This window comes from Magnolia sinica, chromosome 4, assembly GCF_029962835.1.
Source record: "Magnolia sinica isolate HGM2019 chromosome 4, MsV1, whole genome shotgun sequence".
In the NCBI taxonomy this organism is placed as follows: Eukaryota; Viridiplantae; Streptophyta; class Magnoliopsida; order Magnoliales; family Magnoliaceae; genus Magnolia; species Magnolia sinica.
The window spans coordinates 84,983,121-85,055,209 of record NC_080576.1 but is presented as its reverse complement, the minus strand read 5'-3'; the positions used below and the strand labels follow the sequence as shown (position 1 = coordinate 85,055,209).

The window sequence follows — 72,089 nt, the reverse complement described above, 5'->3', positions numbered from 1 at the left end:
TAAGTATATTGTTCACTTCAAGTAGACGAGGAATAGGTCCTTAGTCACCATGCCCAAAGCCGAATTTGTTAAACTAGCCCAGGATGACTTATATATTGAGTTAAGAAAGAAATTCAAGGTCATGGAGTTCAAACACCTATTTAATGTATTCGCTTTAGTAACTCGTTATGAATAGCTTCTCCAAGAGGAAAGCCAATGGAAGAATTCCTCATTGGAGACATTATTAGGACCCCAACTTCGAGTTAGATATGGTGGAGGTTGTGGCCAGGGAGCCATTTGTCTACCAATACTTGATTAAAAAGGAAATGGTTGTTCCTTCTGGCCAAAATATGAGGAAAAATATCTTCGAAAGTTGGCAAATAATGCTTTTTTTGTTATAACTGTACTGGTGAGATCTTCAACCACCTTTTAGAAGGAAAATTCATAAAGGTTCCCTCAAACTAAAGAATCCTAACGACCGAAGAACTTAAGAAAATAGAGTATTGTAAATGGCATAATACATAGTCTCATTCCATGATAAACTGTGTGGTTTTCAGGAATGTGATTCAAGCCTACATCGATAGAGAGCCACTAAAAGTCCTTGAAAAAGAGGAAGAAATCATGGTGGTTGATACATACCCCATTTCCCCATGTGGCCAAAGTAAATGTCATTGCATCCAACCTACGAAAACTTGATGCCCCAAGGTTGAAAGTCGATTTGACGATGACTATAAATTAGTAGCTTGCGAGCCGAACCACGACCACCAATCCACTAGTAGTGATCCGAACCACAGTTACAAGGAAGGATTGACGCCACCCATGGCACATGTGGGGCAAGTCAAGGAAGCCATATGATCTTTAATGAGGAAACTGTGTGAGTATTTGCTTTGCGACCTATGCAAGGTTGATACGAGTCACCGATAACATCACTCAAACCGAACGACCGAATGCCAAAGGCCACGCAGAACAGATCAGTCGCCATGCCAACAATTTCGTCAATTGCTGTACATAGCGTCGCAGGTATGACGGCCTGATAGTAGGGCTGAAAGTCGGGCGGGTTGATTCGGATTGGTGCTCAACCCTAACCCAACCCAAGGTTCCTTCCTATACTTCAACCCTAACCCAACCCAACCTAACCTCGGGTTGGAAATTCTCAAACCAAGCTCAACCCAAGCGGGCTTGGTTGGGTTGATCGGTTTGGTCAGGTGGATACATGCTAATATTTTCATTATTACATTAGTCTATTATATTTCAATACACAACTTATTTTTTGTACTTATGATTTTATTAATTATATAGGTAGTTATTTATCATAAAGAACTTCATTTTTTTTTTCTAAACAAACAAGCTAAAATATAGGAAAACTACTCCTTTAAAAGTCATGTTGTGTAGCATGCAATCTATTTGGGAGAGGGAAATCCAACATATCTTGGTAGCTTGAGTCATCACAAATGGTGTGGACCAATGAGATCCGATGACACTGGAATTTCATGTGCCTTCAACACAGACAATCCACACTCAATTATAATTTATAAGCAATTTATATATATTGATCAGGTTCGAGTTGGGTCAGGCAACCCGAGACCTCAACCCAAGCCCAACCTAAGTTTTATTGGGTTATATAGCCTATTGGAGTATAAAAATATGATTAAGAAAAGAGGCTTCAAGAAGAAGAAATGGAGAAAGAAGTGGAGTGTAGAGGTGAAAGGGGGGATGAGTTGCGCAGGTCACGAGTTCCGCGGGACCTGAGATGTGTGGGATCTAAGTTGCGCGGGTCTGTGTAACTCATCCTGGTTGCGCTGAGTCACGCAACTTTCTTTGAAAAATGATGAGTTGGAGATGTGAAGTGAGGTCCACGGCACAAGATTCAAGGGCTCACACATGCGGAAGCCTATAAATACCCCCACCCCCTCATTTGAGAGATCAGATGTTCGGAAGACCAGTGCCTCGGACGGGTATTGGAGACGAAGAGAAGGAGAGGAAGTGCAGGAGGGCCAGCCCGCGCCACTCCATGTGAGTTGCGCCGGCCCGCACCATTCCATACAAGTTGCACCGGCCCGCGCAACTCCTTGGCCCGCGCCACTCAATGCAAGTTGTGCGGGTACTCTTTAAGGTAGCACTATGTTATATTTTCTTAGGTCCTCAGGCCGTTTAAGATGTTCCAAAGGTATCCAGGCACTCTTTTATCATGTCAATGAGAGACAAAGTGCACAGAAAGCCCGCACAACTCATCTCCCTTGGAGATATAATTGACATGAGCCGGAATGCTGAATCATATTTTGAGCCTATTCAATACTTGTACTTTTGTATTTTCTAGAAATAATACTTGCACTTTTGTATTTTCTAGAAATTCTATCTCTGAATCAGAGGATTAGAAGGATGTAAAGAACTCAGAATGAATAAATTCAATAATTATTCTCTTAGTTCTTTCTTTTTTTGTCATTATTGAGTGAGATAATTTCCCAAATCAAACGCTTTTTGTTTCTGGTCGAAACAAAATGGCGACTCTGCTGAGGGATTTTATCTTACTTAATATTGACTTAAGAATGATTTAGAGAATTTTATCATTGTTTGGTGTCTTATAACGCACTAAAATGATGACTCTCGGTGGGAACATCATTCCTTTCATCTTCGGGATAGAATATGTTTGTAAATAAATACTAATTAATGTCGTAAATGTTCTCTGACAGAGAAAATTACAAATGACGTACACATCCAAGCTATAAATTTCAAGAGAAATGACAATCTTGGCAAGAGAAACGATCTTCTACTTCATACCGACCGGATTTGTAGTCAAGTATGCCCCTGACCAACCTCCGGCCCAGCAAGAGCAGTTTGCATTAAACGGGAAAGACAAATTCCATGCTACTATCGGAGTCGTAACAGCCTCCCCGATAGTGAAAGAAAACGAGAACGATTGGATCATGGTGATACGCTAGAGATCAAAAGTCGTAACCAAGATGAATCCATCAATGCCTATAACTAGAGGGCCTGTGACACGAAATGTGGCAAAGAAAAATCCCGAACTTGCTCCCCCAACAATATGTCCTAGTAGATCTTCACCTTCATCCTCACAACAAGAATTTTCAGCCATACTTGCTACAAGTGTTCGATGGACTAAAAAGCAAAAATATAAGTCACATATGGAGGGCTCACCAATTTATGTGTCACCTCAAAGTCTATCGCCTCGCATCGTATCAGAATCAGTCGAATCTTACGAGAGTAAGGAAGGATCAAACAAAACCCCCTTTCTAATAAGTCCTGTTACGCTGACCTATTCTTATTCTACTTCGATGACTGCCTCGTCGGGAAATGAAGAAGCTGCAGTATGCATGGTCGGAACAAGTAACGACCCCCCACCTACCACAGAAGATAATTTAGTTGAAATGGTCCAAGCACAGAAGGCATTAATGGATGAGTACAGGAATCTTCAGAAGCTCCGGCTACTCTTGCACACAACGTAGCCCAAATAATATCACCCCCAATGATAGCTACTATGAATGAGCGGGAACGACAACCTGAAGGTTCTCAACTGCCTAAAGCGGGATCACACGGATCCATCCCTGTGACACAAGTTATAACTCAGGAGGAAGTGCGACAGGTGGTCGTGGAAGCTGTCTGAATGGAAAGGGAACGTGACAACACAAGAAGGTTCCGGTACTGAACGCTGTATCCGAGAGAGGTAGAAGATGTACCTTTCCCCAGTAATTTCAAATACCCTAAGTTTACAAAATTTAATGCAGATGGATCCCTTGATGAACATTTGATGCACTTCATCATGTCTATGAGGAATTTCTCCGCTGTCTCCCAATATTGCTTACGGATATTCGGGTTTTCCTTAACAGGCAAAGCATTCCGATGGTATTCCAGCTTGGCCCCAGAGACAATACAGACTTGGGAACAGATGCAGGATGCATTTATGTCAAATTTCTTTTCGTTGGACCAAGATGTTAGCATTGCGGAGTTAGCATTTGTAAGACAGAGAAAATGAGTCTGTGGAGAAATTCATTAGTAGGTGGAAGACCTTGGGAGCATCATGCCAGCAATTGCCTGAAGAGAGAGAATAGGTGAAGATGTGTCTAAGCTTAATGGAGACAGGGATTGCATTCAGACTAACTAGCGCTAATATAAGGACTTTTCGAGGCTTGGTGACCAAGGCACATGCACTTGAGCTGATGACTAAAAAGATGCCAGCCTTCCAAGTCAAAATTAAAAAAAGGGTCAAACAGGGCATTAGTGAATGCTATTGACCAAGAGAAAAAGAAAAACACCTTCTATGATAAGAGAGAAACGAAGGGAAGAGAAGACTCAGATTGGCGAAGGGACCATAAGAACGATAAGTGATTGCGGTCATATGACTCACATAGAGAGTATGCATTCGATAGAGAGGATGTGTTGTTAATGATAAAGCAGTTACTGGCTGTTGGAACCATCAAGCTACCTTCACCAAGATATCCAGGAGGCTAAAATGACTAAAGAAATGAATTATGATCATTACCATCACCGCTTAAGGCATCAGATAGAAGATTGCTTCATGTTGAAAAATATATTGCAAAGAATGATAAGACAAGAAGAAATAGTAGAGGTGGGCACGTTGGACCCGATCCGGTGGATCCGATGATACCCGATCAGATTCGACCCATTCCAAACAAAATTGATGGCCTAGATCGGGCCTGATCGAGTTTGGCCATCCAGATCCGTTTGATTTTTGAGTTGGGTTCGGATAGTAGTGTATCCGGACCGATCAGAACCAATAACTAGAACTGAAAGGGTCCGATTCGACCCGACCTAGAGCGGAGCGGGTAGTATAAATATATATATATATTTACCTTAAACCTAACCCACCTTTCCTGTTTAGTGTTTTCTTACCCTACCCTCTCCTCTCCCGTCCTGCCTGAACAAACATCTTCTTCCTCTCCTCTTCTAGTCTTCTTCTTCGACGCACGAACCGAACCGAGGCCACCACTCCAGGCACCAGCTGCTGCCTGCCTGACGCTCCTCTGGCCGTCCGTCCCTGTCTGCATCAAATTGGGTAAGTATGATGATGGTGGTCTGGCCAGCAGTGGTCGAGATCGCTGCCCTCCCGTATTTGTGTTTGGATTTCCATTAATACTTGTATTTCTGTTTGGATTTCATGTCTGCCTATCGATATTTAAAGGAAGAAGTTGGATTTTGCAGGTTCGTTGAGTCCAACCAGTTATCTGGAGATCTTCCTCTGGAGTTGGGAATCTCACCAACCTAGAGAGATTGTAAGGCCATTCTCCCTTCTTTGAGAAGTTCTATGGCTATTTTTGTGTGATTAGGTGAGATTGAATTGTGTGATTAGATGTGGCAACCAAACTTGGATGATTCAGAATAGTGATCTGATAGGACCCACCATGGATTAAGGATTTCTCAAAAATCTAAAGGGTACCAACTCCCAATGGTTCTATCTTTGACCTTTCCTAGCTGAATGTGGACTATCTTTATATTTGTTTCCTTATCGTAAAAAATTAAAAAAAAAGGCTTACAATTAAGAGGCATGGATCTTCTAAGCTAGCAGATTTTTGACACATTGCTCGTCCAAGGTGAGGTCGAACGCCTTAATGGAGTGCAATAAAGGCTTTCACCTATCTTTTGTGGAAGGCACAAGTGCACAATTGATCGGAACCTGCCTAAATCTGATTCGACTCAGTTTTCCTAACTGAGTCGGACTCAGATCGGTTAAGGTCAGCATGAGTTAGGATTGGATTGAGTCAGATGACCTTGACTTGGTCCCAAATCGGACCGAGTTTAGGTCAGACCATTTAAAACTTGGACCGAGTCAAGTTGGACACAATCCGAGTTGACTCGGTCCGATGCCCAGCTCTAAGAAATAGTCCTGAAAAAAGACGACGAACAATGTCGAAAGACAGTCCTAAATTTGATGTCCGTAAGTGGATTGCCAGTGACATTCGTCAGAAGAGTTGATATAGAAGATCTGTCTTTTGTTGACCACCAGAACAATGAACTGGTAAAGCAGTTCATTGATTAAAAGAAAATTCTGGGGGCATCTGCATTTGAAGACGATGAAAGGTTTCGCGTGATGAGCCGATGCCCAGTAATAGACAAAACAGGGGTATTGCAACCTAAATGCCCTGATAAAGAAGCAAATGAGACGAAAGATATGAAATTGCAACAAAAAATGCTATTCATTAGAGGCATAAATGGGCGTTGGCGCACATTCAGTTTGTCGACAATAAACCAATCTTAGCAGGAAAAGGAGGGAAACGGATACTCAATTTAAAGTGAGTAAACAGAATTCCATACTCGATCTCATAGATACATATAGAATTCTGTGGAAAGCCATATTTGATGAAAGTCGTATGTACAGCTTGGAGGGAGATCTTTCATATCTTTCGAGATCCACCCTACAATATGGGGTCAAAAAGCCAAAATAAGTGATTCATTTTTAGCCCTTATAAAAAGAAAACTGATTCTTGAACCTGTTTCACGCTCATGTCACATCGAGGTACTGGAGAAGAAAAAACTGCAAAATTCGATCCAATTTCTCGTAATCGATTAGTTAACATGTTGGTTAACCGTATTCTAAAACACGAAAAAAAAATCATTGGCTTATCAAATTCTCTATCAAGCCGTGAAAAAGATTCAATAAAAGACAAAAACAAATCCACTATCTATTTTACGTCAAGCAATACATGGAGTAACTCCTGATATAGCAGTAAAAGCAAGACGTGCAGGTGGATCGACTCATCAAGTTCCCATTGAAATAGGATCTACACAAGGAAAAGCACTTGCCATTCGTTGGTTATTAGGGGCATTCCGAAAATGTCCGGGTCGAAATATGGCTTTCAAATTCAGTTCCGAATTAGTGGATGCTGCCAAAGGGAGTGGCGATGCCATACGCAAAAAGGAAGAGACTCATAGAATGGCAGAGGCAAATAGAGCTTTTGCACATTTTCGTTAATGCATGAACAGGATCTATATAGACACATAGATCCATGGATCCATACATTTCGATCGGAAAAGAATCAATAGAAAAAGAAAGAATTGGAATGGATCGAAACAAACGAAAAGGAAAAGAAAGATGAAACATAAATCATGGATCAACTAAGCCCGGGGGCTTGCTTAAGAATAAGAAAGAGGAATCTCATGGAAATACCATGGAATAAGGTTTGATCCTATTCATGGGGATTTCGTAAATATCCCATTCCAAAAATCGAAAGTTCGAAACAATTGGGACTTTTTCAGAGATTGGATTAAGTACTAATTCATGATCTGGCATGTACAGAATGAAAACTTCATTCTTGATTCTACGAGAATTTTTACGAAAGCGTTTCATTTGCTTCTCTTTCATGGAAGTTTCATTTTCCCAGAATGTATCCTAATTTTTGGCCTAATTCTTCTTTTGATGATTGATTCAACCTCTGATCAAAAAGATATACCTTGGTTATATTTCATCTCTTCAACAAGTTTAGTAATGAGCATAACGACCCTATTGTTCCGATGGAGAGAAGAACCTATGATTAGCTTTTTAGGAAATTTCCAAACGAACAATTTCAACGAAATCTTTCAATTTCTTATGTGACTATGTTCAACTCTATGTATTCCTCTATCCGTAGAGTACATTGAATGTACAGAAATGGCTATAACAGAGTTTCTGTTATTCGTATTAACAGCTACTCTAGGAGGAATGTTTTTATGTGGTGCTAACGATTCAATAACTATCTTTGTAGCTCCAGAATGTTTCAGTTTATGCTCCTACCTATTAGATGGATATACCAAGAGAGATGTACGGTCTAATGAGGCTACTACGAAATATTTACTCATGGGTGGGGCAAGCGAAGAAAACTACAGGGCGCGCTAGCGCCATTACTAGTAAAGGGGCAAAGCAACCTGACGCGTTGCGGCGCCCTACCGGGCGCCTTCACTTGCTGCCTCCGTTTGCTTGATTAAGAATCTTCCAAGCTGTTTAGGAAGTGTTCCGTTTACTAAGGCTTCACTGAATCTATCCCGGGAAAGTGATCCAAACCTTAACTCGCATGAATTTAGGATTAGGACAGGGCCGCCTGTCCGATCGTTTTACTTGTTGGTTTGCTGCTTTTATAAAGTGGGAAGGGCTACTTCCTAAAGGGTAACTGCACTACAACCCCGACTCCGGGGGCAGTTGGCTACCTCGGTCCCTCTCTCTCCTTTTTAGGCCGGGTATGTCTATGCGTGCAATTTCACTATTGGCCGACGGTAGGTTACCTACTCGCTGCTCTCTCCTCACCTGCAATATCTTCTCTCTCGGGGTTTGCGGTAGTTGAGTCAGGTTGAACCGCTCCCTCTCTCGCCATCTCCCCTCCGGATGGCCTTTAGTAAATCTTTCTATGAGTTAGTAGGAGTTCGAATCCCTCCTCCTCCTTTCTTACATCTGGTGCGTTGGGGCGTTGTATCCTATTATCTTGTGTTGCCGTAAGCTGCCTAATCAATACACCCCCTCTTCTGGCTTAGTGGCCGGGAGGATACCCTTTTGAGGACTATATTTAATCTCTGCCTTAACAACAATTTCTTTTCTTAATAGAGATATATTTATAACTTATTAGTCTACTTTTACGACTATCCCGTTCGGCGCGTCGGGGAGGGCAGCTCGGGCTCTGGGAGACTACCATGAGCTGTACCCCTCCCTGGACCTAATAAAATACCAAATGAAGGAATAAACGAAAAAAGTCAGGGAGTTCAAGGCCATACCTAGTAATGGAGGGTGGGAGGCAAACCTTCGTTATGAATCATGGTCCTGATAAAAAACTACAGCGCGCCGCTCTTAGACTAATGAATGCGCTAACGCGCAACAGCTTTCGCGCGTCAGTGTTCATTCCGTTGCTTGTTTTATCGCTTGTTTGAAAAGCCTGCGGTCTCTAGACAAACAGCCCGATGACACCTCATTTTGTTTTGTTAGAATACGACAAACCATATGTGACCCAAAAGGCCATTAAAGGGCAGGTTATTGCAGATCATCTTGCCTCGCATCTGCTGCCCTCGTATGCACTCGTAAGAACTAACTTCCCAGATGAAGATGTCCTTTTCGCTACGGAAGATGAGCATAAGGAATTTAACATATACTTGGATGGTGCTTTTAATAATCAAGGGAGTGGGGCCGGTATTATTTTTGTATCGCCAGGCTGGGTCCTAGTTCCCCGTGCGTATAAGATCCATTTTCAATGCACAAACAATATGGCTGAATAGAAAGAAAAGAAGAAGAGTATGCGTGCTAGCGTTTTTCAACCCCAGAAGTCGTCGAGCGGCGCAGCGAGCGGAGCTTGAAAAGCGAAGCGAGCCTATCAGAGAAAAAAGTGCTAGTTGTGGCGCGCTAGTCGCTCGCGCTTCCGTTTTTCAGCTGGCTGCTAGTTGTAGCGCGCTAGCGCACGTACTCTTCTGCTAGCATAGCAAGTCAGGCATGACACCTATGAATAGTTCTATAGTCATCTATAGACCTGGAAAATCAACTGGAGGTTCAACTCTTTGCTTGTTTACCAGGGCGCTTATTGCCTTCTTCCGTGGATGACAACCACAGTTAGTCTATGTACTCTTCCTTCTCGGCTTTTATACCCTTGGTCTGACTCTATCTATTTGTAATCGAATATAAAGGGTTCCAAACCTTCTTATTCTTATCTCTTACTATTCTATCTCTTCCCTCTCCCACTCCTACGATAAGGGAAAGCAAATTATCCTCTTCTCTTATGAATTGAAGAAATCACTAAAAAGCCCAACACCTACTTTCTTTCGGCAAAACAAGCATAGGAATCGGAGAGATAGATAGATAGTCTATTGACTTAGTCCTTCCTTCTCCTTGCCTTCAGGTAGACTGGAAAGTCCGATGTGACTACTAATAATAGAATATGAAGCTCGACAAGCGAATCAAACGTAAGGGTGCGCCCGATGGCAAAACAACCTAATGCGTTGCGGCGCCCGGCAGGGAGCATACTAAGAGATTTGACTAAACCCCATTTGCTATAGTGGCGTAGCGTAAGAACAGACATATAGGTGATACCATGAGAAGCGAATCAAACGTAAGGTAGCCATGGCGCCCTTACTAGTAAAGGGGCGCCGCTCGATGACTTCTGTGGAAATGAAGGTGCCGAATTCGTACTGGGCAGAAGCTGCATTCGCAGCTGCTGCATATCTTCTCAATCGCACCCCTACTCCTGTGATAGAGAATGTCTCTCCACTGAAGAGGTTGACTAATCGGGTTCCATCATATGATCATTTACGAGTCTTTGGATGCTGATGTTTTGTTCTTCTTCCGTCCGTCAGCCGTGACAAGCTTTCACCAAAGGCGGTTATGTGTATTTTCCTTTGATACCCATCTGAGCAAAAAGGGTATCGTTGTTATGATCCCTCTTCTCACAAGATGTATGTGTCGAGGCACGTTACTTTCTTTGAGGACCAGGCCTATTTGAAAGGGGGAGTCTGGTCCCTCTTTGACGCCAGCCATCATGGAAACTCCGCTCCCTTCCCTATTTTGGGGTATACACAATAAATAGGATTAATTGAGACCGTCGTACCCCTGTCTCTCTTCTTCCTCCAGTGATGAGTTAAGTGGGGAGCCTGGACCCACGGAGGAGCTTTTTCATCTGGTCCCACTGAGGAGCCATCTCCTTCTAGCCGACCTGCCACTCCGGTTTACACTAGGCGCTAAAAAAGTGCAAGGCATCTGAGATGGATCAGGCTGGCCAACCTACTACCTCTACATCATCTTCCTTGTCTCCAGATCCTATCTCTCCTGAGGCCCTATGGAGTAAGTGGGGGGGGGGTCTTCTCGCATTAAAAATCCTATGGAAGGAGAAAAGTGTCCTCTGAAATCCCAAAGATCGTGCCTTTCTTGCCAGTGTTCATGCGGAACCTAAAACCTTTTCGGAAGTCGTGGGCCAGCCCTGCTGGCAACAAGCAATGACTGAGGAACTTTAAGCCTTAGAGAAAAATGGCACTTGGGATCTAGTTCCGCTTCCCGCAAGCCATTGGAAGCAAGTGGGTGTTCAAAGTGAAATAAGGGGCCGATGGCTTAGTTTTAAGATACAAAGCTCGTCTTGTTGCCAAAGGTTTTGCTCAAGAATTTTGCATTGAATATGAAGAGACCTTGAGTCTTGTTGCTAAGTACACCACAGTTTGACTTCTACTTGCCATTGCAGCTATCAATGACCATTATATCAACATGAAGAATGCATTCCTTCAGGGAGACTTGCATTGCAGGAATAGGTTTATATGCAGTTACCTCGTTCCCTCTTCAAGCAAATCCAACAACGTATGCAAGCTACAGAAGGCCGGACTCAAGCAAGCGCCACGAGCTTGCTTTGAAAAATGGAGTAGTGCTGTTGAGAAAACGGGATTAAGGCAAGGCGGAAAGTATAGCCTTCGAAGCTGAGGCCCTTACCGGAACCAACCCTTCCAGTGATAGTGATAGTGTAGCTACCGTAGACTGAAGGCAGTGTAGTGGTGTGGGTGGAAACCGAAGCCAAGCTGTATACGAAGCGAGGAGGGGGACGAGACGTACTATGAAAGCCGTACATACGGATCAGGGTACAAGAGAGTTAATACAAGCCTGCTCGAGGCCTCAACGCGGGGCCTAGAGGGCGGCCCCTTCCCCGAAGGGCTGCCCTCCTACAGCTCCTTCTATCGAGGTATCTCCTTCTGTATAGTGACTACACGGGTAACCAGCCCTTTGGAAAGACCGAAGGGACTCTCACAAGAGAACTGTGACTACTTGAACTTCTGATCCATTACGTTTTAGTGAATGGATCATTTCCCCCCTCGCTTCGCTCTACCCCTGAGAGCCTGGGGTAACGTTCTAGTAGGCTTTAGTAGGCTCTAGCTTAAGGGAGCGTTAGCGACCGTTCCTAAAGTTAAGGGAGCGTTAGCGACCGTTGCTTAAGTTATCTACCGTTCTTTACTGTTAGACCTATGGCATGATAATAAGCTAATGGCATGGCATGCTAGTGACGCTCCTGGCATGAAGTAAGCAACTGCAATTTGCTTCATTAATAGGCTCGCGATTCGACTTTGATCGTTATGGACTGGTACCGACGATCGAGTCCTAGGCAAGCGGACCTAATTTTAACAGCCGGCACAGTAACAATGAAAAGGGCTCCTTCTTTAGTGAGATTATATGAGCAAATGCCTGAACCAAAATATGTCATTGCTATGGGAGCTTGTACTATTACAGGAGGGATGTTCAGTACCGATTCTTATAGTACCGTTCGGGGAGTCGATAAGCTAATTCCTGTGGATGTCTATTTGCCGGGCTGCCCCACCTAAACCAGAGGCAATTATAGATGCCATAACGAAACTTCGTAAGAAAGTCTCTCGAGAAATCTCTGAAGATAGAATTGGGTCTCAACAGGAAAATCGATGTTTTACTACCAATCACAAGTTTCATGTTGGACGCAGTACTCATACTGGAAATTACGATAAAGGATGACTCCCCCAGAGATATCTTCTGAAACATTTTTCAAATACAAAAGTTCAGTATCTTCCCACGAATTAGTGAATTAGGCAAGGTGTGTTTGTGCAGAATAACAAACAACTGGTCAATCTTCATAAATTTCATCGTAAATGTGAAATACTCATAAAAATGTGGGAGAGATCAAGAAGATGCAGGGTCGTTCATCTGCTTGGCTAGTCAAGCATGAGCTAGTTCATAGATCTTTGGGCTTTGATTACCAAGGAATAGAGACTTTACAAATAAAGCCCGAGGATTGGCATTCCATTGCTGTCATTCTATATGTATATGGTTACAACTATCTGCGTTCCCAATGTGCCTATGATGTAGCACCGGGCGGGCTGTTAGCTAGTATATATCATCTTACGAGAATAGAATATGGTATTCTAGATCAACCTGAAGAAGTATGTATAAAAGTATTTGCTCCTAGGAAGAATCCTAGAATTCCATCTGTTTTCTGGGTTTGGAAAAGTGCGGATTTTCAAGAAAGAGAATCTTATGATATGTTGGGAATCTCTTATGATAATCATCCACGTCTGAAACGTATCTTAATGCCGGAAAGTTGGATAGGGTGGCCTTTACGTAAAGATTATATTGCTCCCAATTTTTATGAAATACAAGATGCTCATTGAATAATAAGAAACTCATTTCAGTGTTACAATTCCAGATATTCAAGGAATATTTGTTCGTTCTGTTCTAGATCCAGAGAGTCATTGAAGTCTCATTCATATTATGGATGGGCTAATAAAGGGGCTTCATTGATATTCTCCAATTTTGAAGATATTGATTTCGGGCGAGCCGAGCTAATAGGACGAACTAAGCGAATTCTGCATCATGAACTTTGTACTGCGCACATCCCTTAGATGGGCCCCAGCTTGGTACGGGACACTTCCATCAGCGGGTGGGTTAGCATCTATAGTTCCCTTTGTCGAGGGAGGTTAAGCCGGTCCCGAGGCGGCTTCCTCTCCATTCCTTTTGTACTCGGCTAGAGCAGCAGGAGGGGTCGATGGCCAACTCGAGACTTCTTCATTCAATCCGACATCGGTGGAAAAGAAAAGGAGGTCATCAGATGGATGGGATGGATCTCTTTTAGGGTGGTGGGTCGACAGCTTTCGGAGTAGGAAATCGCATCATAAGCGGGTAGGTCATATAGGTTTCGAGGAGGGGAACGATATCCGATTCCGAATACTGCTCCTTCTTTACCAGGTTCAGATCTTTACTCGACTTATAATGTGGAGGGGGCATCAATCCTATAAACGGGGAGTTTAGGAGACGGAATAAAGGCTGATCTGGCAATCGATCTTGATGTCGCCTCGTCCCCTCAACTGCTTCATTAGCGGGTGATCGATCCGTCGAATCCTCCTTCCCCAACCTTTCTGCTGGACTATTCATTGGATTGGTCTACCCGGCGCCCTATCGGGGCGGTGGAAGGCTGGCTAAGAATCATGTCCTATTCAACTCGATCGGAGCAGACTGAACGGGAGATAGAGGAGTACTGCTGGCTAGGATCGGATAGCTCTCTTGATCCGATCAATGGAAAGGATGGTCCGTAACCCCTCTCACTCGATCGGAAGGAGGGGGAACATGCCACTCGACGTCCAGCATATACTTCTATCGGATAGCTATCTCACTCCCATTCCCGCTCCTTCTTTCCTTCGTCGGCCCGACATTTCAGTAGGCGATCAAATCCCTGTTCGCTTTCTTGGTTCGCTCTCTCGGGCCAGTAGGGGCGGTGGAAGGATCAACCCCTCTCGGGCAAGGGGGATGGACGGATTAAAAGGCTGGTGCGTACGTTCACATGGCTTTTTGTCTCACGACCCGACGGGTTCAAGAGGGAACCGGAAACGATGACTGAACCTTTAATGCTTTTTATTCCTTCCCAACGACTGATTAATGCCCAACCTTTCTGGCTTCCCCATTTCTTGCCACCATAGACGAGACTCCCGATTCCGCGTATCCTCGGCTAGTTGAGGGGAGGGAATCACGGAGAAGCGTTCAAGCCGCAGTAGGAGATGAAATAAACTCTTTGGTGTCGGGCCCAACACCGTAGTAATAAGAAATGCTCCGCTGGCCAGGCATATCCATTCGTAGCAAGCAATTCGCGGGGAGGGGCAGCATGCATGCATGCATCTAAGTATCGATCTAGAAACGGTCGGTCAATTCGCTGCGATCGCTCACACCCCCTGCTCTGGGGAGCAGAAATATACTCCTTTCCCTTATAGAGGAAGACCTCAATTCTCGGAAATAAGGGAACCATGCACGACCTTTCGCTACTCATTCCGGGATCGGGCTATTCGCGAACACCGGAACCAGACGCCGCCACTCGAGACTACTACTGCTGCTGAGACTCGGACAACTGGCTTTGCTACTAGTCGATCTGGATCCACTTATGTAAAAGTCTACAGCTGGTGCTTCTACCTTCGTCTCATTCACCGGGTTACGCTCTGAATCTATAGTTTGAGCTTTTCTAAATCCGATTTGGCAGTGGGTACAGAACGTTTCACATGGGCCTTCCCTATGCTAGCTTTCTCGCTCCCGCACGCTGAGAGCAAATGGTTTAAAGAGGCGGTCCGCATCCTCATCGATTCATTTTGGAACTAACTCCCTTCTCTCTCTCTCGCCGTCTTGACTGAGGGTCCCTTCCATCCTACAGAAATGGAAGAGCTGGTCTCAAACCCGACGATCCTCAAAAAAGGAGAGAGTCAGAGAGTAGGATAGGTTTGAAAATGCACCAGGGGGAGGTTGAGTCCGCCTCCTCATTACAGGAGAAAGCCCAGTCGTGTAGCGGGCCGATTGGGATCAAAAGTTTCCGCAGGTCTTTTTTAGCTTAACACAACAATGCGTTTTCACGCAAACATAAAGGCATTGCGCTTATACTATTAAAAGAAGGGGCCTCTTTTCTGAGGGGCCACCGATTTCATCACCTACTACAGAGTGCCTCAGCCCGCAGGCAGTGGAACAGGGACCGACTTCAGCTCCCGCCCCATTGGAGGGTTGAACACTCCCTCACGTCAAGGCCATCCCTCCGAAATGCCGTGACGTCCTTTCCTTTCCTATACTTTTTGGGTACGTTTCTCAACCGCGCTTTCAGTGCGAAAGTAGGGCATTTCCCCTAGATTCTACTGTGGTCTGCTTTGGTTGGTTTCTGCCGATTATCTTATCAAGCCTACTGTCTTTTCTATTTCTCTCTGATTCTCTTTCTTTATATTGAATCCGAGGGCCTCAAATCGTGGAGTTGTCAAAGCCTTTCCCCTTGTGCCGCCTGGCCTGGGTGCGATGTGCAATGCCTTTCACTGACTAACATCCTCTTTCTCCAGCCTTCCTGAATTTTTTGAATCTTTTGCGTCAAGGTGATGGATACAGGAAGAATTTAGCGTTTCCAGCCTCTTATTCTGATTAGTGCGGCTGAGAAGATAAATGCCCCGCGCAGAAGAATAAAGGTGCAGTTGGCGAAGTGACCTGACGTCTAATGAACCGTCAATTTTTCTATAGAGTATATAGAGTTATGTGAGTTGTGCGGCGTTTGGTTATGCTGTGGTCTAGACCTATATAATATAATAGAAGGGTGCGATGAGGAGAAGGTTTCAGTTTCATTCTGACCACTATCTTTTTGAAACAGATAGTTCACAGTGCTCATTCTATCAAAACCGGCAAAGCCAACTCATGTTTCCACTCCATTTTCATTACGAAGATGTATCACGTCAGGATCCGTTGCTCAAACCGAATCACGCCAACGTTATGGAAGTTCCTGGATCGTGTGAAATAAGAGTAGTACCAAAGGCACCCTCTGATTTCAGAATCAAAAATGGAAAATTGGCTATGGAGATTCCGCGCGGTCAGAGATTCATACAGACACAAAGGGGTTCGACAGGAAAGTCGTTTCGATCCAATCAATTCTTGGGGTCCGATAAAGAAAAAAAAGGATATGTCAGTGACCTAGCACGACAAAGCACTCTCCGAGGGCATGGAATGTCTAATTTTTCGGTAAGAATCTCGACAGTAATGTCTCTGTTAGATTCTCCGGTCGAAATACGGGAAAACCCCATTCAATTCTCGATGGAAACGGAGTTTTGCGAATTATCCCCGGAACTGGAAGATCATTTCGAGATCTTCGAGCATATTCGAGGGTTCAATGTGACTATTGTCACTTCGGCCAACACACAAGATGAGACTTTACCACCGTGGAGCGGCTTTTTGCAAAAAGATGAGGGGAATTCTCAGTAAGATGTCGGAGAAGCGAAATATACGAGATCACAAACGTAGATTGCTCGCGGCTAAATATGAATTGAGACGAAAGCTTTATAAAGCCTTTTGTAAAGATCCCGATCTTCCCAGTGATATGCGGGACAAACATCGTTATAAGTTGTCCAAGTTGCCAAGAAATAGTTCCTTTGCACGAGTCAGAAACCGATGTATTTCCACTGGTCGCCCTCGTTCCGTATATGAGTTCTTTCGCATTTCTCGTCTCGTTTTTCGTGGATTAGCATCTCGAGGTCCTTTGATGGGCATAAAGAAATCGTCTTGGTAGCAACCACCAAACCAATAGAACAGACGGTTAGCTCTGCTGCTGGTCCACAAGCAAGGTGACGTAGGTCCATTACCGGCCGGCTCCGGACCGAAAAGACCTAACGGAGTAATCCCTTATCTCGGATCAGATATACTAATGGGACGGGAATCGAAGTGGGGGACCTCTCTACCGCACCTGCCTCCCCAGACATAGACTACGTACAGGGTAGTACTCTTGGAAAGATAGAATATCACCGTGTGAACATAACATTAAGTTATGAATGTCACTCCTGAGGGATTGATCACTATTCTAAATAGAGTATGGCGGAGAACTGTTGTTCATTGGAGCGCCGGAGTGCTGAGGTTGTTCCCACCATTGAAGTCAGAGTGTGGGACTGAGCCTTCCGAATGATAAAGACCAATAAGTTCTTCGTTTTATTGGTAGAACCAATGCCAATATCATATTGACTCTCTCTTGTCCAATAAGAGTTTTCGAGAGTGACTTTATGAAATTCTCTCCTTTCCAAAGCTACGCAAGGTCCCCCCCAAAGCCCCCCAAACCCCCCTCGCCCTGCTTCCTGTTCATTTATGGGTCAGGACCCGAGGGCCTTTTTTTTTCCAGAGGTTCTTTCGAGAATCAACCAACCAACAAATCTGTAGCCCAGGTGACTCACTGCCTCCCTCTTGCCAAAATGAAATGGGATGAATCAAATCAATAAGCTTTTTGATTGATTCAGGGCGCAGCGAAGCAAAATTCAATCAAGGCAACAAGGGGTTTTTTTTTGGGGGTGGGGGGGGGAACAGGAGTTGTCACGATAGGAAAAGAGAAATGACTATAAGGAACCAACGATTCTCTCTTCTTAAACAACCTATATCCTCCACACTTAACCAGCATTTGATAGATCATCCAATCCCGAGCAATCTTAGTTATTGGTGGGGGTTCGGTCCGTTAGCTGGTATTAGTTTAGTCATTCAGATAGTGACTGGCGTTTTTTTAGCTATGCATCACACACCTCATGTGGATCTAGCTTTCAACAGCGTAGAACACGTTATGAGAGATGTTGAAGGGGGCTGGTTGCTCCGTTATATGCATGCTAATGGGGCAAGTATGTTTCTCATTGTGGTTCACCTTCATATTTTTCGTGGTCTATATCATTCGAGTTATAGCAGTCCTAGGGAATTTGTTCGGTGTCTCGGAGTTGTAATCTTCCTATTAATGATTGTGACAGCTTCTACAGGATACGTACCACCTTGGGGTCAGATGAGCTTTTGGGGAGCTACAGTAATTACAAGCTTAGCTAGCGCCATACCTGTAGTAGGAGATACCATAGTGACTTGGCTTTGGGGTGGTTTCTCCGTGGACAATGCCACCTTAAATCGTTTTTTTAGTCTCCATCATTTACTCCCCCTTATTTTAGTAGGCGCCAGTCTTCTTCATCTGGCCGCATTGCATCAATATGGATCAAATAATCCATTGGGTGTACATTCAGAGATGGATAAAATTGCTCCTTACCCCTATTTTTATGTAAAGGATCTAGTAGGTCGGGTAGCTTCTGCTATCTTTTCTTCCATTTGGATTTTTTATGCTCCTAATGTTTCGGGGCATCCCGACAATTATATACCTGCTAATCCGATGCCCACCCCGCCTCATATTGTGCCGGAATGGTATTTCCTACCGATCCATGCCATTCTTCGCAGTATACCTGACAAATCGGGAGGTGTAGCCGCAATAGCACCAGTTTCTATATCTCTGTCGGCTTTACCTTTTTTTAAAAGTATGTATGTGCGTAGTTCAAGTTTTCGCCCGATTCACCAAGGAATATTTTGGTTGCTTTTGGCGGATCGCTTACTACTAGGTTGGATCGGATGTCAACCTGTGGAGGCACCATTTGTTACTATTGGACAAATTCCTCCTGTAGTTTTCTTCTTGTTCTTTGCCATAACGCCCATTCCGGGACGAGTTGGAAGAGGAATTCCCAATTCTTACACGGATGAGACTGATCACACCTGATCAGTGAAAATTTCTGACACCAATCATTTACGAGTGAGTATTACACCAAGAATTGACAAGCGGATGAGTTTTCTAGTGGGCTATGTTGATATAGCTTAGATAGGGAAAAGAGACTCTACTATAGGGTAGGGCTGAACTTTCAAATCCGGGTGTTCCCGAAACTCCCCTCCGCTTCCTTCCCCTCTTTCGGCCACGAAAGAAAAAGAAAGATAGGGCATGAACAGCCTTAACAGCAGTATCAGACACCTGATCCCGACTCTGGGTACTTAACCAATACGCCGCGCCGGCTCTTCGACCGACGGAGGCATTCCTACCAGAATGCCGACTACAGGGGGGGGGAAGCAAAGTCTCCAACATTGAAGGCTTCGCTCGCTCGCCCCTCCCTATTAATGACTCGGCCGAGATTGTCGTCCAAGCAACTGGACCAAACACATTGATTGGCGGATCAACCCATCAATCGGATCTCCATAGTAGTTTCGTTCGTGAACCGGCTCTCATTCTATCTTCAATTCCTCTGCCGAAGTCTTTCTGATCTCTGATTGACCTTTCCCATTCCTTCTAACTAACCAAAACCAAACGGCGGTGGCCGAGGTAGAAAGAGATTGGACTCGCAAAGGTTTTGACCTTAATTCCGCTCCTTCCTTCATTTCTACTCATTCCTGGATTTTTGAAAGTGGTTTTAGCTCCTCCTGGACCACTAACTTACGGAATTCTGGCTGTTGGCAATGCGACGTTTGGTATTGCGGTAGGAAAGGGTAATGTGGGCGTATTTGATCTCCCGCTCCCAGAGATCAAAAGAGCTCATGCTATTCGGAAGGAAATGGGATTTCTCTGTCCTGTCCGAAATTAGGTTCTGCACGCCGGAAGAACTCTTTCCTCCATCTCTGATTCCACACAGCGGCCCACGCCGGCTTTGTGTGACCGCAGCGAGAAGCAATTGGTGCTGGTTTATTCTTAGGTTGAACAACTAGTCTTTATTGTATTGCATCCGCGGAGCATCATATAGGAGAGAGAAAAATGGGATCCGCTCAAATCATCAGATCGTTCTCCCGCCGAATAAAGAGTAATAAGATGGATTGGACCACGGAGAAAGGTTCTGCTTTTTCAAGCTCTTCACTTTCTGTAACGAGCGACTGGTTCGAAGAAGCGAGAAAGAGCTTAACAAGCAGGAAGCCTGCAACAAACACGTCTTGACCAGTTCTCTTTCTACTAAGCCTTGGTATGGCACATAGAAAAATTGGGTGGGGCTCTTTGACAAGAAGAGGTTCTCAGGACCGGGTGAGAGAGTTGCTTTCTGAACACCTTGCAATTAGGGAAAGACACTAGACTAGGTGAGCCTTACCACCCGGCCGAGACTGTAGGATCCTGAACTCCCACCAAATTCCAGTTGGAAACTCGCATTGCTAGCCCACCCAGTCAAAAGCCGGCGTGGGTCCTTCCCGCCGCCGCAATAAGAGCAACTTGATGCAGAAAGGAGCAAGCTGCGCCCTATTACGTAAGGAAAGCCCCTATTACGTAAGGCGCCGTCACGTGATAGGGCGCTCGCGCAGCTGCAAGCGTAGGCTTTAAAGTACTTGACTGACGCCCCGCGCGCTAGCATTCCTTTTCAGCTGGAGCGCCCTCCGTTTTTTACGCACAGGATTCAAAGCCGGAGTGCGCTATAGTGCGCCCTACTAGATCGGGGCTCCGTTTTTCAGTAGAAATGACGTCCCCCTATTAGTGACGGCGCGCAACGGCTTCAAAAAAGCCCCTTATGTATATAAGGCCCTAACGAGAGTCCGTCAGTTTGCTTCAAAACGCTTATGACTATAAATTCAGGCTTTAGCGCGCAACGGCTTTTCAGCAGCTTGCTGGCTTTTCAGGCAGTTTTTGTTATATTCCCCAGCCGTTTTCGATTTTGTGAAAAATTGGTTGTCGTGAGTAAGGAAGAAACAATTAACGGACCATTAACCATACATAAGATTTATTAGAATACTAATAAGGAGAGCTAGAGCTCTCTGAGCCAATTACAACTTAAAGCAAACAAAACAACACGATAAGATAATATTACGAGGATAGACGGATGTTATAGGGCGGCTTAGGGGACCACCCATTGTTTGGTTTCCGGGACTCCGGGGGCTTTAGCATCTCGGGGAGCCGGGGATGTTGACAGATCCCACCTGAGCTCTTGCTGTGATTGAGACTGTCACTACTTTTTCATTTCTTCTAGTCTCCCCGGTCACCGAGGGTGACAGCCTATACAATGAGCTCTTGCTGTTCTTCGAGCAGCGCCCTCTTCCTAAGAGCTATCTCGTTCTGGAGAAAAAGCATATGATCTCGTATGAGAATTGGATCGATAGCAGGCATATGGTCCTAGAACGCACCCAGCATTTGCTCCCATTGGAGCTTCTCATTTTCCACCTGACGAATTTCTTTCTCAATTCTCTCAAGTCTTCTAGCGATATCCATGGCTACTCAAAGCTCTTTCTTGTCGACTTCTAAGTTCGGCCCCGTCTCCCTTTGCCAAATAGAGACTGAAAGAAGCTTCTATTTATAGGTGTTGGAGGCCCTTAACCGTGCAGTGTCTTGGTTTCGTAACATGGATCATTTCAAACCTCAGCCAATCGTCAATCTCCAGCCCAAAGCTTGCCAGTACAAAACCATGTGATCTGTCCCCGTTTACGTACCCCACTGGCTTCATAGTACCCCGTCTACTCGTCTTTAATTAGCTTCTACTTGTCTTTTACTGGCTTATTTGTACCCAGCTACATGATGGAACTCCCCTCGGCCAATCGTAACTCGCCAGCGTAGTCCTTGCTTAGGAAAAAGATGTTTGGCCGAACCCCTATCTCTTGATTGATCTGATCAGACGCTTGCTTTTTCCCAGTCAAGTAAGTACCCACTACAGCACTAGCTCTTACAGTAAGCAGCAATAGCTACCAGTACAGATCTGACAGTACAACAATAGCAATCGTTCGGTCTGGAGGACCTCACTAGCTCTGTCTGTCAGTACAGCTTTTACAGTCACCAGTACTAGTAAGCTAGCTACCAGTACAACTCGCTTTTTAAGTCCACTAGTTATTAGAGTCCACTAGTAATACACCAGTAACGAAAAAGATCAAAAGTGACATCAAACTGTAACAGAGAGTGTTCAACCTGCATTTCGGCTTTCTCAAGAAAAAGTCCACTCGAAAGGCTAAACCAAAAGGAAGGACAAGGCATCTCGTCACCCTTTTTACAGATTTTTGCGTTTGTCCTGATTGGTTGATCGTAAGCCCGTTCAGGCTAGGCTTCTCATCAACCAATCGGGAACCCAAAAAGTCTATCTTTCTTCGCTTTCTTATTTCGAGCATTAGCCTCATGGGCAGGGGTACACTTCAAACTAAAAAAGGCGAAGCATGGATTCGTACCATATATATCTTAGGAGGTTTACTTATACCTCTTAAGAGACACATGGGGCAATTAGTTCAGTTTCCAAAAAATATGGAGTTTTGCACCAAGGCTCAAACCATTCTTCAGAAGGATCCGCTGGTCAAAATTCTTGTGTTGGGGTTCCCTCCCAATCATTTCATTTCTCAGTAATCACTGAGTCTACCAACAATAAACAAGTGACCCAGAGCAGAGCAACTTTGGTCTGAAAAAATCAGAAAAGACAGTATTATGACCAATTTCACCACATTCCCATCAAATCATCCCTTAGTTCGAATGCCGTTTTTCCACCATCCAGATTATAGTAGTAGTAGTAGTAAGCCTAGTTGTTCGACCCTGACTCCCCATCCTAATGTAAGACGACGCTTTCCGAAGGCGCTGAAGGCGGAGATGATTGTAAGTAGTCCACTCTCTCATACACGACAGTGGATCAACCCACTGTCCAAACTTCAAAATCTGTTAAAAAACAAAGCATGCTTGAAGGGCCCCGCCTTGCTGAAAGATATTCAACTGTCGCTCTGGAAGCCTCTCGTTGCCGGGGTCGGCCAGTTGCCTTTAACGATTTCTTCGGCAATGGATCTAAATAGGGGGTACACCGCCAAGCTGCTAAGATCACCGGAGCGGGGGTCTGGGGGATGCGATACGAAAAAGAGGAAAAGCCAGGACATTTGGTTTCGATGAAGTGATATCCCTGAAGGTTCACCTGATTTTTACATGGCGGATCTAGAATAATACAATCTTGCCGACCGTCGATCTGGTAAGAATCGGGCTTCTAACACTCGAGACTGACACACTACTTATCATGGAAGTCCCTCTGCCTTTGCACTCGAGCGTCGATGGATTCTTCACTGCGGAAATCTCATCGAAACCTGACACCTTTGCGAGGTGGAAACTCGAATCTCGACTCTCTAATCACCCTTAAATGTGACTTTGAGGAGGTAAAATGAGTCGAGTTAGAAGTCTGACAGCACCTCCCCTTAATAGGAGAGGATTCAAAGATGGTCACAGACTCGGCTCAACCTTCGAGCTGAAATTTCAGCAGCATCTCCCCTTGAGGTAGGCACTTTAGGAATCGACGAATCTACTCTTCACTCTTTCCTATCAATAATAAACCGTAACACACCTCGCACTTGCCGAGTTTGAGTTGAAATTTCGGCAGCACTTCGCCTAGGTCTAGGACACCTGGGATTGATGGACTAGAAACTGATGTTTGCTGATTTCCTACCTCTTACCCGATGGTGGGTTAGGCGGGACAGCGAACAACGTCCGTCACTAGGTAGAAAACTATCCTACGAAGCACACACAAGTGTAAGTGGATGCAAGATGCTCAAACCACAAGCTATGGCTTCCTAGAAGGCTGTCTACTCCAGGGTACCTAAGTGCAGTGTGGGTGGGTTCTTATCTCTCCAAAAAAGGCTAGGTTCCCCTTCGATATACCTCGCGGTCCTCCTGGAACCGGTCTTTAGTAAAGAAGGGGAAGGAGGGTCCGGAAAGCCAGGGTTGAAAGCGGCCGGCTGTCAAGAGCGCTACTCCTGCTACAGCCAAGGCGCTGCCAAGGCAAGGAAAGCAGACAGCCAAGCGCGCTACTCCTGCTGCTAACGCTACTATAGTAGTTGCTGCTATTGCTCGAACTGGAAATTGCGTAAAGTCAATAAGGATCGGATCCTCGCTTGACTTTATGAAACGTCGAAAATCAAACCTTATGAAACGTCGAAAATCAATCCCATTTCTTTTCTTCGGTAAACCCAGAGTATACTGGTACTGTTCCCCTTACCTAAAGTCTCACTCTTCTTTGAGCGTGATATCAGAAACACCAATTGGGAAACTATCATCATGTTGCGAGCCTTCAATCTCTTCACTGGCGACAAGCCGTGTGTGTGTATGTCATTGAGTGAACAACTACAAAAAGCTCGGGCTAAAACGCTTGAGACCGCTCGCCCTATCGTTTAAGGGCGGGGATTGGATCGTCGGATAGAATGACTGCGAAAAAAAAAGGGGCCGATGGGGGCGGGTAAACTACCTTTGTTCGGGGAGAGTACTACGTCGATTGCTTCGTCGAAATTTGAGGAAAACGGCAACCGTCACTCCGATCACCGAAACGGAAAAATGGATTGGGTGATGCTCCTTTCATAGAGGAGCCAAATCGCCGCATTAAATCATTTGGTTTAGCAGAGGCTCTGGCATACTCCTATGTCAGAGATACCCTTATCACCTGTGCGCGATTTGTATACTTTTTTGATTAGCGCTCTACTGGGGTAATGGTATCCATTGTCTGCAGCTCCATCCCAATAATACGTGTTTATCAGTGGACCCAATAGACTTCTCAGAGGCGATAACGGAATCCTGTATCGTACGGGGAATCGGAGTGCCACCTACCCCGTTCGATCCTTTGCAGATCCGCACTAGCGCTATAGTCTCCATGGCTACCATGTGTGGGGCTGTCATACTAACTATGGCGCTATGTGAATCGATATCATTCCAATAAATTCAGCTTTTGTTGATGAAGGTTTTTTCATTTAGTTACGAAAAACGGCTGGGGCATCATGAATTTGATTATCTAATCAGAAGAGCGTCATCATTCGGAAGTGAGTATTGTCAAAGCCTCCGCCTCTATCTCCGCCATGAACACTCGTAGCACTCGTTTCCCTTCTTTCTTTTCATACATACTAGAGGAATATAAGACTGACGGAATTAATGACTCAATATTTTGATAGTCTCTCTTTTGTCTTCCTCTTTCGCTTCTGGATTCCGTTTTTCAGCCTACGCTTACACGCTCACTCCTCTTAAAGCACCTGAGGACTCATAAGGTCACTCTTGCCTGGCAGCTCGGAAGGCAGAAGAGGAAGATTGACAAAGCTACAGAGGCTTCCATGTTGTCGTGGAACCCAGCTCTGAACTTAGAGGTATGTCATGACCGTCAACTCTAACTCAAACAGCAACAGGCACTCACACTCCCCAATCCGAAATATGAACCGTAAAAGAAAATACCCATTGAACCGATCATAGGAATACCAGTTACAGTACCTATCAGCCAAAGAGGAATCATTCTAGTAGTATCGGCCATTTACCCCACTTCCCTCCACATTTCATCAGGTGGTCGTGCTAGAGACATAAACAGTCATGGATAATTATGAGGACGATATCCTTCCGAATGGGATAAGAGAATTCCTACTATTCTCTTTCTTTCTCTTAATTGAAGAAATAATTGGAAAATCAAAAGCTGCGTACAAAAATAAGTAAGAACCCCCCCTTTAGGGCTATGGAGTCACTTTCACTTTAAGCGGGGCTATTCCTTTCACACCGCCTATACGATTCAATTCAACATTTTGTTCGTTCGGGTTTGATTGTGTCGTAGCTCTATAATTCGGATTAAGTTTATTGTTGGATGAACTGCATTGCTGATATTGACCCTAAAAAAGAAATGGTAGGTACAGCTAGTCCGTGAACAGGCAACCATCGCACTGTCAAAATTGGATAGGTTCGATCTATGGTCATTGAGGCCTCCTAAAAGGATCTACTAAATGAATCAAGTTGTACCAAAGGATCAAAACGGCTAGTTATTAATGGAATCCGTTGCCAGCTCTCTGTGAAATACACGTTTGGCCGAGGGCTTCCAAACACATTGTAAGCTAAACCCGTGCTAACGAATAACCAACCTGCAATGAATAGGGAAGGTATAGTAATACTATGAATGAGCCATTATCGAATAAAGGTAATAATATCAGCAAAAGAACGTTCTCCTGTGCTTCCAGACATGCTGAGCTCCACATATTCTTGTACAGTAAAAAAGGGGGTTCGATTCCCTGAAAGATGGGATCAGTAAATGGAAAACTACTGAGATTTCATCTTTGTGAGATTGTCAATATTGTATTGAAGGTGTATTTAGAGTATACCAAATCAGTATAGCTATCCTTCCTCTGACATAGCAACGCAGTTTCAATCAGTATCGAAAAGAAATGGTACATAATTCCTTTCTTGTTACTTGTCTATGCAGAATCGCGTGTCATTTAATAGAAAATCCCTCAAATTCCTGTAGTATAGGGTTTCCCATTACTGGCTTCGGAATAGAAACTGAAGATCTTGGTAAAGTGTGAGTCGACGGGTTCTAATAATTCATGAAAGAGATTATCATATTCCCATAATGAAATTAGATGCAAAACCTAGAAACCTCCTTTTCATGGAGGGTCTTTTTCTTTTTTTCTTTTTTTTTTTTCCTAATCCCTTCACTTCAAGTAATTGGTTGGTCGTACAGTAGTAGATAGTATTCGATGAAAGAAACAGAACAAACAATAGTTGTAACAATCAGATACATATACAAACACATTCATGGAGCAGCGGTGATTTTGGCTTCTAAAGGTATCAACAAAATACCTTCAAAACCAAAAGGGGCAAGGCAGGTAATAAAAAACTATAGAATGTATTCCTCTTTTTATATGAATAAAATGCAGGTTTTTAGGTACGCCAATGATTATTGCCGATGATTATCGCCAATGATTATCGCTAATGATTATTGCCATTGCTAATCGCCAAATAATTATTATCGCCAGTGACTATTGTTAAATTGCCAAAAGCTGTCATTACTATTATCATGATGCTAATACGAGGCCATTTTATTATGTTAATTTCTCAAAATTAATAACATCGCCAAGCTGATATACCATTTTCACCATAAGATTTTGTTGTATATCATCAGCAAGCACAACATATTAATTTTGATTCATTATCCAACAAGCGAGGCCAGTTAATCATTTACAGCAACAGAATAAGCTCATAAAACTCAACATAAGGGTCATGAAAGCAATGACGATCTATCACGTACAATAGTGAGAAAGATACCACCATGAGGCCGAACGCGTATAAGGATTACCATTATTGGCGATAGCGTTATGGAAAAACTATACGGGTAGCAGTGTCGCCTGTGGCCTTAAAAAGCCCGGAAAGAGCATCACGCACACCCATGCAGGCAGTGACCCATGCCGTCTATACAGCTTCAGGTAGCGTCACGTGGGCGGTTAGAGAGCACCCCCTTGTGAATGGGTCTGACCTTGTAGACGAAGGAAAAGTGAGTCTCTTAAGCAAGATAACTCTCCAAATCCCTGGTTTGATTTCAGTAGTAACGCGTGAGGACAGGTCTCTGAAGCAAGACAACCCCTCATTGATAAACCGACGACCTTGGATTTAGTACACACGATAGCCTTGTGCGCCCCACGAACTCTAGAAAGTTACTGTGGCCAACCCTGTGTGTAAATCCTATTGAGTTCACTGTCCCGGTAGCTTCACTGGGCCCCTCTGATGGATCGCGGTTTATGAACTCCCTAGCTGTGATAAGCCCCGTGAACTCTAGACAGTTACAGTGGCCATTCGCGTAAGACCAACTCCAACTACTTATAAGTCTAAATTGTGATCGCTCCAACTACTTACGAGCCTAAACTGTGTGTGTAACTAACTGAAATTGAAATTTAGCACCACCCATGTGAGATAACACCATATAAGCAACATTATATTGATGACAAAGGAAGATAACATGTTAATAATAAAGACGCTACTGCAAAAATAGAGATTGAAGAAAAACTGATTATTCATGACATTCATTCATTCATTCATTCATAACATTTATGAGTTATTAAAATCTGTTCATGATATCAAGAGAAACAAATAAGAAAACAAATCATGGCAAATATCGAAAGAAATCTCATAAATCTTTTAATATTCCTAGCGCTAACATGTATCGTCGTAGATCATCTTTCAATTGAACTTCAGCAGCCCCATTTTCAACTTCAGCCTCAGCAATAAGCTTGATTTGATTAGGGGTGTTAATCAGCTCTCACTCCAAAGAAATTATTGCTTTCTCCCCCTTTGAGATATCCAATTGTTCGAGATTGGCTATCCGCCTATTAACCTCAAAAGTGGCTTCAAGCTCACTAGTTCTCGAATTAGCCTCACATTGCTGAGCTTCTAAATTGGCAATTTACTATCTAAGGATTAAAATCTCTTCAATTATAGCAGTCGAAGAACACTTCGAAGCTTTCGCTTGCTCTTACAAGGAATGAAATTCTTTGTTGTAGCCGGAGATTGTTGTTGTCGCTCTCGAAACTTTCTCTTTGAGCTGTAACAATTCCTATTAGCGGGCGAGGATTTCAGGAGTGATAGTCATATTCTGAGCATCTCCTAGTTTATGGAACGTCTCACAAAAATGGGATAGAGACTCGCTCAAAGGAGAAATATTGATCTTGATAATCCGCGTTGCATTTTCTAGAGACAACAACATTATGTCCATATCTGACCATTGAGCACGGTCCTTGAAGATGTATATGGCTGTCAACAATGAGCTCTTCAATAAAGATAGAGCAGGAGGGGAGATCTACTATAGAGATATAATGTTTTACATAGTGGCAATGGAATTTGAACTCGTAGAGCCACTAGATATAGCGTGGACAGTAAAATATGAACAAAAATACAAGTTAAGAAGTGGATTGCAAGTTATTATTATAAAGCGAGAAAATAAAGTGAAATATACTTGCAGCTATTAAAGGCACTGGAGCAAGGGTTGCTGTCTCTGAGGATTGCCTCTCTTCCAAAAGAGCAGATAGTCCAGACAAGTCTGGAGTAATGTTGGCAAAAGCAAAAGACGACGCTCTGGTTTCAGTGCTTGATGTCACAATAGTCAAAGTCGCGACATCAACTGGCTCTATTGGGAAAATTATTTCGCGAACCGCTTTGCTAGTTTTGATTGGAAGCCCGAGAGGCTCCTTAACCTTTTTAGCGGAGCGCTTGCCAGAAGCAGGAATAGGTAGAGCAACTTGAGTTACTCCCGTAGGAACTGGAAGAGGCTCTAGAGGCATTATGACATTGGCTGGAGAGTTTGAAGGTGTCGCACATGAGAGAGGAGAGTAGTTGCTACTAAATGACAAAGTTAAGTTAGCCCCGGCTATGTCTTCATATTCTCCGTAGTCGAGGGGCTCTTCTTCCTCGTTAACACCCGTAGTGGTAGCAGGAGGGATGTTTTCTTGAGGAATCTCTTCATCGACCTTGGTAGTTACGTCGGTTCGTTCGTTATCACCCACATCTACCTCTCCTTCTTCTGCCTCATCCACATCTACTTCTCCGTCTTCCACTACTTCTATTTCTTCTCCCACCTCTTCATTTGCATCTAGTTCTCCCTCTTCCTCTGAATCGTTGAAAGACGACTCATAGTCAGTAGAAGGGGAATCGCTAGAGGAGGATCCTTCGTCTTCTTTTTCTAAGGAAGACGAAGACAATGACGAGTCTAGAGATGATTCTTCAATAATTACTTGTTTCCCTTTCCGTATCGATTACTTCTTTTCAGTAGAGGCATGATCTTTTGTGGTGACGGTTATCGAGGATATGTAAGACCTCGCCCGCATTTGTGACCTAGTCACGGGTGACGAAGAATCTCGATGAGAAGGTGGTGGCGGCGGAACAAATGGAGGCCCCTCTTGATGTTGTGAACGTTCGACAGCCTCTGGAGCAGGAGTTGGGTCTATAGAAGCAGAAACATGGGGCATTTCGATGACATCCGCAAGAGCATCTTCCCTACCTGCGGGCTTCTTTTGAGTCTTGAAGTGCGTTAAGGGAAACCCATGGGCGATCTAACCTTCGAGAGTGTTGGCAGGTTTAACTTCACGAATAGGCTCTTCCATGGAGATTCTTATACACACTTCGCCGGGAGCAGGGGCATGATCATGTTCAACAGTATACCTTATTCCCTCTATAAGATTGCATTTCCTAATCTGAGGAGTGGGGATCCATATCGACGAATCTACTGACAAGCATCGGTGAATGAGAAATGACTGGTGCGCCCACCATCACATCTATGGGTAAGTTGTGCAAACAAAGCATCCAAAACCCGGAATGATGAATTTTGAGTTGATTCAGGCTGCAAGTAGCTGTCTCCAGACTAGTCCCCAATTGTAAGGCCCCACACCGTAACCCTGCATGGTGCGAGTCACCACTTCAAAATGTTCGAGGATGGTCTGGTCATATCCGAATTGCCAAACAAATCTACTTGGATAGTATGGCTCTCTCCAAAATCCACTACTTCTTGTAAAGGTAGGATGTTAGATCATATTGAGATGAAAAAGGCTTGCTCAATCGGAGGAAGGTTTTTGTCATCAGTAGCTTCATGACCCACATTGTATTGGGAAAATAAGAATTGATAGAAGTCAATAACATTCATCGACTCAATTGTATCAATTACCCACTCATACATCTACTTTGGCATTATTCTCTGCTGATAATAACATAATGGAAGTCGTAAGGGATGGACGTAAGCTTTTTCAGGGTCGTAGTATGTCCATGGGAAATATACGCCCAGCCACCCAGAAAAATAATGCCATGGAGTAAACACCGAATTGGCCCCGACAGATGGATTTTGGGAATGCTTAGCAATGTTGTCAAAGGCTTGGTATAGTGAACAGAGTACCGAGGGGTGTCAGTGAGTATTTTCACCCTTCTGCCAATCCTCCTGCGACGACGAATACAGACGGTCCAATAGCGTCGACCCATTTAGAACTTGGTAGCACAACTATAGTGAGTTAGTACACTAGAAAAGCTGCTAACTCGCCTTAGGCATGAATTCTAAAGGGTTCTTCATCCGGCGGCGTGCATTTTCCAATTCATCAGAATGAGTATTCTTAAACTTGCAAGAGAAAAAAGGGGATGAATGAGAACGATATTAGTAAAGTGTGCGAAATCATGATGTAAAAAAAAAGAGAAGAAAGAGGATATACCACAGCTCTTGGGAAAAGTGAGCTAGCCAGAGGAAGTGGGGTATCTTTCTAATATCAGGAAACTTAGACATTTCCCTAAAGAGTTCGAAGGAAGCATCTAGCACTAGTGCTTGTTGCTTGGAGGATGAGAAGTGTAAAAATTCCTCGTTGGTGGGGATGTACTCGTCGTAGAAACGACCTGTTATGGGGAGGCCCGCCATCCTATGTAGGTCCCACAGGGTGATGCTAACTTCTCCAAGGGGCAAATGGAAATAATTGGTGGTGGAATACCAATAATTGAGAAACCCTTTATAGATCATATGATCTTTGTAGAAATACTCCGAGGTAGCTTCGATCGCACTGTAAAGACCGACCTCCATCAACGCTGTGGAATGCTTGTTAAGAATGGCCTTGGCCTAGTCAGTATAGTACTTGTGCGATGTTAAGAAGCCGCGTGTACGGAATTCATCATTGCCCCATAGTGATCTTCTTTCTCTAAAACGTTGGTGCACTGTTTCATAAAAAGCTGTGGAAAACAACTCATGTGGGCTACAACAAGGGATAAGGAATCACATGAGATGGACTTTGCCGACCTGATGTCTCGATTGTTTTTCTGATAGAATGCCCTCCGACATTCTAGGTTCTCTCATCGACCAATTGAGAGTATACATCATGCGGCTCTGAGTCATGCGATCTGTCAGCTCACTTTGAAGAATGGACAGATGTCGCCAATTATTTAGCAGGATCATTATTAATTCATTTCAGAAAGGGCTGTTGAATTTTATATAGCCGTCTTGGATCTTCAGAGTGTCCCAAGTATTTGGGAGCTTCTTCTTCTTATGTTCCTTGATCTTCTCTTGAAGTTCCTGGTTCTTCGATCTCTTCCGCTTCTTTTGAGAAGGTGTTGGTGGCGGTGTATCTTCTCTCACAAGGGATTGGATGATGTCAGTGTGAAAATTAGCTATTAACTTCAGCCAGGACTCCTAGTCAACTTCGCGACCTTGCTTCCGAGGTCCTGTTATTTCTCCGGTAATGATCGCCTGGCATATCGGCCAAGACAATGTTTTGATTCTATCAGAGAAGTCAAGGATCGGTCTGGCTCCTTCATATATGCAGGACATTTCTTAGTCACTTTGACTCACTTTCGTGAACGATCTCCATATGCTGGAGGGGGACAAGTGGTTATCAGAGTCGTAGATGAGGGGGTGGGAGCTGGAGGAGCTGGAGAAGGTTCGAGAGCTGGTGGAGTTGGAGAAGAGCCTGCGAGACTTGCATGGGAGGGTTGATCCATAGGTGCTTCTATAAGGCGAAAGGTTCTCTTAGTTGAGGAGTTAAGAGAAATTGGTTAAGTCCGGGAAGTTAGAAATTTCAGTAGAGTTTCGGAACAAGGGTTTTTCACACTAATTGCTGGGGACTTTCGCGGGCAAGTTATGCTCGCAAGTTGCGTGGGCGAGTTGTGCGGGATCAGTAGGGAGTGAAAACTTTCTGAAGTGATAAATGACTTGGAGTTCTGATATTTATAGACTAATGGGGCCTGTTGTGAGTTGCGCGGGTGTGAGTTACGCGGGCTTACGCAACTTAAGTGACTAAGAAGGAAATTAATCTGTCAAATTGACCTAGAGTGGTCAAATCTCGGATCAAAGGGGCATCTGTTGGAGCATAAAATTTTGATTAAGAAAAGAGGCTTCAAGAAGAAGAAATGGAGAAAGAAGTGGAGTGTAGAGGTGAAAGGGGGGATGAGTTGCGCGGGTCAGGAGTTGCGCGGGATCTGAGTTTCGCGGGTTTGCGCAACTCATCTTAGTTGCGTTGAGTCGCTCAACTTTCTTCAAAAAATGATGAGTTGGAGATGCGAAGTAGGGTCCACGGCATGAGATTCAAGGGCTCACATATGTGAAAGCCTATAAATACCCTCCTACCCCCCTCATTTGAGAGATTATATGTTCGGAAGACCAGTGCCTCAGACAGGTATTGGAGACGGAGAGATGGAGAGGAAGTGCAAGAGGGCCAGCCCGCGCCACTCCCTGTGAATTGCGCCGGCCCTCGCAACTCCTTGGCCCGCACCACTCAATGCGAGTTGCACGGGTGCTCTTTGAGGCAACACTATGTTGTATTTTCTTAGGTCCTCAGACCGTTTCAGATGTTCCAAAGGGATCCAGACACTCTTTTATCATGTCGATGAGAGACAAAGTGCACGAAAGCCCGCACAACTCATCTCCCTGGAGATATGACTGACATGAGCCGGAATTCTGTCGAAATTCATATTTTGAGCCTATTTAATACTTGTACTTTTGTATTTTTTAGAAATTCTATCTCGGAATCAGAGGATTAGAAGGATATAAAGAACTCAGAATGAGTAAATTTGATGATTATTCTCTTAGGTTTTTTTCATTATTGAGTGAGATAATTCTCCAAATCAAATGGTTTTCGTTTTTGGTTGAAACATAGCCCAAGCTTGAGACCAAACCCTATACATTCTGCCTGAGCCCAACCTAATGTCGGGTCAGTTGCAGGTCGGTTGGGTTGAACCTGCCCGATTTCAGCCGTACCTGATAGTCATAGAATCAAAGTTGTGGCAATGGAACTGGTCTCATGACCTCCCTAGAATGGTTAAGCCCATCAATACATAGAGAAATCGATGGACAAGGGTTGTTATAATATCAATAGTAAATTTTAGGGCTATATATATATACATACATATATATATATATATATATATATATATATATATATATATATATATATATATATATATATATATATATATATATATATATATATATATATATATTCCCGGAAGATTCAGGCTATTCATCTTTTCATCGATTCATCCGTTCATCCATCCATCTATTAAGATGGGGAAAGCATGCATTTCTAAATCGATATGAACGTTAAACATGACATTTGACCATTAAATTAACTAATCGTGTATGCATCTAATCATATATTCATATATCGATGTAACCAAACATTCATTCATCCACCAATTAGTATAATTATGCATCCATTCACCAAATCTAATCATTTAGTTATTCATCAAAGTATTGGATCATCCCACCGTTCACTTATCAATCCACCAATTCAATGGCTTATCCATTCATGTATCTAAGCATCCATACATTCATTTATGTTTTTTATGTATTGTATCATTTGTGAAATCAACCATTCAACCACTAAATCACCTACATACCCGCAATCCAGTTGCTTATTGTAAAATTCGGTTGTACATTTTCTTAATCAAGCAATTTTGATCGTTACTTAATCCATTCATTGTATACCCACGCCCACCACTACGTATATGATCTCGCATTTACACCACTCACATCTGTACATATGCCACATACCCTACACACATGTGTGCACATTCTAACACATACACACACTTAATATTCACGCGTGCAAACACACGCCATACGTGTGCATCCCACACATGTACGCCAAATGTGCCATCCCACACTTGTGAACCACACATGTGCACCATGCATGATACACCCCACCGCACTCACATATTATAAACACCCATAAAACCTACCCCATGTCCCGCACGTTATAACTACCCACATTAACACCGTCCTCATTACACTCTCTCCCTCTTTATACTAAAAGAAACCCACCATTAACACATCCTCTTAATTCCTCTCTCCCTCTCACCTTGATTTAAAGAGGGTTAAGCCCCTCCCACTCACACACCTACTAGACCGAGAGAGAGAGAGAGAGAGAGAGAGAGAGAGAGAGAGAGAGAGAGAGATGCACACATGTGCAAGGGGCCAGAGTGGGAGGGGCTTAACCCTCTTTAAGAGGATGTGTTAATGGGGGGTTTCTTTTAGTATAATAGGCTCGTTGGAAAGATAATTCAACAACTTTCAATTGGCTTTGGAATCATCGCATTTGAACATCGTTTGGCCTTTCAAGAGTAGCCCCAAACTTCAACTTTTGGCAAAAGATCAATCTAAGCCCAATCTTTTGAAGAAAGAAGAAGAATCTATCTTCTGAAAGTTGTGTTATATATATATATATATATATATATATATATATATATATATATATATATAAAGAAGAACTTGTGTTTTAAAAATGGAGGTTTTTTCCTCCTATTTTCTTTCCTTTTATTTGTTTATTTGCAAAAGACCTATCTAAGCATTTTTTTAAAAGGAACCTATCTTTTAAAAGTGGAATATTTGTTATATCTCATTTTCTTCTTTAACAAGCCTAGTTCAACATAATAGATAAAGAAGAAGAAGAATATATTTTCTAAGGCTAGTTTCTACCAGAGAGTAATGATAAAAGAAGGTACATGTGCATAAAAAATTGACATAGATAATTATGGACATTTTTGTCTGAGAAAAAGACCAAAGTGCCAAAGTATAGAAAAATAATGGTTTGAAAAGTGATACTATTGTAGTGCTCCCATGAAACAATGGGTGTTCTTGGGATAAAAACCCCTTGATTTTACCCTCATTCAGGTTTCATTTAGGTCTATGTGACCCCTCAACATTTGAGGTCTTGGTATCGATCCCTAGTGGGGGTGGCTAACAGTGAAGTGTGTGTACTGACATGGGTGTATGCTACAAGCTAACCCAAAAAAAAAAAAAAAGGTTTATATGACCTTATCAATAGGTTAGATGGCAAATAAACATTACCGTAGGCTCTAAGAAGTTTTTAATGGTGGGCATTCAATCACCATCATTTCCTATAGTATAGTTCACTTGAGATTTAGATATTCGTCATTTTTTTTTTTACTCATGTCCTAAAATGAGTTGGCAAAGTGGATGAATTGCGTGCATATAGAATACATAGAGCTAGGGCTGAAAGTCGGGTGCTTAACCCTAGCCCAACCCAAAGTTCCTATACCTTAGCCCTAGCCCAACCCAACCCACCCCAACCCAACCTCGGGTAGGGAATTCTCAACCCAAGCAGGCTCAGTCAAGTTGGTCGGATCGATACATGCTAATATTTTCGTTATTACAATACTCTATTATGAGTCATGCTCACGTGGTACCTACGCACATGCGTACCTTTGCACACGTGTCATGGGTGTCTAATTCGAATGGTCCATGTGATGAGGAATCCCATGAAACCCCAAGGGACAAATTTTAACCCTGATCTAAAATTTTGGTGGGCCAAAGCAAAGAGAAATGCAAATCAAGGGAGGAAACTGTTATCATTTTCATGGCCCACCAAAGTTTTGGATCAAAGTAAAAAATTGGGCCTGGGCGGTTTCATGAGGTCCTGCTTCACGTGGACCATTCAGATTTTGGAGTCACATCATATCTGATGAGTTCTCAAAAAAGTTCACACGAGTTCCGTGCGAATTGGTGCATGTAGCTGAGCATTCGACACTCTATTATATATCAATACATGTCGTATTTTTTGTACTTATAATTTTATTAATTATATATTCAGTAATTTATCGTAAAGAACTTCATTTTTTTCTAAACATACAAACTAAAATACAGGACAACTACTCCTTTAAAAGTCGTGTTGTGTAGTACGCAATCTATTTGGTAGAGAGAAATCTAGCATATCTTGTTAGCTTGAGTCATTGGAAATGGCGTGGACCATTAAGACCCAACGACACTAGAATTTTCTGTGCCTTCAACACAGACGATCCACACTCAGTTATAATTTATAAGTAACTTATATATTGATCAGATTCAGGTTGGGTTGGGCAACCCGAGACCCCAACCGGAGCACAACCCAAGTTTTATTGGGTTGGTGTTTATATATCCCAAGCTCGAGACCAAACCAATACATCTTGCCCGAGCCCAACCTAATGTCGGGTAGTTAGGTTGAACTCGCCCGACTTTCAGCCCTACATGCATCAAGATGGGCCCCAAGGTAAGGGCCCGACACCTTCTTGTGTTTATTCGGGCACACCAAATTTGCAAACCAAGAGCTTTGCTAAGCGCGCACACATATGCACTAAAGCTCAAGTACATCCCACACATGTGCCTACATGGCACATGCATAAGAGATCTAATCCATGATCAGGTTAGTTCGACCATGTACATGTTTCCTCCAAAATAAAATCTGGTTCCATTAGCTTGTGGGCCCCAATATTGGACCACATGTAGATGGGTTAGGAAAAAACCTCATCCAAGTATTTTTGGCCATACATTTGTTCTACAAATTGTAGCCTGCTTGACAGGTGGATCAAGTTGATTCTTGATCTGGGGAATTAAAATAATGGTACCATTCCAGTTGATGGATCAGACCTCAGACCTATGGTGCCATGTTGGCACATGTGTGGCATGTACATCAACTTTATTGCACATGCAATTGAGCTTAACAATGTTAAAAAATAACATTTTAAGGAATTTTTATGGCGAAGTTCCTCAGGAATCAATATTTTATTAAATAATGCCTTCGCGATTACAAATGATGTGGAAATGCTTTTGGAGAGATGAAATTACAAAAATATCTTCATTTATGTAATTTTTCTTTAAAATGTAGTGAAGATTAAGACATGTCGGGCCACGTGCATAAAAAGAAGTGAAGCTTAAGACATGTTGGGTCCTTATGCTCATTCGCAAACTCACAAGAATTTCAACACGAGGTCATGATTTCGAGTACCCATTGCGGTGAAAACCCAGTGGTGTGAGTGTATGTGTGTGCATAATAAAATGTCGGGCAATGTGTTATATAACATCCAACTGGTTAACCATATGCACCACACCATGGTCATAACACCAAGAAAAGTTAAGTCAATCATATTATCATATGGGCTACATTTGAATTGAGATATTTTAAATGGTGTACATTATTTTGATAGATTGCCTTTCTTACAATTGGATCCACAAATCCAACTTATTTTTGGTTTGTCTAATAGTAGAGTCATTGTGCGTCTATCGTACTGGTTGGATGTAAGACATACTACATGGGCCTCACAAACTCTCTATTTTCTACTTTGTTGTAAAGAAAAAGCAAAGGAGGGCAATGGCATAATTTCTCCTCTTTGAAATCCCAGCTCCGAATATTGGCAACTGGAGGCACTATTAGATTCTTGACATATTTATATTTCAAAATGTAAAATGCTTTCAAATGGATGGTTCACATTGTACGTGCAGGGTGTTGGGTTAGATCAAGTCGGCTAATGTGGCCCTTTGTGAGGGACCCATAGTAAAGGTGGGTCCCTACTTTAATGGCGCTGGTGACACTATACAAAGCCGGATCCGAATAGAGGGCTAGTGCTTGACCCTCCAAACTAGCGCACAATACCCCACCGTGACCCTCCATCTTGGGCAGCTTCACAAACTTCTCCAGAACCGCCAAAGCTTTCCTCACAAACGGATACTTCATGAACACATGTAGAGAAAATGTTCTTCCCTGAAAGAAACACGCAAAATGCATGCTTAGATATGCTACAATGATGTAGCATTTCCCACCAAACGTGTATGGGCTGTTGATCTTGTGGGCCACACTGTGTAATTGGCATACATTGACCCCATATAGGTGAGATAAGAATATGATGATGACAATGATCTAGATTGTAAATTAGCTGTCCATTCATCAAGTGGGTCAGGTATGTGCAAAAAATAAATAAATAAATTGAATTGTTAAGAAAAGTTATCCTTATGTCTAACACAGACATGCCCACCTGATGATTGGAGCATCCTAAATTTTAGGTGACAACATATATACATTGCGGGGCCCATCTAAAGCATGGCTAGGATGTGACACGTGTGCCAAATTGGGCAGGTGCCATCACATTTTAGGAAAGTGCATAATATTGAGTTTGTAAAATTAGCAAACCTTATTACTTCTAATGAAATGAAGAAAATAAAATGGTAAAAAGGAAATGAAGGATTAAAATTACCGAAACTAGTGCAATCCAGAAATGTCCGTCACAGTAATGAATATTATCGGGAAATCCCGGCAAATTATCAACAAAGTCTTCCACTAATCCTTTTTTCTCCCCTTGAATGTTATATTTTCTGCATCTCCTCCTGCAAGTAAATAAGTTAGAAAATGTTAGAGAATTTTCAAGTACTAAGAAACATGCTTGACCAAGATCAAACCATGTGGGCATCATATAGCGTCACTTTGCATGGCAAGACCTCTTGGGAGATCTCCATGGGCAAGACCAAGTGAAACCATAGGTTGCCGTATATGGTCTTGAAAACATATAAGATCAGCATAGCTGGCAAAAGGTTTTCATACACCACTATTGCAAGTCTAATAATCACTGGGGTTTATGTCTGATTACTAGCATCATTACCATTTTAATAAAAATGTTATTGATAATTTGTCACATTTTTTTTTTTAAATTGTGTAAACAAATTACATATACATAAGAGGGGGAGCAGAAGCCTCAGCCTTCAATGAATAAAAAAAAATAAGCATGATTTATTTATAATTCCACACAAATACAAATAGAGAAAAAACATAAAAAAGAAGTTGACTAGCTGTCGTTTGATAAAACTTATTTATAGTACTTACCACTTATTTTTAGTACTTCTACAATTTAAATTGTTAGAAAAATCTAGATTATTAAGTACTTAAATTAATTTTCACTAAAATATGGGTCTTTTTAAAGCTCTCTTCTTTTCACTTAATGTTGAAGGCTGAATGCTTATAGAGGTGGTGCATTAAAATTTATTTTCATTTTTGACTAAAATATTTGTAAAATTATTTTAAATTATAATTCAATACTTTAAGTTTTAATAGTATTTCAATTTCTAGAGCTTATTTTGCAGTTTATCTAATGGTAGATATGTTATCCTTTAACACAAAGATTACCTATCCCTACTCTATTAGCCAATGTTTTCTCTTGGAAGTTTGACCCTCTTGGTAAATCCTACCATCTTCCCCATGGGTTCTTATCTGAGTGAGACCATCGGCTCAGGAGGCAAAGTACTTTAGAAATCTAAATAGATTTGTGCTTTACTTTCCTCTATAATGCCATGAGTATTTATTGACAATCATTCACCAAAAAGATATTACAACTAGACTTTATTTTAATCCTAACTTGTTAATCACTCATCATAGATCAAGGATCCCTACATAACTAGCTTTTCTAAAATAATCCAAACCAATCAAGGTCAAATACACTATTAACTTACGAAAATCATTTCCTTTATTCCATGTAACATACTAGAAAGTTTTCTATTAGGGCCTATTTGGATAGAAAGCAAAGAGAGAATGCAACTAGTTTACATCAGCAAGAAATTACATCAACAAGACATTTGCACTTGTTTGAAAAGTAGTAAATGTTACAACAAAGTATTTATATTTCAATAACATAAGAGTACAACTATATTTTTAAAATCAAATGGAGGTAAAAGAGTTTCCTTGTGACTTGATGATTTGAAGTTTTAAATGATAGTTTTGGAGGGAAAAAGTGTACCTCAAGCAAATTTAAATGAAAAATCTCAAATCATGGCGATGGTTATAGAGATTAATATGGTTCACGTAGAACCATGTGATGGTTGGTGGATTGACATGGGTGTTAACACACGTGTGTTACGACCATCATTGGTTTAAGATCTATGTGTAAGAACTCTGTTTAGTGGGCCTTACTGATCAACGGTCTGGATTGTCATTCAGTTAGACTGGATGATTGAGTAGAATAGTGGGCCCCACTTCAGGTGATGTGCTGCGTAGTCTAACTGCACAGCTTTGCGTACTAGGGCTGGAATGTATAACTGTCTTACACAGACAGTAATTTGAGTTGTACTAGGATGCTACAATGTGGAGCATGGGAGAGAGAGTTGTGATGGGTTTCAAACTCCCTCTCCACAGACTCTATAAAAGAGAGATGGGTCCCCGATCGTACACCATGGCAGAAATTCGAGTCCCATCTTGTGAATTGCAGAAAGAGTGTGAAGGAGAGGAAGATCCTAAGCTCTACAGGAATTCTGGTATTCTGGTATTCTTATTCGGCTTCCATGGCGGCGTCCCATCTAGGTAAGCCATCTGAACCCCTGATCGCCATGTCCCTTACACAGACAGATCGCTGGGCCTATTCCGCATATAGATTAAGTCCCACAGTTAGTATCAGAGCCATCTGTGTATAGGCATGGATGATCACATCCAGCCACATTTGATCACATCAGGGATTTACGAATTCTTGAAACAGTTGTGATCAGGGATTTTCGAATCCCTGAATTTAGAAATCCAGAATTGAGGATTTCGAATCCCAAATACAGATCAATTAGGGATTTCGAAACTCACATCAGTCATTGGGGTTTTCCAATCGAAACCCTCATCTAATTAGGGATTTCGTTCTCAAATCCCCATATACCGCAATTGGGGATTTCAGATTGCTGATTCCAGAATTCAGATTCGAAACCGATAATCCCAAAATTGGGGATTTTATATACCCACCTGTGTCTTCAATGGAGGCGGTCATGGATTTCAGCACCACTGTCGGCCATGTAACCCACCATCAGGGAAGACCGGACGTCCGACCGGCTGCGAATCCATCTGCAGAGAAGGAGAAATCTCCCTCTCCCTTCAGTAGCCGTCCTCAGTAGGTCGAAAACGGCTTGATTTCTTCTCGAATCAGCGTCGTGGACGATGGCATGACAAGATCTTCCACAAACTTCGGATAATCTCACGAAAGGGAATTTTATTTTATTTTGCTTCCCTTACCCTTAGTCGATCGCTGCTTGGTCAAAACCAACCTTATAGGTAGTCGGGTCAGTGGACCCGATTACATACATTCGAGTCCACCTTATGGACCCGCGTATGGTCTCAATGATATATCCTGCGGACCTGCACTGACAACCGGCCCATTGCACATCTGGGCCATTTGATTTATATCTTATGTCTTGGTAGCAGGCACATTGCCTACATATAAGGTTTTTATGTGGTATGCATCATTGATATACCATGACCATTTTAGCTAAGGGTCCAATTTTTTGGACCATTCTAATTGGGTCACATGTCAGCCCACATTTTATCGGTGTGAACAATTTACCATGAACAATTAATCTTATGCATTCTCTTGATAGGTAATGCAAATAATAACCTATATTTGACAAATATTTAGTATATGGGCTGATCCATCCATGTTGTAGACACCCATGAATGAATCCACACATCTAGTTGTTTAAAGGTTAATATTTCCTATCTATCATGTAAATGTAATGTACTAGATTTGCTTTACTCATGCAGTGTGAACTAACGATAGGGAGTCCTGATTCGGCCCTATAGTTGGCCCATCACCCATCTTTAAGTATTGATATGGACCGTTGGAATATAAGGTATGAAACCTATTTATATGTTTCACTTTAAGGATTTCCAAAAGGTCAAAATCAACTAACTTATGGACCGCATCGGACTGATTAAGATATAATCCATATAGAGGCAGGATTATAATAGCAATCCTAAAGTCTATATTTGTAGTTTTGGATTCGGTTGTGTTAGCCACCATAGAGACCTCAATCGATGAAAACTTTACAAGTACATACTTATAACATTGGGATAATGAGGATTGCATACAGTTGCGTTCATTTTTCATGCGTATGGTAACGAAAACACAGACGATTACCGTTTGACAGTCGTGAACGAGTGAAGTAAATGGTGCTGGTAATATAAAGATGAAAGACTCATCTCACCCACAGGTGATGAGTGTCTCAGATTTACATGACTTACATCACTTAGCTTCATGTTCAGGAGAATCACTAGCATATTGTTATTCCCTCCCATAGGAGGAATGATGATGATGTAACAGATTCTTACCAGGATGAGATGGTTGGGCCCATCATCATCTTGGATGATTCAGTTGATGCCTCCCTTAACAACTGAATTAATTAACTTTGCCTGATAATTGTTTACATTCACTAAATTGCTTTGTGAAATTATGAACTAATGTGAGTATAAATGCATCTCTTTTATTTCGGTCTCAATTCCAACTAACCAGAATCAAGTCCATGCCCTTAATGGATCTAATTACGCTCAATGGAAGAACACCATTGAAGTTGTACTGGGCTGTCTTCAATTAGATCTTGCCCTGATAACACCAGAACCGCCAAAGCCATCTGATAATGCCACTGAAGCTGAATATAATAGATGGGTTGCATGGTTTAGATTAAATGATACATGCCTGAAAGTTATTAAGTATTCAATTTCTGAATCGATGAAAGGTACCATGCCTGAAACAAATAAGGCCAAAGTTTTCCTGACTGAAATGGAAAAACGATTCAAGAAATCTGATAAATCTGAAGTGGGCATTCTTCTGAATATATTGACTCGCTCGTCCTACGATGGAAAAGGCAACATCCGTGAATACATTGTAGAGCAGATCGAAGTTGTTTCTAAGATAAGTGCTCTAGGGCTTGTACTCACTGATGATCAACTGGTTCATTTGATCATGAACAACCTACCTCCCCAATTCGGCACGTTCCTGGTAAACTATAACACTCTGAAGGACATGTGGACATTGGATGAACTCATCACTTAGTGCGTCCAAGAAGAAGACAGGATTAGACAGATGATAAAAGTTTAAAATGTTAATATGGTGACTTCAGGACAAGGGCATGGGCAAGGGAATAAAGGTAAAAGGAAGAGGAAACAAGGTTCTAATAATGGATTCTCTGGTCCTCTATCTGGAAACCATGAGAATCAATATGGAAATGGATCTAAACGCAAACGGGTTAAAGGCAAACCGTGCTTCTTTTGTAAAAAGACAGGTCATCTAAAGAAAGACTGCGAATGTTTTAAGGATTGGCTCATAAAGAAAGGTAATTATTCTGTTCTTGTCTGTTTTGAATCTAATCTAACCGATGTGTCAGTAGATTCCTGGTGGATAGATTCAGGAACTACTATTCACATATGCACTTCTATGCAGGAATTACTACAGGCCAGGCCACCAACTGATGCGGAGCACTCAGTATACGTAGGCAATGGTGTCAAAGTTGACGTAGAGGCAATAGGAGTCTATAGGCTTAAGTTGAAGACTGGTCATTTTTTGAATTTAGTAAATACATTCTGTGTGTCGTCTATAAGGCGCAATTTAGTTTCAATTTCCTGTTTAGATAAGTTGGGATATTCGTTCCACTTTGGAAATAAAAATTTTAGTATTTACTTTAATTTGATTAAAGTTGGAACCGACTCTTCAGTAAACAACTTATACCAGTTAGACTTGATTGCCTCTCACGTCTATAATATTAATACCTTGCATGAAAATGTAGTGGGATCCAAGCGAAGACTAGACTATGAGAATTCCTCCATGTTGTGGCACAGGTGGCTATAGCATATATCTCGTGAGAGATTAGACATGCTTGTGCGAGAAGAAATTTTGCATTCTCTAGACTTCTCTGACTATAAAGTATGCATTGATTGCATAAAAGGGAAACAGACTAGAACGAGAAAGAAAGGTGCAACCAAGAGTGTAGATCTATTAGAGGTTATACATACAAATATCTGTGGACCATTCCCTACAGCCTCATGGAGTGGCCACAAATATTTCATTACCTTTATAGATGACTACTATCGCTTTGGGTACCTATACCTTATCAGTGAGAAATCAGATGCCCTGGATGCTTTTAAAATCTATAAGGCCGAGGTTGAAAATCAACTCGATAAGAGAATTAAAGTTGTCAGATCAGACCGTGGTGGTGAATACTATGACAGATATGATGAATCAGGGCGCAATCCACGGCCATTCACTAAATACCTGCAGGATGGTGGCATTGTTGCTCAGTACACTATGCCTGGTACTCTAGAGCAGAATGGAGTTGCTGAGAGACGTAATCGCACCCTTATGGATATGGTGCGAAGTATGGTCAGCAATTCAACATTGCCAGAATCTCTGTGGGGTGATGCGATCAAAACTGCAGTTTATATATTAAACAGGGTTCCCAGCAAAGCAGTAAGTAAAACTCCTTTTGAGTTGTGGAATGGGAGAAAACCAAGTCTCCGATATCTACATGTTTGGGGTTGTTCTGCTGAGGCCAAAATTTATAACCCGCATGAAAAGAAGCTTGATCCTAGAACCATAAGTTGTTTCTTCATTGGATACCCAGAAAGATCAAAAGGCTATCGATTCTACTGTCCTTCCCACTTCATCAGGATTGTTGAGACTGGGAATGCCAGATTCATTGAGGACACTGAAAACAGTGGGAGCACGAACATAAGAAATTTTGTATTTGAGGAACAAAGGACTGTGACTCCTGTCATAGTCAATCCAGATCACATGGACATTAATGATGCAGTCGATTCTGCAGTCACTGCAGAGCACCACGTAGAACCTCATATACAAACCACTGATGAGGAAAATCAAGATTAGACCCAACAAGCTGGACCATTAAGAAGATCTGAAAGAGAGAGAAGGCTTATAAATCGAGACGATTACATCGTATACTTACAGGAACACGACTTTGATATAGGGGTGGAAAAGGATCCTGAATCCTTTACATAAGTTAAACAAAGTGTTGATCCTTCTCGTTGGTTTAATGCTATGAAAGATGAGTTGAAATCCATGCAGGACAATAAAGTATGAGATCTTGTAGAGTTACCCATTGGAATAAGGCCGATTGGTTGTAAATGGATATTTAAAACCAAACGAGACTCCAAAAGTAATGTCGAACGATATAAAGCTAGACTTGTTGCCAAGGGTTTTAACTAACGTGAGGGCATTGACTTTAAGGAGACTTTCTCACCAGTATCCAAGAAAGACTCATTTAGGATCATAATGGCTCTTGTAGCTCATATGGATTTAGAGTTACATCAGATGGATGTAAAGACTGTATTTCTCAATGGGGATCTGAATGAGAATGTGTACATGTTGCAGCCCGAAGGTTTTGTAGCTACTGGCTCAGAACATTTGGTTTGCAAACTTAAGAAGTCCATCTATGGGTTGAAACAGGCATCGCGACAGTGCTACCGTAAGTTTCAAGAAGTAATTTCTTCATATGGCTTTGTAGAAAATACTGCAGATGAATGTATCTACATTAAAACCAGTGAGAGTGAGTTCGTTATGATGATTTTGTATGTTGATGACAATCTGTTAGCTAGTAGTGATACCAGGATGTTGAGCGACACCAAGAAATTCTTATCTCAAAGGTTTGAAATGAAAGACCTTGGTGAAGCTTCTTATGTCATCGGCATTGAGATTCGCCGTGACAGAACACTTGGACTGCTCAGCTTGTCACAGAGGGCCTATATTACTAGGGTACTTGAAAGGTATGACATGCAAAATTATACTTCAGAAAAGTCGCCCATTGTGAAGGGCGACAAATTTGGTTTATTTCAGTGTCCAAAGAATGATTTAGAAAAGAATCGAATGAAAGAATTTCCGTACGCATCAGTAATAGGGAGCATCATGTATGCTCAAGTCTGTACGCGACCAAACATCGCCTTTGTCACTGGAATGTTGGGAAGATATCTATCTAATCCAGGAATGCAACATTGGATAACTGCAAAGAAAGTATTACGATATCTTCAGAGAACGAAAGACTTCGGACTCACATACAAAAGGTCTGATCAGTTGGAGTTGATCGGATATTCAGATGCAAACTTCACAGGCTGCGTTGATACTAAAAAGTCTACTTCAAGATACATCTTCATGATGGTGGGAGGAGCTGTGTCGTGGAAAAGCGTGAAACAATCTACCACATCCTCATCTACTATGGAAGCTGAATTTATTGCCTACCATGAGGCATCTAATCAGGCACTATGGTTACAAAGTTTCTTCTCAGGTTTGTGGGTATTGGAGCATATCCCGAAACCATTGAGAATATTTTGTGATAATTCGGCTGCTATTTCTTTCTCTAGTAACAACAAGCATTCATCAAGGTCGAGACATATTGATATCAAGTATCTTGTTGTAAAGGAAAGGGTTCAGAATCATCAAGTGTCCGTGGAATTCATCGGCACTAAGCAGATGATTGCAGATCCTCTCACTAAAGGGCTCCCTATCATGCCATTTCAGGAGCATGTAACATCCATGAGAGTCATTGATCCCACAGCTGTTTTCAGTTAGTGGGAGTTGAGAGTATTTTGATTTTCATAAACACTTAGAGATTTCGTTTTATACAGTTTGTTTGGATGATTTTGATATAAAGATTTATTTTTGCTTATTTATATATATGCGCAAATTTTAAGTAAGTAGAACTACAGTTGTGTCTCGTTGGAGACATGAAAAAGCTTTAGGACCTCTTAAGGATAGGCACATATTATTACACTAAAGTGTGTAATCCTTATACCACATTTCCTAGTTCGTGATCTATGTCGTTAAGATTGAAAGTATTTATGATCGCGCTTAGACTCACTTTGCCTAAATTAAATGTTGTGATGACTACCGCGTTTCGATACTGACTGTCTTAATGGACCAGATTGAATAGCATTACTCATACTGTCCAACTGTTTCATTGGTTAACCATTTAGATATTTTCTTAAAGGATCAAAACTTGCTTTCAAAATTATTCTATATGACTATCATTGACGTTGCTCAATGAGGCCCAAGTGGGAGAATGTAAGAACTCTGTTTAGTGGGCCTTACTGATCAATGGTCTGGATTGTCATTCAGTTGGACTGGATGATTGAGTAGAACAGTGGGCCCCACTTCAGGTGATGCGCTGCGTAGTCTATCTGCATAGCTTTGCGTACTAGGGCTGGAATGCTATAACTATCTTACGCAGACAGTAATTTGAGTTGTACTAGGATGCTACAATGTGGAGCATGGGAGAGAGAGTTGTGATGGATTTCAAACTCCCTCTCCACAGACTCTATAAAAGAGAGCTGGGTCCCCGATCCTACACCACGGCAGAAATTCGAGTCTCATCTTGTGAATTGCAGAAAGGGTGTGAAGGAGAGGAAGATCCTAAGCTCTACAGGAATTCTGGTATTCTGGTATTCTTATCCGGCTTCCATGGCGGCGTCCCATCTAGGTAAGCCATCTGAACCCCTGATCGCCATGTCCCTTGTACAGACAGATCCCTGGGCCTATTCCGCATATAGATTAAGTCCCACACTATGAAGATGTTATTGATAGAAAGAAGATTCAGATGAGAAACATAATTATTACAGATGTTATAGAATGTGGAAAGGTATAAGTTATACCTCGGGGAAGGCTATTATTTTAGCTAATGTTTTGCACGTTTCAGACATTTGCAAGAACTTGGTCTTAGGCTATCTTTTAAACAAAACTAGGTTAAAATAGGTTTATGAATTTGATCAAATTATGAAGATTGGTTCTTTTATAGAAAATGGCTATAGAGATCATGAACATGAAAATTTTTAATTAAATGTTAAAATGAATAAAATTGCTTCTGCTTACATGGTGTGTTCCGTCTCTTTGTGTCATGATAGATTATACTATATAAATGCTAAACTATTAAGAATATGAATTCTTGTAGTGTAATTTCTCATTTAGGAAATAATGAATTTAAAAAGTGTAAATCTTATTGAAAATCCAAGGTAACCATAAAACATTTTCATAGAGTGGAAATTTTTGTTCCTAAGTTTACTTAGTCTGATTTAATTTGATATATTGAACTTTTAAGAAAAATTTTAATAGATGTGGTAAAAAATGATTTATTATATTTATTGATGGCATTTCAGATATTGATATGCATATTTATTAAGATATAAGGATGAAGTACTTTCTAAAAGTATAGTTTTAAAAAGTGAAGTATATATCAATTGAATAAAAAAAAAAAAGTTAAAAGTGAGAGAGGTAGCGAATACACTTGTAATAATTTTTATAAATCGAATAATATTATTCATGAAGTTACCGTCCCTTATTATCCTCAACAAAATGGGGTAGTAGAACGTAAAAATCAATCTTTTATTAATATGATGTATGTTATTAAGATTTAATCTTATTTTAAGTATTTGAGGAGAAGCATTGTATATACTTGTTATATCTTAAATAAGTTGCTTACAATTAAATTTAAAATAATCCCATATAAATGATATAGATGTAAAAAACTAAATATAAGTTATTTTAAAGTTTTGGGCTATCTTGTGCATGTTAGGCTAACTAATACCAAAATACTTAAATTAAGATATAAAACTTTCAAGTATGTATTTATAAGATATGTATCTCATAGCAGAGCTTATAATTTTTTGGATAGTAATAATTATATCATAATTAAGTTTAGAGATGCTGAGTTTCATGAAAATATTTTTTTATATAAATTAAACAAAAATAGTTGTCAATTTATTAAGGGTCATTCCTCTGTTAAAATAGACGAATCTTTAAGCTCTCATCCTGTAGACTTAGAAGAAATAGAGTTTGAATTAGAGATTAAGAATAATAAACGGCTTAAAATTGCCAAGGATTATGATCCTAATTTTTACATATTTTTAGCTCAACTAGAAAATGACCAAATGACATTGAAGATGTTATGTACTTGGATGATGTTATCTTTTAGAAAGAAGCAGTCATTAGTGAGATATAGTCCATTAAGATTAATAATACTTGAAAATCAATGGACGTACATCCTAGGCAAAACATTTACGTTGTAAATGGATATTCAAAATAAAATGTAGGGTAGATGATTCTATTAAAAAATATAAGGTTAAGTTAGTAGCTAAGAGCTTTAAATAAATGCAATAGATTGATCGCTTTGATACATTTTCTTTTGTATCTTGATACTACACTTATTTGTATGCCTTATTTGTCAATCACATGAGTCCATGCATCATGGAGTTGGTTAAGCCATTGCAAGCTGAAGATCGAAGACACAAGTAGATGTGGAGCATCGATGAGCAAAAAATAAATATACAAGGTGCCTTGGTGACCCTAACTGATGTAGAATGGGTCACAGATAGTTTCATGGCCAAGATGGATTAGAAAAGGCCTGGTCAACGATAGAAGTGATTTGGACTGTTAGACCTTAAATCGGGCATATCTCATAATCCAGAATGAGTTATTGGACGTAAAATATATGATTTTGGGGGTAGAATGAGCTACTTTAGCCATCCAACCCCACCATGCCGGGTTGCGCAAGACGTATTTGCAAGATACCCCCAGATTGACGGTCGTTTTCCTATTTTAATTCCGTTTTTACTATAAATAGTAAGTTTTAGTTTGATTATAACTCTTCATTCGTTGGGTTGTAGGAGTTGCGCCCAACATGAAAAAAACTTAGAATAATTAGGAGAATAGCTTGGTGAAGCCAAATAGGACACTTACTATTTTTGGCCCAATACCTTGCGCACTAGTAGACATCAGGACCGTTTATAAATAGTAAGTTTACTATTTATAGTAAGTTGCGAATTCTAGGAGTTTTAGTTATAGTATGATTCTGAAATTTCTCTCATTGCTTAGAATCTCTATTTAAAGGGTTGTGAACTCATTTATTTCATTCATGAATCAAATTATGAATTTATTTCTATTTTTCTTGCTTTCTTTCCTTGTGGATTCGAAAAGTCCCTGTGAGGAGTCCAGAGAAGCTCCTTGGATTCAGAGTAGTTTTGCTTGAGGAAGATAGTGCTCGACCTCATCATGTTCATCCCTGCATCACTAACCCTTGACCCAAAACAACCTAAACCTCTAAATGATATTAATCCTAATAGGTAAATATTTTATTGATCATCTATTAGCCTTAAGAGCCTTAATTGAACACGCTTAGATTGGATCTAGATGTCCCGAGTTGTTGGAAAACTACACAATTTTAGCAACATTTGGTCACATCGAATTCACCTTTTGCCTAACTGAAATCGGCTAAAATAGGTTAGCGTGTTAAGAAATAAATTGAAGGTAATTCGGCTACAACTGAATGCCACACTGGGTCTGATCGAAGACCATGTTTGGTACGACTGAAGACCATATTCGTTTTGACTGAAAGTGCTAAAATCTGTCAAACAACTTTTCCTGTTTAATTCGGTGTGAATGAAGCCAAATTTGTTTCGACCAGATATTAGCGATTTCTGCTCATTTTATTACTGTAAAAAATCGATTCCTTTATATAAAACATTCAGCCTTTGTATATTTTGAGGGGTTTTTGGTGCAATAGAAGGCTAGGTAATTCCATATTGATATCCCACATCGTAGGCTTCTAATCCTATGAGTTTCAAGTCATCTTCCTTGAATTTTTCACTTTAATGAGGATCCCAACCTCCACCTTAAAGATGATCTTAAACTCCACTGTTTTCTAGAGTTAAGACCCAATCTTATTGGCACATATTATGTAAATTCTTTAAAAGACCCTTATAGGTGGATCATCTAGGATTTTAACTTTCTATTAGTTGTGGGAGATTCACCCAACCTTCGACCACCTTGGTACCTTAATCGAGTATTACATGCAAAGTGTTTGACCATAGGAGCTGAAACATTGGCAACGTATCGGCATCAACGATCGGGAGAGTAATTGACGAGTTAATTCAGGCACAGGAGAGCTTTGAAGAAGCGACTTAGGCACGACTGTCAATGAGGCTCACTTCGACAAGTAAGGTTGTTATTTATAGAGTTAGTGTACATTTTTTCCTTATATAGGACTGATTGTAAGAGTTTGTTTGTCAAACTCGATAATGTTCTTTTGTAGGACCCAAATCAAGTCCTTCTGTAGGCCACCAGCACGGGTATGTATATGTAGGTTCTTGTGTAGGACCGATGTTCATGGCTGGCATATAGAAAACTACATAAGCCTCTGATGTTCCCTAACATATACTGCCTTGCCCCAAGGCACTTCACTTTGGTAGCTGATTGCTATTCCTATAAAAGAGGTGAAGTAATCTGGAATCCCTCATGCTGTAGAAATCTGCTAGATTCAGAGATTGAGAATATGTGGCCCTACTTGGGTGCATCAGCAGTTGCAAGCCTCTTCTGTCTGGAGAAGATAGGTTAGCTTGGAGATTTGACAATCAGGGAAAGTTCTCCATATCATCCTTATATGAATCCCTTACTAATATCCCCTCGTCCTTGTTTGTTTCTTTGACACATCCCGTGTGGAAGTACAAAGTCCCCCCAAAGATATCGGTGTTTGGGTGGTTTGTGGGTAAGAAGAAGGTTTTGATAGTAGACAATCTAAGAAAGAGGGGTATGATTATTACGAACATGTGTCTGTGTTGCATGGCTAGTGAAGAATCAGTTGATCACCTCTTCATTTTCTATCCCTTCTTTAAGCGGGTTTGGACATCAATATTTCAGTGGTTTGGTCTTTCATGGGTCTCCCCCGATTCGACGACCCAACTTCTTGAAGCATGGCATGGTCCTTCCCTAGGTAAGGAGAAGACCATTGTCTAGAGAATAACCCTCCTGATTGTTTGGTGGGCAATATGGGAAGAAAGAAAAGGAAGGTGCTTTAATGATATATCTAATTAGTTGGATTCTATTTGGAGTAGAGTTCAACACTTTATAATAAAGTGGGCTTCTTCTTGTGTTAACCTGGACGACTGAAATTTTCTTTCGTTAGGAGGGTGATTTCGTCGCTATCTTAGCGGCCTGATCTCTCTCCTCCTCTTTGCTGTTTTGTTTTTTCCTCTTTAATAAAAATTTAGTTATCTCTTAAAAAAGAAAAAAAGAAAAAAATAGAGGTAAACCTAATTTAAAATCTTCTATAGTGAAATCTAGTACACTCATGGGTTAATTACGTCCGCCGGGAGTGAAGTAGGGACACTGTACCACTATTCACGCTTGTTTTTAGGACTGTTATTTGAGTACTTGCTTAACTATGCTTATGTGAGTGATTGATGAATTATATATATGTATGATTAGATGAATGTTATGATTTGATAATTAGCACATCCCCCCCACACATGTACACTATCATGTGTAGACTAGTTGCTTAACATGTTGCATCATTTGTAGTATTTGTGATTGGGCCTTCTATTGGCTTGAAACCTTAAAGTTAATTACCTTAGTTTAATTGGAAATTAGTTTAGGTAGGCAATTGTGTGCTTAATAGGTGTACATTTTATTTGGTCCTAATCACCCCCTTTTACGATATAGCATTCATTTTATAGTCCCGGCAAACTTCCGCACGCATAGGCCATGGGCCCACCACACACTACAATTTCAATTAGTATCAGAGAGGGTTCCTCCTGAAATGCTTAACCACACGGAGTGAGATCCGAAGGAGCTTTAAAATGATGTCTGCATATGAGCGGACCATCATCATCAATGATAAATATTTATAGGAGTCTCTTCCTTGAACTCCAAGGAAGCCCTAAACTTGAAAGTAAGCTAATAAAAATTTTAATATTATCAAATCTCTAAACATTATAAAACAAATAAGAAAATGCTTCTAGACAATGAAAAGTGTCACACTTGAGGACCATAAAAGGTGGGGCCAATCATGAAGGCCGAGTGATCAGTTTTGAGGATCACGTGACTTCAAAATCAAAGACAATGATCAATAGGCGGTTACATTCCGAAGGCCAATTTCTATCATAACTTCCTAAACGGTCCTGCGGGAACTATAATTTACTCATTCACATGAGAGTTGTGCTGAAGGCGGTCACCATAAAAGTCAGCTGAGAGAAAGATGTGTGCCATCCATTGATTTGATGAGCTATACACATGTAATGAATCATATCATAAGAAGTCTTCTAATTTTAGCAGTGTAGCTTGCTTTTGTTTTTGTTTTGTTTTGTTTTGTTTTGTTTTTTGTTTTTGTTAGCTTGTTAGTACACCCCACCGTCAGTTCACACTTCAGTGGTAGCCACCCCCATTAGGGATCGAAACCAAGACCTCAGTGTTGAAACGAGGTATCTTTCACTCCGTCTACCCTTTCACTCCGTCTACCACTTGAGCTATGGATCAGGGTAGACCATCTAGATTTCATCAAGCTGATTTTTACGAAATGACATACCTTTGGCATGCCCAAATGTTCTACAAAGTTGAGACAAGCTTAGTATGTGAAAATTCACATAATGTTTTTAGAGTTGTTTCAACTATAAAGCTTTATAACTTAAGTGTAACTTATAAATGCATTTTGAGTGCATTTATTGTGCTCAACCAAGTTATCTTTAGGTATTAAAAAACTAGATAGATGCAAAACTCAAACGAACTACACTATATAATAGTTGTGACATAGACACCTACATGTAACAACCTTTCAACTTGCATACGGGCCTTAATGTGTATTGTACCATCCATCCTATTCATTCAAAATAGGTGGCCACCGGAATGCACGGGCATTCAAAACTAGCTGGGGTGCACCATGTGATATTATAGGTTCTAGTTATGCTTTTTTTTTAAGATGGTCTCGCCCACCTAAGTTTTGGATCAGCTCGATCTTTGACTGCCAGAGTAGAACATAAGGGGGTGCACCGATGGATAGATTGGATATCATGTACACATCTTTGTAGGCCCGTACATCGACTTGTTCGTTGCGCTTAAACCATAGAACTGAATCGGGCCACACAGTGCATAAGGAAGCTGATTGCGTGGTGTGCCACACACTACTCACTTGGGTGGCGTGTTGACGTCACTAAGTTCTGTGGACCCCACTATAATGTATGTGTTATATCCACACCGTACATACATTTTTTGAGATCATTTTAAGGAATGGTATAAAAAATGAGGCAGATCCAAAGCTCATGTGGACCATATCACAAAAAGCAGTAGAGATTGAACGCATACCATTGGAAACTTCTCGAGATCCATAAAGGTTTTGGATCAAGCTGATATTTGTGTTTTCCCTTCATCCAGGTCTGTGTGACCTTGTGAACAGGTTGGATGGCAAATAAACACAATGGTGGGACCTAAGAAGAATTCAACAGTGGCCATCATTGTTCCCACTAGTTTCTGTGGTGTAAACCATTTGAGTTTTGAATCTGCCTCATTTTTTGATACATGCTCTAAAATGTTCTGGCAAAATGGATGTACAGTGTTGATATAATTTATACATCATGTTAGCCCCACGGAACCTGGTGACGTCAACCCACCACGGAAATCACATAATCCGCTTCCAATATGTAAAAGAATCATCGGACACGTATTACCAACTGATAGGTTGAGTAGCATGACTAGCTACTGAAATGACGTGGCCAAGTTCTGTGGGCCCACCATGATGTATTTTTGTATCCACACCGTTCATACATTTGGAGGGATTATTTTATGATATTACCAAAGAATTATGCAGATTCAAGGCTGGAGTGGACCCCACCACAGAAAACAGTGGGGAGAGTGATGACCACAGTTGAAACCTTCCAAAGGTCCACCGTGATGTTTATTTGAGATCCAACCTGTTCATGTGTTAACGCAGACATGAAAGAAGGGAAAACACAAATACCAGCTTGATCGGAAAATTTCTGTGAGGGTCCTTGGAACTTTTTAACGGTGGACGTCACTCTCCGCACTGTTTTCTATGATAGGTCCACTCGAGATTTAGATCTTACTCATTCTTTGGATCTCTCCAAATGGATGGACGGTGTGGATACAAAATATACATCATAGTTGGGCCCACAGAACTTGGTGACGTCCCTTGTGCAGCGAGTCTCGCTGCTCAACCTGTCAGTAGCTAATCCGCGTCCAGAATCATCAGTACTGGAGTTGGAGATCTTACATGGTGGTTTCACAGAATACCAGGAAATCTTGTTGCGGAGAGAGGGCGACACCGTTGGCGAAGTAGAGATTCCGCACAAGCACTTGGGCCTGGTTGATGGATGGATCATAGCTCATTAGCCGTCCATGAGGACGACCTTCAAGAGCATCGCGCCGGAACTCGTTGAAATTGTATTTGTAGGATGTGTCCGTGAAGTAAATCACGCCGTTGCTGGTGACATCGACACAGTTGGTCAGACCGAATTTCACTCCCTCAGCTTCATCAGTCAGCACGTTCACTTCTCCATCTATAGTCACTCTCAACAGCCCCTGTCACCATATGCACAGATGTGAGAGTAGGGGTAAAATAGTCTTTTACCATAGGTCAGAATTGTATCCTTCCACCTTTACCAGGAAAACTGAAAAACCAAAGACCAGTCTTATGAGAATTGTCTTCTTCCATGGACGGATGATTCAGACTGGCCATCTGATGGGGAAACGGATTGGCTACCACCTGCCACCAGCCAATGGCTGATGGTCGGTGCTCTTTGGGCCCCACCATGATGTATGTGTTTCATTCATGCCGTCCATATATTTTTCTAGATCATTTTATGGTATGAGACCAAAAATAAGGTATATCCCAATCTCAAGTGGACCACATTATAGGAAAGAGTGTTGAATGAATGTAGACCGTTAAAAACTTTTCGAGGGCCATAAAAGTTGTGGATCAAGCTAATCTTTGTTTTTTCCCTTCATCTAGGTCTGTATGACCTAATCAACAGATTGGATGTCAAATAAACAGTACAGTGGGCCTTAGGAGGATTTTAATGGTCGATATCCAATCAATATTGTTTTCCTGTGTTGTGGTCCACCTGAGATTTTACACCTTTCATTTTTGGCATCAAGCCGTAAAATGATCTGTAAAAATGGATAAACAGCATGGATGAAACACATACATCATGGTGGGCCCACAGATCACCGACCACCAGCAACCGGGCTAGTGGTAGGGGGAGTAGCCAATCCGTATCCATCTGATGGCAAGCACTGAAGGGACCGGATTGCATGTGCTCCCGGCCTATAGGAAGTTCGTGTAGGCAGAAGCTATTATGGTGTCTCCCACGTGACCGTGAGAAATCTATCCCGTTCATCAGTTTATCTAGCTACCATCAGGATATGAGCCCAAAAATGAAGCAGATTGAAAACTTAGGTGGGCCACGGGACAGGAATAATGAGGATGGAAACACCCACCGTTGAAACCTTACTGGGTCCACTGTGATATTTATATGCCATTCAAACCATCCATAAGTTTATTCCCACTGGGCTTAAATGAAAACAAAAAGGTTTCCTTGATGGTCCAAACTGCGATATTTATTTACTGGGTCCACTGTGATATTTATATGCCGACCCAATTTTGCTGCTTGTGCCAACATGGTACACGATCAAGATCCAAACTGCCTATAAGGTGGCCTACATCATGTAAATGCCCTGCCCAAGAATCAGATGCATCACTGCTTTGGATCAAATAATTCCAGACAAGAAGTTGGCTACTTGGACAATGGTCTGCATTCAGTGAACCTGTGTGGCCTACCTGATTTTTGGGTCAGATCATACGTCAGTGGGGAATACCTGATGAACGTCTTGTAACTTTCACACATGTGGCTACGAGTGGGCATGTGCAGGAAAATTTCAGGGGATTTTTATGGAATTATTCTTAAAACTGAATTTATAAAAAATACCTTGGTTATTTGAATCCTCCAAGGACAAATTGACAAAAATACCCTTATTTGTTTTCTTTTAAGAGAAATGGCAGAGCGAAGCATTGCGACCCTATGTAATGTGTTATGACATCCAACTCGTCAAACTGGTGGGCCCCATTATGGAAAGCAACATACGCCTTCCCAAAGTCTCCAGTTACATCTGTGGCCCACTTGGTAGTTGGATCAGGCCAATTCCTTGGGCTATTTGTTCATCACGGTCGAGTGCACCTTTTGGACGGGCTAGATGTCATACACAAACCATGTAGTCCTACAATGGTCGACCCCACCACTTTTTAGAAAAAACTGACCAAGGACATTTTGATGATCGTGTCAACCATCTGTACAGTCAAAGGGTCTTGTGAAAAATCAAAGCAGTCAAATCTCTTTTCAGTAAAATCAGGTTTTCCCAGAACAAAACGAAATACCCGAAAAAATTACTAAAAGAACCTCCTCTTTCAGTTGCATGCACCATGTTATTACCCCACACCAGCATCATCGTGAAGTTCCAAGAAAACTCTAGACCGTTTAAAACTCCATGCTCATCTTACCTTGTACGCATCGGCGACGATGAGCTGCTTATCTGCTCCAAGAGCGATCCCGAGCGGCCGGCCACCAACGTGGACCCAATTCTCAATGGACATCGTCTCTGCGGCCTCAGCCACCATGACTCTCTTTATCCATCCATCACCGCATCCGGTGTACAGCACGTCGGCTTCAGCATCAAAGGCCAAGTCCTCTGGCCCAGGCAAAAGCCCATCACCCAACCTTTCGGACCCTTTGAGTATGTGGTTGTTGCGTGACAGGACGGCTAGGGAGGAGAACCATGAGTGTTGGTCCGGCAGCTGGACCGGATCCAACTCATCGGCTGCGTGTAGAAGCACCGCAACCACGGTTGGCCCCACAACAATTACGATGAGTGCGGCCCATAAGCTGGATGATGTTTGGCGGATGGCGCTAGCTTTTGCAGTGGGCATGGCTGGGGTGGCTCAGCTGGTGAGCTTTTGATGGAAATTAGGAAAGAAAGCATGCATCCTATCTCATGCAAAAGTCTACATGTATGGTCGATGCAATGATCCTCGACACAAGGATATGTATATTGTTCTTATGTCTGGAGTCTGTAGTGGGACCCATGATCACTGATTGTGACCGTTGATCTAATGGGCAAGTACGTTAGGTGAAAACCCCTGATAGTTTCTCCGTTTTCATGTGAAAACGCTAAACATTTGATCATGGGCCAGCAATAGATGGTTGTGGAAGAAATATGGGTGGGTGGGATTTCTAGATTGTAGCTGTTGATATTTGGAGAAATGCTCCGGTGCTCTCATAGCACTATATGTTATAATTGCATTGGGAGACTTAGACAGTCCAATCCATTCATCCAGACTGTTCATTAGCTCCAGGACACATTTAATGGGTTACCATGCAAACATCATACTGATCTAGCAAATATAACCATTTGATCAATAGCATTTAATTTGGACGGTCAAGATCATTTGAATAAAACAAGTCCACTAAACAAATCGATCCATGTATTTTGTAGGATCCGTTATGGATTGCTATGATTCGTAAGAATCAATTTTGATGGGCAATTGTGGCTAGGAAAATGGACGGCTATAGACAACAAAGGCCAAATCCCACTGCCGTTTGAGCATGTGGGTGTGCCTCGGGTGTGAGTCGTGTGTTAGAAGGAAAAAAAAAGTCCGCTTCCTTGGATCACGAGCAGACGTATTTCAACCCCGAAATCCGGGATGAGTGCCCGTGGTGTGTGGGGGTGTGTGTTAAAAAAGAAAAGAACGGACGTGGCTTTGAAAATGGATGGCCATATAGAAAATAAGGCCAAATCAAGGGTATATTGGATCATTCGATCAATGAGATTGTTGCATCATAGCCCATGGAATTTGTTCTGGACTTTATGGACAGTTCAGATCCAACGGTTGGAATGTCCAAGTTGATCTTGACAATTAAGAGCAACATGATTCATAACACCTCTATACGTAGAAAAAAGAAAAAGAAAAAGAAAAAGAAAAAGAAAATCATGGAAATATTGTATTTTTCATATTAAGCACATGTTAGCTTTGACGCTGATTGCCTGCAGCCATAAGCTCTGAGGGCCACCGTGATATATGTCTCCATTCCGTTCTGCCAACTCATTTTAGAACATGAGCCCAAACGTGAAGCAGATGCAAAGCTCAAGTAGATCACATCACATCACACCACAGGAAACACTAGGAACCTCTTGGGGGCCTTGGAAGTTTGGAATGTTTTCCCTTCATCTACGTTGGAGTCACCTTATTGACGGGTATAGCAAATAAGCTATTGAGATTTTGGTTTTAAAAATAAATATTTTTGAAAATAAATATTTTTGAAAAATTTTGTTTCCTACCAAATTAAATTCCAAAATAACAAAGGAAAGTTTACATTTTTGTTTAGTCAGATATCATTGGATAGAGTAGGAAAAAACTTTTAGTTTATAAGTCTTTGAGTGTGGAGTATTCTTACTTGGAGAAATGGAGAGAGATGCTCAGTTTTGCTGTGTTCCATATCATACGAACGCGTGCTCGGGCATGGGCAGTGTGGCTGTAGTAGCGTTAGTTGGTGCATGTGAGATGGTGCGTTTGTCGTGCGAGAGAGAAGTGCAAAGTGACTTGGCTTTATAGGCTACTGGAAATGGTTAGGTCAATGGATGCAAAACTGTCAAACAAATTTTTGAATGACTAGGAGCCTTAATATCCAAAACGGTTTGAAAACGGATAACCCTTGATGATCAAACGGTCAAATTGTTGATCTAACGATCTGAAATGTTCATAATTTAGTGCCAACGGCTAGAAATGTTTCACAAACGTTCTAAACCATTGATGATTACCTAACAATGGTCTACACCTTAGGTGCTATATAAACTGGACCATCCGAGTCCAAAATCATTCAAGTCCAACAAATTCAATCCGATTCGATCTCTCAAAGTTTCCTCTTAAGTTTATTCAAGAACTTGCTGAGTGACATGAACATTATTTGAGTCACTAAGTTTGACTACTCAACAAATCTGCCAGAGTTCCGAACTGCTTTAACCGAGTCCCTGAGTGGGTCCCTTTGTGATTGTTGCACGTAGGACCTTAAAAAATGATTGTCTTATCCTATAAGCAATTTACCTATAACCCATCAATGATCTTAATTCAATAGGAGAAGTGGGCAAATTAAGCTTTGTGATTCAACTTGGTGTTAATTTTTTATTTTTATTTTTTATCTTTAGGTTTCTAATATTATTTGTGAAATATTTTTCAATAATATTAAAACTTAATTCATGGATACTGAAAGTGTTACATTAATCAAACTGATGAATGAGGACCTAATTAGACTAGCTCGATTCGACAGTACAAGCTTCACCAGATGACTAGTCACGTTAAAGTTTCTTCTCTCTATCTTGAAGATATTTTACATTATGGACCCCAATCTACAACCTCTACCAGAAGCGACCGACAATGACACTCAAGAACAGATTGCTATATAATAAAACATCAAAAAGATAAACTGTTGTGTCGTGTTCACATCCTCAATGCGCCATCTGATTGGCTATATGACCTGTATACGAGAAAGACTTCAGTAAAAGAAATTCGGAATGCGTTGGAATACAAGTACAAGGCAGAAGAAGAAGGAACAACGAAATTTCTAATGGTCAGGTACTTTGATTTCACGATGGTAGATAATAAGCCTCTGTTGACCCAAATTCATGAATTACAGTTAATCGTAAACAAAATAAAGGCACTAAAAATCGACTTACCTGAATCTTTCCTAGTCAGAGCTATTATAGCCAAACTACCTTTAAGTTGGAAAGACTATAAGAAAAAACTAATGTATAAATCATAAGAGTTCACCCTGAAACAAATCCAAAAGAATCTTCGTATTGAGGAAAAATATCATAACTAAGATAAGAAGAGGAGATGCCAATAGTGCATCCTTTTCAAAGGTGAATGCAGAAGAAAAATCATCCCAAAATAAGAACTTTGAGAAAAACAAATTCCTAAAACCTAATAAAGATTAAGAAAAATTTAAGAAAATCCAAAATAAGAAAAAGGGTAAACCTAAGGGTCTTTGCTATGTATGTGGTAAGACCGGGCATTTCATCAGAGTATGTAGGGACCACAAAAAGCCTAAGAAAGATAGTAATGCAGTAGACGATGATATCACAGAAATGATCACGGAAGTGAACATAGTTAAGGAGAAAGTACCCAGTTGGTGGTATGATACAGGTGCCATAGTCCATATATGCAATGACAGATTTACCTTCAAAATCTATGAAGACATGACCAACGTGTTAGTGTACTAATTTTTGTACCTTGTTTGTCAATCACATGAGTTCTTGTGTCAAGTAGTCAGTTGAGCCCATGCATATACCAATAAAGGGAACATGCAGTTTAAATCATTACGCATTTTTATTCCTCCAAAGTCATCAATACATTGTGATTATTTCAGAATAAGCCATAAATAAAGGAGACATTCTCAAAGATTATTATAACAGAAATAACATTTAAGAACAATTCCCTGGCCACGGATCTCAAAGAAAGAGTTATTGAAGTTGACCAAAGAGATTGTTGTCGCATGAGCATCATTAAAGGACAGTTCTCTGATCAAGTTACTTAAAAATGCAGTTGCCATAGTTGTTACAACGACAAGTTTTGATGAAAAAAGAATTGCACGAATAAAGTAATTAAAATTGTGGAGGATACAATTCTGACCCTATTCATAGAAAGGCGTGATTGACTGCTATGAAGACAGAGTGCTTTCATTGCTACTATTATCCTCCCTATTGAAGCATTCATTCGGTGCTTCTGATTGGAGGTATTTAGTTTTCCATTCAACTGCGATCATTCAATCTTCCGTTCGACTGCGATCATTCAATCTTTCATTCGAGCACGATCATTTAGTCTTTGTTCGAGCACGACTACTTAGTCTTCCATTCGAGCATGATCATTCAGTCTTCTGTTCGAGCAAAATCATTCAGTCTTCCATTCGAGCACGACATCCAGACATCCTTCGGCTGTAATTCATTCGAGTTCGATTCCTTCAACCGTGATTCATTTGATAGCAATCCATTTGAACACGATTACTCTGAGCTTGATTCTTTCGAGCTCGACTCTTCGGTTCTCCATTTGAACGATCCTTCTCCTTTATGCGATCAACTCTATTTTCATAAAGAATTATTCTTTGACGTGAAAGGATTTTTATGCAGAAAGAAGATCGACCCTCCATTTAATTTCATAAATAAATCAAAGAAGGATCGATGAGACATTTTTTGGGGAAAAAAATGCACGAGTTAATAGGAGTTTGGGTTCTTGCGCATTAAGGATCCAAGATAGGCAGTCCTACCCATTTTGTGACCCTCTCTCTATCTCCCTAGATCTCCCATCATGCAGCATTCTCCCATTTGCGTAGCCCTCTCTCTATCATCCCTCTTTATGGAAAATCTATTGTGCATGAATAATGTTGCGCGGGCACATGAATAGTGTTGCACAGGAATAATATTGCACGTGAATAGTGTTGCGCAGTGAGTAATATTACGTGTGAATAGTGTTATGGGGGAATAGTACTGTTGCACGGGATAGGGACTATGGCACATAATTTGAGGTATCACACGTGTGAAAGCCTATAAATACCATCTCCCTCTTTCATTTGCATCATCAGAAGTTCAAGAGAGAGGAGCAGGTATGGGGCGCGTGAATAGTGTTGTGTGGTGAAGAGTGTTTTGCGGATTTGTTGGGTCTATTATGCGGTCGTGCAACAGGGATGCTTTACATGCTTGCGTAATAAAAGACCTTCACAGCACTGTGCTTTGCAGTTTTATGGGTTCCCTTCGTAGTTCAATTTTTGATGCATACACCTCTCAATTGTAAGCTTGAAGCAAAGGATCTTGGACCCGCATAATCCCTTTGTCACTCTGACAGACACCAAATATGCTGAAATGCTGCCGAAATTGTTATTGAATTGATTATCCTTTCTTTTATTGCACCGATTTATTGTACTTTATTTTAGAATTAAGGGAAACATGAGGATGTAATTGAAACTCAGAATTAATGAAATTTATGATGATGAATGTTCTTTTATTTTCTTTGTTAATTATTGAATGAGATTTTTCCTATCAAACCGCATTCGTTTCTTGTTGAAACACTTGGAAAGTGTAAACCAAAGACACAAGTGAATACAGAGCATCAAGGAGCAAAATATAAGTAAATGATGTGCCTTGTTGACCCTAACCCTTGACCCAAAACAACTTTGGACCTCTAGATGATCTAGGCTTAATAAGAATACCTAATTGATCATCCCTTAGCCTTAAAAAACCAAGTGGAACATGACAAATAAGGTTAGAAGAGGTGCGAAGCTTCTGTGTAAACAATAGCCTAAAAGAACAGTTTTCGATGGCTGTTTGATGACATCGAGCTGTCATTGAAGTGCCTTCGATGGCATTGAAGGCCCTCTCGATGGAATCGATTAAGAGTTATAACTGTCTAGTAATAAAATCATATTTGTTCTGATTTTCTCGATGGCATCAAGGCCACATTCGATAGTATCAAAAACTACGTTCGATGGCATCGAAGGCCCCCTTGGCGACATCGATTGAGAGTTAGAAATGTCCAATAAAGAAATGATATTTTTTTCTCAATGGGATCGAGGACACCTTCGATGGCATCGAAGGTCAAGTTCGATGTCATTGAAGGTTCGTCGATGACATCAACAGAGTCGATTTCTGTCTGTTTAACTGTTAGAGCTTGAACTTTTTATAAAGGACATTTGGCTTAAGCATTATGATGAGTTTTTAGTGTAATATAAGCTTTGGTGAATCCATGTTCATATCCCTTATCCCAAGCTCCTATTTCATTGAGTTCTAAGGAATATTCCTTGAAATTAACACTCTTATAAGGATTCCAATGTCTACCTTGAAGATGTGCCTGTACTCTTCCATTTTTTAGAGATTGGACTTAAGGTATATTGGCATAGAAGATCCATTTATGTGAATCTCCTAAGAAAAAAACTTTTCACTAGTTGTAGGAGATTTAACCAACCTCCCATCACTTTGGTCACCTCAAAGGAGCATCACAAGTAAGGTGTTTGATCTTGGAGCCGAGACCTTGGCAAAGCAACGTCATCATGATCGGGGGAGTTGGTTGAAGCACAGGAGAGCGACGATCAAGCGACCCAAGAAGATGCTATAAAAGGGGACTCAATCCGACAAGTAAGTTATCAAGTGTAGGAGTCCATTTACTCTCTTTCCTTATGTAAAATTGAGGGTAAGAGTTTGAGATCCAAACTTGACCTACGTTCTTGTGTAGGACCTTGTCTTTTATGTAGGGCTTAAATCCTAGGTTCTTGTGTAGGACCTTGGCTCTTATCTAGGGCCTAAATCAAATCTGTGTAGGTCACTTGACAAGAGTATTTGTGTGTCAGTATCCTTGTGTAACATCTTGAATTTTCACTGCCAAAGTATGTACTTGTGCCCAAGGAAACCAGGTGTTAAAAATGTACAACTGGATGATATGAAATCGCACCCTATATATATATATTCATTTGTTTACATCCAGATACATTCTTGAAGGTAACATTCAAGAGAATAAAATCAATCATCATTATTATTAAAAGAATTCAATAAAACATTAAGTATCCTCTTAATGAGAGTGTATTACAACGTTATAGTTTACAGGGGAAGTAGAAAGCTAAGTAAATAAACTATCATCATATTCTTTTGGTATAGTCTTCTATAAGAAGCTGGTTCTTTAAGTCTTTAATCTGTACGTCACCTGCATAATCTGTATGGTTGAGAGAGGGTCAATGCCCTACTCATAGTGAATGTTATCCTTTAAGATTAACAATAATTTAAGAGATTCATAACAGGTAAAGTAAGGATCTGATACATCTTGTGCTCCACTAACACGAGAGTATCAGTATGCGCAAACAACCTACATGAGATGCATGCCTAGCAAAGTGTGTGGGGCTCATCATACATAGTGATTATCACAATATAGAATACGATTTATAGATAACCGGTTTGACCCACACTCTTATTATACGGATATTCGCCGGCATGGCCAACGCTACCATGGATTTAAAAGAACTCCCCAAGGCGCACAACACATGGGTTGGGTGAATTATGTGACACGATTTGTTCATGGAGCGACTATTTGCGACAACCAATCCTAGAGTGATGTGACACTATATTTGCAAATTACACATATCAATTTGTGCACCACTACCTGAATTCTCAAGGACTTATGTGCCCCAAGAGGGTCTCTACTCAGAGCGCATTACATTCATGATAAAATATTTGAATAACTAATTGTGATACATCTTACACATCACTTGCACTTATAGGGAATATAAACTGAATCATAACGAATATAACTGAATCTGAATCATAAAGAATATCAACTGAATTATAAAATTTCTGGAATGACAAGACACATGCCCAAGCCGTAAAGATAGACGGCATGAGGTCAACATAATAAAGAGAAGAGTGACAATGAAAAACTCAACAAAAGTGGCAATGGTCAAATATAATTATAGAAGAGTGACATGGGTCAACTCTATAATAAGGAGAGTGCCAGTGGCCAACTCAAATAAAGAGACAAGTGGCAGGGCCAACTCAATAAGTTGATAAGGCAGGGCAAGGCTTATATCCATGGCCTCACATAAATTCAGGGAAATCCCTTATAATTGACATGATGTCATAATCCCAGCAGGGCCAATAATTGTAAAGATAATAACTGAATCAATTAATAGGATAATTCCCAAAAAAATATAAACATGGAAGGCAGAGCAATTTACATCGTTAGAGATATGAAAAGGTAGGATAATTCACATCGTAAAAGGCACGAAAGAGGCCATAATTGATGGTGAAACATATAATAACATGAAAGATTCAAAGTGATATGTAAAAGGCCAGAATAAGTACATGTAAAGGCAATATCATATTCATGAAGGCACGCATAAAAGCAAGATGAATTTAACGGCTTAAATTAATGTAAGCTCAAAGGATAAAACCCTCACCTCTAACTTGGAATCGCCCTCAAGTGTTACTAGAGTTCCATGTGTAGACTTGAATTCTAACATAGTTTTAAACAATTCGTGTGGTTAGATCACTACATTAAATGACTCATATAGTTAAGACTAATGTTTATCCTAAGATATAGGTTTAGGATTTGGCTTATCAAGGTAATACCTTGGATATGAATTTAATATAAGGTTTTAGTATACGAGAGAATTACCTTGATTAGCAATTAGCCTTAATCAACTGATCATGGACCTTCAACAGAATTCCCTTTTGAGTTAACTCGGTTCGACTCGATACTAAAGAACCTACATAGGGTTGTTGGAAATCCATAGATCAACAAGGAACTTCCCTAGGAGCTTACCTTTAATCATTAGAGGGACTCAACCTGAATGTGGACGTCCCTTACGCCCGGTGACTCACTGGTTGAACGCACGGTTCTCTCTCTTTTGCTCTTTCTTTCTTTCTTTCTTTCTTCTTATCTTTCTCCTTCTTCCCTTTTCTTTTCTCTTTCCTTTCTTGCTGATCGGACAGAGGGTCTGACGGACCAGACTCCCATCCGAAAGCTCTCTCTTTTCCTTTATTGCTGAACTCCCTCTCGCCTGCTGAGATCTTTCTCTTTTTCCCATGTTTCTTTCTCTCCTTCTCTCTTCCTCTCTTATAGGTGTGCAGTTGGCTGGAGTTTGTGAAACCGCCTCTGTTTTGCAGGGCATTGCGTAGTGTAGGACGAATGTAGAAACTGTGAGTGATTCGCCAACTGGTCAAGACACCTCCTTTCTGGTCTAACTGTGGTCGAATTTTACAGGCCTCCTTGTGCGGCCATCGAATGGATGGTCCAGATCCTATGTTCTCGATTGCAGCGGTCCGGAATCCATCTATCGCAACACTGTTAGTGCGGGATTCGCTCGCTAAAGTGGTGGGTGTGCTGGACATCTTCGAATGGGATTTCTCTTATGGTTGGTTCGGTGGTGGCCATTATATCTGATGAATGGTTCATATTCTTCCCTTTCCCTCGGTAGTGGGCCTCACCGAATCCTTGAATAGGACCAGTTTGATTGCGTGGGTGCAAGAATAGTCTCAAAACTGTCCAGTTTGCGGACCGGTTTGTGCATGTGTGACCTGTTACTTACGTGTGAATTCAACTAGGGTGGGGTCGAATTCGCCTTTTGGATGGGATAGACGGTCTGAATCATCTGTCTAGATCATAGAGGTGGACCACAACAGTTCCCATCGGAACTGTTGTTTGCGTGCGCTGTGGGAAATCCCACTGGTCTCAGGATTTTTTTGGTCATCATGTGTTTGATCACGTTTTGGGGTTCTACTGCGATATGGTGTACGCACATCCTGTGTGCGCACACCTGATCATGGGGTCCACATAGGATTTGGGGTAAATCCCCACTGTCCACTAGCCATGGTTGGCTCACTTTAGAGTTTACACTAAGGTGAAAATGAATTCTAGTCCTAGATGAGTCATTCCAGTGAATGTTTTGATCAGCCATTGATCTTTGCTGATTCAATGGCTGAAATTGGTTATGTACGGTTAAGTTAGGGTGATTAGTCTTGGTATAAGGTTTTGTGTGATTCAGATCATGGGAACCATGTGTTTCAGAATTTAGGGTCTAATGTGATGGCGTTTTCGTAATTATTTCTGATATAGGATTTTTGGAAGATCCGATGGTTTCACATGATTGTAAACATGTTTCTAGACAATTTTTATAAAAGAAGTTATGTCTAAATAATTATGAAAGGGGAAGTTATCTACTAGTTTATTTGTGTCGGTTCACGTGTGCATGAACTTATTTCCACTCAAGGGTCAGGTGCATGGATTTTGGTATCATTCTTAAATACATTTTACATTGACTCTCATGGTAATGCTTGAGAACTTTCAATACTTGAGTATTGAGAAGTTCGGGGCATTACACCTTGGGAGCATCCGGCGGGAGTAAACGTAAGGCCTTGGGATAGGACTGTGGTTGTTAGTTAGCCTATAGAAAATCAACTAAAGTCTCTTGTGGGAGCCTTCGGCGGGAGAGTACGTCCCTGGTTGTTGTATAGGGTTTAAATTTTCAGGTTATCGTGTAGGACCTTCGCTCTTGCGTAAGGCCTAAATTTTTAGGTTCTTATGTAGGACCTTTTATCTTGTGTAGGGTCTAAATCTTTGGATTTTTGTGTAGGACCTTAGCTCTTGTGTAGGGCTTAAACCTTCAGGTTCTCGTGTAGGACCTTGGGTCTTTTCTAGGGCCTAAAGTTTAGAGTCCTTGTGTAGGGTTGTAAAAGGTTAGAGATTAACCTTATTTAAAACCTCCTATAGTGAAATCCGGTACATTCATAGGTTGAGTGTGTCCATTGGGAGTGTAGGCAAGTAGCCGAACCTCTACATATGATTGTGTTTGGGATTGTCATTTTCAATCTTGTTTAATAATATCTGCATGATTAGATGAATGCCTAATGTTAATAGTTAGCACATCCTCCCTACACACATATATACTATTATAGATTAGCTGCTTATTTGCAAATCATGTGTAGTCTTTGTGATTGGACCCTCTATTGGCTTGGAAACTTTAGAGTTAAATTATCTTGTTTAGTTTAAATTAATAGTTAGTTTAAGTTAGAAAAATTTAGTTTTTAAAAGGCATATTTTTAAATAGGTCCTAATCACTCCCCCTTTAGGATATAGACTTCATTCCTTACCTCCATCAAGCTTCCACACGTGTAGCCGTGGTAATCTCATTACGCCATAGGCACAATTTCACAATGTCAAGAATTTTAAATGGAAAATGAAGGTCGATCGAAAGTCACCGGTAAAGGAACCATTAGACTAATATTTACCTCTGAAAAGAAGGTAATGCTTACCAACATGATGCATGTCCTAGACATAGGAGGAACTTAGTCTCTTGGGATCTTTTAGGTAAACCCAAAATTAAGGTTAATTATGAATATGACAAGTTAATCTTGTCCAAAAATGAAAACTTTGTGAGAAAGGGATATGCTTATAATGAGATGATTAAATTTTCATTGAGTAAAAACAATTCTTCTGCTTATATGGTTGAATCTGTAATCTTATAGCATTGTAGATTAACATGTATAAGCTATAGTACCATAAAACTCATGGCTAAGAATGGCTTAATCTCATGCAATAATAATGAGAATGATAAATGTGAAGTATACATACAGTCTAAATTGACTAAGAAACAATTGCCTAACGTTGAGAGATCGTCTTAGATGATAGACTTAGTGCATATTAACATATGTGCACAGAATGACATTCTTATCAAAGGATGCAAACTATACTTTTTAACATTTATGGATGATTGTTTAAGATATGTGTATATGTACTTGCTAAAATCTACAGATGAGGCATTTAATGCACTCAAGGTCTATAAAATTGAAGTAGAAAATTAATTAGTTAAAAAGATAAAAATCCTTTGTAGTGATTGAGGATGAGAATGCTTTTCTAATGAATTTTCTAACTATTATGAAGAATACGACATAGTGCACTAGTGCACAACGCCCTACACACTATATCATGGTGTTACCAAGAGAAAAAATAGGACTTTAGTTAAAATGGTCAACTCAATGCTAATACAAGCAAAGTTGTCATTAAGCCTATGGGAAGAAGCACTATTAGCAGCATGCCACGTCCTGAATAGAATCCCATCTAAGAAAATCAAGACCTCTTTATATGAAATATGGAAAGGAAGAAACCAAACTTAGGATATCTTAGAGTGTGGGGCTGTCTCACATATTATAGAACTACTCGCCTTAGAAGAACCAAGTTGAGATCGGGAGCTGTAAATTGTGCCTTTGTAGGTTACGAATAAAATAGTAAATCTTATAGACTCTTGGACTTAAAATTTAATGTGATTATAGAATCTACAGATGTAGAGTTCTTTGAGAACTCTTTATCCACGGAGAAAAAGGATACCGAGATTCTATCTCTTAATAAAAATATAGAGAAAACTCAACAAGAAGTTGAAACTCCCAGCAAACCTTGTGGGAGCCAAAAAACAAGAGTAAAGAAGAGTATTGGTTCTGATCAAATAGACTCTTAGCGTCTCTCTTTCTTCTAGTAGAGGGTGATGGAGAGAAGATTATTAGGAAAATACCTATGGTTTTGACTGTAGAAGATGAAACTAAAACTTTTAGTGAAGTTATGACTTCAAGAGACTTTACTTTTTCGAAATAGGCAATTAATGATGAAATGGACTCAATTATGTTAAATCAAACATCAGAATTGGTAGACCTAACTCCAAGTTCTAAACTTACAGGGTGTAAGTGGGTATTTAAGAAGAAATACCACACTGATGTCATAATATAAACCTTTACAGCTAGGTTAATAGTTAATGGATTTTGTCAAAAAGAAGGAATCAATTATTTTGACATGTTCCAGTGACTAGAATAACGTCGACTAGGATTTTATTTGCTTTAGTATCTATATATCATTTTCATATCCATTAAATGGACATAAAGACAACATTCCTGAATGGACCTCGATGAGGAGGTATACATAAAGCAACTAGAAGGGTTTGTTCTATAGGAAAATGAAATGAAAGTATGTAAACTCATTAAATCTTTATATGGATTAAAGAAGCACCCAAATAGTAGCATAAAAAGTTTGATTCAAATGTGATCTCATAGTTTCGTATATAACATAGCTGATAAGTGCATATACTCTAAGTATGTAATGATTATATTATGATTATATGTCTATATATAGATGACATGTTAATTATCAGCAACAAAATAGAAAGTGTAACTAAGACAAAGATGTTTCTCTCATCTGTTTTCAAAATAAAGGATCTTGGACAAATGAATACTATACTATATGTATCAAAATTATAAATACATAGTGGGGGTTATGCATTGTGTTAGTCTCATTATATTGAGAAGATACTGAACAAGTTTAACCACTTGAAAATGAAAGAGGCGAAAACCCCATTTGATCCAAGTATCAGATTAAAGGAAAATGATGGAAGAACAGTTGTATAACTAGAGTATGCTAGTGCTATAGGTAGTCTTATGTATGCTATATAATACATAGGACTGAATAAAACATACCCCGTGAGTAAACTAAGTAGGATTAAAATTAGTAATCCTAGTGTAGAACATTGAAAAGGTATAAGTAGAGTTGTACGTTATCTAAAAGAAACCAAAGAACTAGGGCTATTCTAGTTAGAGTTTCCAGTCGTATTGGAAGGATATACTGATGGGAGTTGGATATCAAGTGCAGGGGACAACAAGTCCATAATAGGGTGGATGTTCACCTTAGGAGCTATACTTGTCTCTTGGGGATCCAAGAAACTAACCTACATAATGCACTCGACAATGAAATTTAAGTTCATAGCCTTGACTGTAATTGACAAAGAGACTATGTGGCTAAGGGATCTTTTATTAGAAATCTGATTTTATGCAAAGCCTTTACTGACTGTTTCACTTCATTGTGATGGTGAAGCCACTCTAGCGAGAGCATACAACGGTACATATAATGGGAAGTCCAGACATATAAGTCTGAGACATGATTATGTAAGGTAGTTGATTCAAGATGGAATTATTGTGATCTCATTTGTGAAGTCAAGTAATAACTTGGCTAAATCTTTTACTAAATTTCTAACAAGAGAGGTAGTAAGGACAACATCTAGAGAGATATGGTTGAAACTATTCAAACAAAGTTTCACCAGTGATGAAAACCTAACCCAAAATTAGAAAATCTATAAAGTTCGGGTTCAATGTATAAAAATAAATAACTAATATATAGAAAGCTTTAGCACTAAAATTGTAAATAACCTTATCCAAGTTGAAGAGTGCTGTCTATTATAAATAGAAGGCTGAGTC

The 72,089-nt window shown here is 40.9% G+C and overlaps 2 protein-coding genes across 2 annotated transcripts; one reads left to right on the top strand and one right to left on the bottom strand.

Moving 5' to 3' along the window:
• The first annotated feature begins 13,336 nt into the window (after positions 1 to 13,336).
• Positions 13,337 to 16,899, top strand: LOC131243301 (large ribosomal subunit protein uL5m). The gene has a single exon (XM_058242533.1). It carries the CDS (start codon positions 16,007 to 16,009, stop codon positions 16,658 to 16,660), a length of 654 nt encoding a protein of 217 aa, XP_058098516.1. The 5' UTR covers positions 13,337 to 16,006; the 3' UTR covers positions 16,661 to 16,899.
• Positions 16,900 to 37,647: 20,748 nt separating this feature from the next.
• Positions 37,648 to 58,469, bottom strand: LOC131244580 (protein STRICTOSIDINE SYNTHASE-LIKE 7-like). The gene is made up of 4 exons (XM_058244096.1): positions 57,775 to 58,469; positions 55,492 to 55,799; positions 38,904 to 39,033; positions 37,648 to 38,413 (listed from the first exon to the last, which is right to left on the bottom strand). The coding sequence occupies exons 1-4, from the start codon at positions 58,198 to 58,200 to the stop codon at positions 38,138 to 38,140; spliced, it is 1,140 nt and encodes a 379-aa protein (XP_058100079.1). The 5' UTR covers positions 58,201 to 58,469; the 3' UTR covers positions 37,648 to 38,137.
• Positions 58,470 to 72,089: the final 13,620 nt, after the last annotated feature.

What these genes read in the sequence shown, in the direction of transcription:
- LOC131243301 (XM_058242533.1), top strand. Translation starts at nt 16,007, where the DNA reads ATGAGGAGAAGGTTTCAGTTTCATTCTGACCACTATCTTTTTGAAACA.
- LOC131244580 (XM_058244096.1), bottom strand. Translation starts at nt 58,200, where the DNA reads ATGCCCACTGCAAAAGCTAGCGCCATCCGCCAAACATCATCCAGCTTA. An exon ending in TCGTCGCCGATGCGTACAAG is followed by an intron (nt 55,800 to 57,774) that starts GTAAGATGAGCA and finishes ATATGGTGACAG; the next exon opens with GGGCTGTTGAGAGTGACTAT. An exon ending in TCTGGATTGCACTAGTTTCG is followed by an intron (nt 38,414 to 38,903) that starts GTAATTTTAATC and finishes TGTTTCTTTCAG; the next exon opens with GGAAGAACATTTTCTCTACA.